The sequence below is a fragment of the Arachis hypogaea genome, chromosome 9 (assembly GCF_003086295.3).
Source record: "Arachis hypogaea cultivar Tifrunner chromosome 9, arahy.Tifrunner.gnm2.J5K5, whole genome shotgun sequence".
In the NCBI taxonomy this organism is placed as follows: domain Eukaryota; kingdom Viridiplantae; phylum Streptophyta; class Magnoliopsida; order Fabales; family Fabaceae; genus Arachis; species Arachis hypogaea.
Window position 1 is genome coordinate 16,543,320 of NC_092044.1, and position 72,089 is coordinate 16,615,408.

General features: G+C 32.1%; 2 protein-coding genes and 1 non-coding gene across 6 annotated transcripts; 1 reads left to right on the plus strand and 2 right to left on the minus strand.

The window, feature by feature from the left end:
• Positions 1–15,148: 15,148 nt before the first annotated feature.
• Positions 15,149–21,277, minus strand: LOC112710530 (uncharacterized). 4 transcript variants are annotated; one of them, XM_025762781.3, is made up of 11 exons: positions 21,003–21,277; positions 20,734–20,792; positions 19,834–19,908; positions 17,829–18,061; positions 17,548–17,586; positions 17,218–17,453; positions 16,929–17,132; positions 16,540–16,647; positions 16,008–16,451; positions 15,480–15,587; positions 15,149–15,354 (listed from the first exon to the last, which is right to left on the minus strand). In XM_025762781.3, exons 4-11 carry the CDS (start codon positions 18,055–18,057, stop codon positions 15,247–15,249), a joined length of 1,476 nt encoding a protein of 491 aa, XP_025618566.1. In that variant the 5' UTR covers positions 18,058–18,061; positions 19,834–19,908; positions 20,734–20,792; positions 21,003–21,277; the 3' UTR covers positions 15,149–15,246. The 4 variants fall into 4 exon arrangements, with proteins under 4 accessions (XP_025618566.1, XP_025618567.1, XP_025618565.1 ...); XM_025762782.3 differs by having other exon boundaries at positions 17,829–18,094; positions 21,003–21,266; XM_025762780.3 differs by lacking the exons at positions 19,834–19,908; positions 20,734–20,792; positions 21,003–21,277 and adding an exon at positions 18,603–18,741.
• Positions 21,278–41,436: 20,159 nt separating this feature from the next.
• LOC112710532 (probable beta-D-xylosidase 2) lies at positions 41,437–54,883 on the minus strand. Its single transcript, XM_072202645.1, has 8 exons — positions 54,366–54,883; positions 48,393–48,671; positions 47,141–47,310; positions 46,964–47,061; positions 45,990–46,340; positions 44,788–44,882; positions 42,828–43,146; positions 41,437–42,369 (listed from the first exon to the last, which is right to left on the minus strand). Exons 1-8 carry the CDS (start codon positions 54,768–54,770, stop codon positions 41,762–41,764), a joined length of 2,325 nt encoding a protein of 774 aa, XP_072058746.1. The 5' UTR covers positions 54,771–54,883; the 3' UTR covers positions 41,437–41,761.
• A 9,712-nt stretch (positions 54,884–64,595) lies between these two features.
• On the plus strand, positions 64,596–64,699 carry LOC112714168 (small nucleolar RNA R71). The gene has a single exon (XR_003159123.1). It is a non-coding gene; the product is annotated as a small nucleolar RNA R71 (small nucleolar RNA).
• The last annotated feature ends 7,390 nt before the right edge of the window (positions 64,700–72,089 follow it).

Sequence of the window (72,089 nt, forward strand, 5' to 3'; positions counted from 1 at the left end):
GACGACACTTATTCTATTTAATACTAAAATATGAGCCTGTTTAAATCTTTAAACCACAATACCGCTCCCAAAAATACTTTTACTATACAGCGAACATCCATACATACCATACAACTTACAAAAACTCATAAAGAGTACATCCATATATATATATATATATATATATATATATATATATATATATATAACATTACAAACATTAACCAATACAATCCCTATCCCTCTTACAAAGTATATCAGGAGAAAGGCGAGGGTACAATAAATAATAAGCTAAAACAATATAGAGCATCTCAACAACAATTAAATAAACTCTTCATGACTTCCGCGCCCATATCCTGAAAGGGGAAAAATATAGGGGCGTGAGAACATCATCCTCGAAAGGGTTCTCAGTAGGGGTTTTTGGGAATTACTGTAATAGGATACGTGAAGATAAATCGTACCAGTGATTAATAATCGTCTTATGCCTCTTTTCAAAAACAACGGTTTACAATAAAAGTAAAGTCGGAAATCTTTTCTAAAAGAGGAACCGTTCAATTCTCAAAAACATCAAAAGCCTTTCAAAAGGTTTATCTATACTGAACCAAAATAGCCTTTCATATTTTTCCAAACCAGAAACACAAAATCGAAACCAACCGTCGGACCATCTCAATCTAACCACGGCCCTAGGCCCAAGCAATCCAACCATCAATCAAATCACCACAATCCAACAGAGTCCTAGTTGCAAACACAGATAGGGAGTTCAAGCACAAACAAACAGTTACAGCAAGTAGAACAATTAGCAGTTAATCACAAAGGCAAACCAAGTACAATATGCACACCCAAACAATGTCACATATATGCATATGATGCATGCATGTCCTAGTGGCTGATGATATCATTTGTCGGTTACCAAGCCAACCCGACGTGTCCGGTAGCTAACCCGGAGACAGTCTCTCTGTTGCGCATTATTATCATTAGAGGGTATCTACGCCCTGTCGCCATTAGAGGGTATCTGCGCCCTGTCGCCATTAGAGGGTATCGGTGCCTTGTCACCCTTACAACCAGAGAGAAAACACAAGCATACTCGCATACAACATTCATCTCAGCCATCCGGCTTAAATTCACAATTCATTCAATTGCATACATGCATTTGTACTCAACCATGGATCACCATCCATCTCAGCCATCTGGCTCACGGTTCAATCCAGAACCAGCCAATTTATCAATAAATACAGCCCCTCGGCTTAAATTCATAATTCATAATCAGCCATACGGCTCACAACTCATTCGGCAATCAGCCATAGTTCAATAGCATACACAGCCATTCCGGCTCATAACAAAATAGCACTTCTACCATTCGACATCATCAAATTCATTAAATCGGCATTTAAGCCATAAATCACTTTTCTCAAGCCATTTCACTTTGAAATCAAATTTTAACTCTTTTCAGCCTTGGCTTTAAAGATCTCATTTCTCAATTCATCTCAGGCTCATAAGCCAAATTTACTCAAAGTGAGTTCCCTTTTTAAAACAAAGGCACCCTCGGCATCCTCTTTCCAAAACTTCCAAAACCATGGCAAGTTAAGGATTTATTTCAAAGTATTCAAAATCACCCATCCAACAATGGAATTTTATAACAAAAGTTTCCCGACAAAGTTCCAAGTCTTTAGGGAAGGTCAATCTATACAATTCTTTAAGATTCATTGAAACTCTTAAAATCATAGATTCTCGGCTCAAGTAAATAAAGCTGAATTTATTATGAAACCAAACCATACAAAATCACAAGTTCCAACCCGATCCAAAAATCAACTCATTTGAAACGGAACCGGTTCATTTGAATCAAACTGCTTTCAGATTTCTTTTTGGAACCCATTTTTCTAACTCTTCCAGAATGCCTCAAGCTTAATTACTCAATCAAAAGTCTGGTTTCTTTTAAAACCACTAAAACCTCCTTTTTATATTGAAATCAATATTAGAGCACCATTTTTCCCTTCAATGATTCAAACGGTAAAAATAGTTCATTTTTGAATAAGCCGAACTCAACGCATAAGGTTCATTAAATAAATTAAGCTTGAAAACATAGATATCCTCTTAATAAATCAAATAATACAGTTTCTCAAATCCAACCCTTTTTAAATAACTTTTCAAATAAGACTAGGATTTTGTAGAAATTTCGGCAGCACCTCCCCTAAAACTAGGACTTTTGCCACCCGGTTCGGGTCCCAACTAAATCGTTTCTCATTCCTTTTCAACAGCTCAAAACCAGAAATCGATTCAAAAGCAAGCTAAATTCAACAGTCGCCTCAGTGGCATATCTCAAGGAAACCATTTCAAAATCAACTCAATATCAACCGATTTAACTCATTTCCAAAGCTGTAAAGAAATGGCTCAATAACAAATCATTTGTCCAAAACCAAGTCAATTAAAGTAAACCAGGCTGAATTCAAAAGTGCATTCGACTTCTCAAATCATCAAAATAATTAACTCAACTCAAATCAATCCTCAACGGATTAAACTTAGATTTTAAATCTTTAAAGAATCGACTTTAAACATTACAATTCACAAAGCCGCACAACAATTCAGCCAAACCAACATCCATAATCATTCGAGTCAATCAAATTATACATAAGGCAGATACAATCACCAAATACACAATATCTCACATCAGTATCCATATGTAATAATTCCAATAATAAACTATAATTTTCGGAAAGCGCCCCTACCTCAATGCAAAATCATAGTCCAAACGCCTCATAAAGTTCTTTTCGTCTCAACCCAAACCAAAGGTAGCTTCAAAGCAAAGTCCCACACATTTTCGCAGCAACATAAACAGCTCTACTGGAACGACAAAACGAGGCAACTGCAAACTCCGAGCACGGAATGCAAGCACAAATCCACATCCCAAAACAGGGGACTCGGTGGCTGTTTCCGGCGACAGGGGCGGCTGCAGCAACATTCAGTAACTACAGCATTCTGAGAAGTCAAAAAGGACCAAAGCCAAAAACAAAATCCTTACCGCAACCAAGGAGTGACTGACCCTAGTGACGGCATCTCCGGCGGTGTTTCTGGCGGCCACAAGACTGCTCCCGGCGGCCAGAACAACGGCACGACTTCTCTCTCCTTCGGCAGCAACAACAATTGTGTCTTCCGACAATCATCGACCTCCGTCATTAGCAACAGAAGCTCAAGCTAGGCACCGCGGAGCAACAGATCAGCAGCACCGTCGGCCAAGGTGCGGTGGTGGAGACGCCCTCAACCGCGGTGAAACGCGGCAGCTGTGGAAGCTCGACGGTGGCTGGCTCTGTGACGAGGACGACGGCGCGGTGACGGCGCGACAGCGGCGACACGACAAGCTGGTTGGCAACGAGGAGAACGGCAAAGGCCCCACGCTCGGCGACGGTGACAGGCGGTGATGGCTTCCCCGCGGTGGCTCCCTTTCGCGCATCTTCTCTCTCTCTGCGCGCGAGTTCGGCGGTGGCGAGGCAGTGAGGCGCGACGGTCTTCTCCCTCGGTCAGGCGACGGCGCAATGGCGGCAGAGTGTGACGGCAGTGAGGCCTCATCTCCCTCCTTCACGTCACTCTCTCTTCTCATTCAGATCTCCCCTCCCCTTTGTTAGCGACGGCGGCGATGGTGGCAGTGGCACCCACCGCGCCGCCTCCCTCTTCTCCCCTCTCCCCTGATTCCGCAAAACCCCTCCCCTGCTTCCCCCTTCTTCTTTTCTTTCCTTCAATTAGTTTACAGCTGCTACTGCTGTGGCATTAGGTACCTTAGTGTGTACCGGATCAGGGGAACCGGGTTACCAGGTAGGGTTTTTAGGGTTAGGATTGTGTGTGTTGAGTTTTAAGATTAGGGTGAAATTAGATACAAGGGTTATTTTGTAATTTCACTTAAAAATAGGGATAATATAATAATTAGAAATAAATTCTAATTCAACAATAATAGTGTATAAAAATACTATTTGCTCATCAATTTCACACTTTATTTTCAATAAAATGTCCAAATCAAATTATTAGGAATAATATAATTAAATCCTTTATTTTCCAAAGCAGCAGTATTAATACCTTAAAATATAATTTATTCAGTCCGGATCATATAAAATCTCTATTATTTCATAACTGCCAACTTCATAATTTGAATATAGAAAATAATCCAATAATTATAAAATTGGATATCAATCATAACTCATCTCAAATCCAATAAATCAAAACTTGCCTTAATTACTTTTAATAAAATAATTTTTAAAATTAAGGCTATAAATAATTATATGATTTGAGACTTGATCATAAAAAGATTTTTCAAAAATTTTGGGCCTTACGGTATATATTGCCACCCCTATGCTAAACCCAACATATTCTCAAAATGAGAAATGAATTTACCGATTTAACCCAAAATCGGTGTGAGTCCACCCGATTTTGTCTTAAGCTGATGATAAACTCATTTAGTATATAATATTATTTTAATTTCTTATATAAATTAATAATTTAAATTTATTTATTTCAAAAAATTTTCTTCGAATCAAATCATAGTGTTCTCCTTTTTTGCTTATTTTGAATAATTTTCTAATAACAATATATAGGAATTTTTTATATATAAATAAATTAAATATTTTATTTATTAATATATAAAATTCAAAAAATATTTATATTTTTACATTATTTTATATATTTTGTTTATATTGTAAATGTGATAAATATACAAATATTTTATTCACACTAACAATATACTGTAAACGAGATACATGTTTAACTTTTTCTGCTATATCTTTACACTATAAACGAGATACAAGTATTTTAACTTTATATATATATATATATATATATATATATATATATATATATATATATATATATATATTTGTAGATACAAAAATATACTTTCTCAAAATAATAAAAAGGTATTTATTGTAAAATCCAATTAAATGGTAATTGAATAAGTAATAAATTAAATATGAGCTAAAAGAATTGAAAAATTTAGGTTTCGTAATTTGGAAAAGTAATGGTGATATTTAGACTTTGAGGATTTGCTGGGTGAGAGAATGTAATTTATTTCGAAAAATGCATAAAGACACGTACCGATAAATTAATAAATAATTAACTAATAAATTAATTATGAGCTCAATAATTTAAAAAATTAAATTTTATATTTTGAAGAGGTAAAAATATTTAAAATACAGATTTTAACACTAATACAGTCTTTTTTCTTTTCATTTCCTTCATTTCACGCTGAGAGGAGAGATTTGGGGGAAGAACCCTAGCCAACTCCACTTCCAAATTTTATTCTCACGTAACATTCAATTTGGAACTTCGATAGACAAGCTGTCAATTGTTTTGCGTTCGTTTCAAAATTCTCTTTAAATCTATCGAAACAAAGTGGTATAAAATTTGATATTTCTCACCTAGGCTTTCTCTCTTAAATTTTAAATTTTGAAATTTTGGTATTGAGAAATTAAATGATTTTAATGATTTAGGTGTACTTTAGCAACGGAAAATTGTTGGATTTTACCTAAATTGTCCGTGGTAAGGTGGAGAACTTATATCCCTTATGAATTTTTGAATTTTTATGAGGTTAGGTATCAAAATTATGGATATCTATAAAATTGTATGATATTAGATTGAATGCATGTCAAATTGAAGTCAAAGCGGTGAATTGGAATATAGTCGTGATGAATGTAAGTTTGTTGAGTTGATTGAAGACTTGGAGTTTGTGGAGGAGAAGACCTTGTGGTGTTCTGGGTTTAGAGATGAATCGGCCAATGTATGATTTTAATTTTTCATAACTGATGTATAATATTTCGTGAAAACTTAGGTTAGTTGACTATAGAATATGTTGAATTATGTGAATGGTACATATTTAATGGATATAGTAAGTAATTGTTGAGTTTGATATGAATTGTGGTTGGAAATTTGTGTATGGTATTGAAAAATTGTATGTTGAGATGATGGTAGTGTATTTGGTGTGAATAGAAATTATATGTTGGGTTTGATAGTAAAGTGGTTAGAATTGATGTAATTCTTGTATAAATATATAGTGAGTATTCTGGAGACTCTTTGGAAGCGAAGAATTCTTTTGGGACTTAGTGTTTATATTTTGTTTATGTATATATATGTAATAGATTTTTTTGCCATATATATATATATATATATATATATATATATATATATATATATTATATTTTGGTCCTCTTAGAGGCTAACTTGAAGAAATAGATATGTATTGTGGAGTTTTAGTAGACTTTTGGGTTATGTATATATGTATGTATACTCTGGACGACCTTAGTTTCGTAGGTCGAGTCTGAAACTTGATAACTGTATCTTTTGGAATTCTGATCTTTATGTATATAGTTTATCCTTTTCACCCTATCTTGTTGATCCGTTTTATGCTTAACTGGACATGAGTGTTGCGATCTTCTGTTTTCGGCTTAATTTCTTTTTCAAAGTTCCTAGTTATGATTTTCTTTAATTATATTTATATATATCTTTTTTTTAGAGGTCGTAATATCTCGCCACTTCTTCTTTATAATTTAAGTGTGAGATTTTGTGTGGTAGGATGTTACATTTATAATATGATTTGAATCTATTTAAAAAATAAAAATCGATATATTTTGTTATTATTTAGATTGAATTTTACGTCTTACAACCATTCAAGTTTTAAATTTTAAATTAGTAACTTTCTCTGCACTATTATTCTTTTCACCACTAAACATATTGAAAATAGCTTACCCATTTATTTATTATTTCAACTACTTTAGTATTTTTATTTTTTATTATTTATTTATTTTGTTTATATTTTTTTTTAAAATAATAGTTGTATTTTATTCAATAGAAAAATAAATACAATGTCCAAAAGTCAGAACAAGAGAAATAGAAAAAGAGAATTTCTAAATTTTTACGGTCAGATAAAATTGTAAAAAGAAAATAACATAGAAAAGTAAATAGAGAAATAAATCTTAGGGCATATGTATAAGGCAAAATAAATAGATTTTGGTTCAACTTAAACGATATTGCTAACGCTTTTTTTGGAGGCTCCTGGATATGTTCGAAGACTGGCCGACACCTCTCCTTTCAAATATTCCAAGCTATAATCAAAACCAGTCGAGCTCTATGTGAGAGTTTGTTTCCTGAAGTCTAGTTTTTAATATCAAATTTCTCTACCAATCAAAAAACGAGGATCATCTAGGGTCTGACATGAGGTAAGTCAAAGGACTCTTCTTCCACACTAAATTAGCGTCTTCACAGAAAAATAGATAATGCATGAGTGATTCTGGTGCTAAATTGTAGATTGGACAAGTTGACGGAGTAGATAGGAACTGCTGGTGAATGAGAAGAAGAATAGGAAACTGATCATGAAAAATTTTCCACACAAAAAATAAGATCTTGTGAGGAATTTTTAACTTCCATAAATGACTTCAAATTGGCTTCTATTTCATGAAATTCGAACAAAATTTAATGCTGTACTCTAATGCAATAACATATGTGTTTGTTCTATTTTATCACCCATTGAATTATGTCTTTACCTACTCTTGAGGTTATGGAAAGAATTTGCTGAGAAATTTCTAGAGAAAAGATATTTGAGATTAATGCTTTATTTTTATTTGTTTAATTACATTGAATTATTATTTTGAATTATATTAGTTTTCTTAAAATTATATTAATAAAATAAAATTATATATTTTTTTAAATTAAAAAAGTTCATCAGTTAGGTTATAGGGAGGAGGAGATTTTACAATTCTAAATTTAAAAGCGTAAATGTTGAGAGTAATGGATTTATGAATTTGAAAATAGTTATTAATTTTACTCTTAATTCTAGGTGCTAATTGTCAAAAGAATTTTTTTTATTATGAGTTCAGTTATTAATAGGGTTAAGTACTTTCTTCGTCTTTAAAATTTGGGGTCAAAATCAAAATCATCTCCGATATTTTTATGTATGAAAATCGTCGTCAACGTCAAAAAAGTTATAAAATCATCCTTTTTATCCTAAAAAGACAAATTTATCCTTACAAAAAATAAATTTTAAAATTAAAAAATATAAAAAATAAATTATAAAATTAAAAATTATAAAATAAAAAATTAAACCCCATTCTCCTTCTCCATTCCAGATCCCACCATCATCTTCAGCCTACTCCTCCTTCATCAACATTCTCTCATTTCTCTCATCTATCCCTAAAAAGATACCCACGCAACTGCACTGCCAGCCTCCCAACCGATGTCGATGAGCTTCCATCCGCAGCAAACCGCCGCCTGTCAACTCGCCGGCGACGACGACCACAGCCATCACAAAGTGAGTCTCGAGCGCCGTCGATCAAATGCTGCACATTCTCCAGACCTCTTCGTGGCGACGACGACCACGGCCTCAGAAACGGAGTTTCGAGTGCCATTGTTACCCCGCACAACCAAAGCTCTTGACCCCGGACCTTATGCGATCCGTTCCTCCCGACGAAGCAATTGAGGGCAACTCCTCACCGCAGAAGACGATGTCAACAATCATGCGAAGATAGTCCGTCTCTTCTTCACGCCCAACCACAACCTCCATTAGCCTTAAACCCCCTGTTTGTGTTTTGTTTGTTGTTTTCCTTTTTTTTAAACCATTAATTGAAAGAAACAAACATGAATAAATTAATTATTATTAGTGTTGTTATTATTAGCAGAAGAGATATGGTAGTGGGTAGGAAAAAAATTATTATTATTTCTTTTTGTCTTTTTTTCTATTGTTATTGTTAATAGTGTTGATGGATTGTGAGAAAGAGTCTGTGGATTGTGTCTGGTAGTGAGAGATGAAGGTAGAGATATGGGTAATTCGGTGCATATAGTAGTGGGTGGACGAGGTTCAGTGAGTTATTGGTATTGGATGAGGTTGAACGGTGGTGGGTGAGTGAGAAGTGCTTGACTTTCATCAGAAAGCAAAACGAGTCCCCTCCCAGATCTGATGCATATGAAGTAATTAACAACTTTTTTGATGGAATATTATCTTTAATTTCTGGAGGTGATGGCAAAGCTTTCACATCTTCTATTCCATTTATCCCAGCATCTTTTGCAATATACTTGTGGCCAATAATGTAACTGGAATGAAGAGTTTTGTTGGAAAAAGATTTTTTAATTTTAAAATTTATTTTTTGTAAGGATAAATTTGTTTTTTTAGGGTGAAAATGATGATTTTATAATTTTTTGTGACGTTGAAGATGATTTTAATTCTAAAAAAAAGTCGAGGACGATTTTAATTTTGGCCCCAAACGTTAAGGACGAAAAAAAATATTTAACCCTTATTAATACTATGTCAAAGTTATCTAACGGCTTTAAAAGATTTTTATCCGATATATAACAATTATTTAAAATCCATATATAACAATCGTTTAAAATAAATTTAACGAGATTGAAAAATAAAACTAGACTGATATAATTTAAATCACAATATATTATATTAATTTTATTTTTTAAATGAATCCAAATTATACTATTAGTACTTATTTTTTCTCATTATAACTGTATAAATATTTCGTTTATACATAAATATACACATATTTTATTTATACTATAAATAAAATATATATATATTTTTAAACTCGTCGTATCTTATTTACAAATAAAATGTAGTTGATTAAAATCTTATTTATTTCGTTTATATTGTACATAAAATATTTAATATGATTTAAAGATGTAAAAACTTTTCAAATCACGTATGTTGATAAATAAAACTTTTAATTTATTTATTTATAAAAAAAATCCCAATATATAGAGCAGCCTTTTACAGATGAAACAACATTTGTATGGCTGATGTTCCCACAGGTTTGGGACCATTTGGGAATCTTAGCTTTTATATATGCACATATGGCTGCTACTATATTCATCCTCTTGCTATATAGCTATAGTACGCTGCAACAGCTAATAAGGGCATGCCATCACTAGTGTGTGTGATGGATCCATGATCGATCCTAATTTCTATTGGTTCAGGTCGTCATCAATGGAGGAAAAGAAAGAAAAAACCAACGTATGGGTTATGAGTTTGAGAGGGTCTACTACTACTTGATGTGTTTTATTTGACGGTGTTTGTTGTAGTGTCTAAAAATTTAATATCTAATGAACGAAAAAGGTTAAATAATTAATATTAATTTAAAAGTATAAAAAGTAATAAATTTTAAATATTTAAAATTTACTATAAAAAATAAATTCGACAAAAATTCGGCCAAATGATAAGCTCCAAGAATTGGCCAAAATTTCATACTTATTCTCTCTTGTGTTCCAAATATAACATGTACTGTACAATTTTATTTTTCTCTCTTTGAATCAAGAAATAAAATTATTATGAAAAAGTTTAGGGGTTAATTTTCTTATTAAAATTTGGCTAACAATTTTTTTATGTGGAATTTTTTTTATTTTGGAAAGAGTTTAAAAATACTTTTAAATAGGACTATTCTTCTATTTAAGCAGTTTCTTTATTTTGTGTGTTTTTATTTTTCTTTGTTTAGCTTATTTAAGTCACAAAAATAAATTTAGTCAGTACTTAATTAACAAAAAAAAAATGAGTAATCTTACACTATTGGATAAAATCGCACACTATTAAAAACATTAATAATAACTAATTAATGACTATAAATCATAAAATTTGCTGGCCTTTAACAGTCCTCAATTATTATTTCACTCTATTATTCTTTAGAAAAAATGGAAGGAGTGAAATGAAGAGGTTTCAGTGAAATGGTAGGTTATGAAGAGTGTTTGTTTGTTTGTAAAGAAAATGGGGTCAAGAGAGTTATTCAGAGGACCATTCTAGTTTAAAAGCTAGCCAGCAATATCAGGTGACCATTCAAGTTTAGTTCTACCTCTGCATATCACACATGCTGTGTCTCATCAACTTACTTTAATTAATTCATGAAATGACAAGTTTTACAAACTAGAATACTTTCATTGAAGACCTTAGTCTTGGAATTGTTTTGCCTGCATTGGCGTACAAATTTTTAGTCACTTAATCTACAACCGTTAATTATTATATCGTAGTAGTGACAATTTTTTTTGTGTGGCTGTAGTGACATATATATTCTACGGAATTTTGTTTTTGAATAAATAAAATAAATTCTATTTTATACACACCCAACATTAATGTTATTTATCTTTTTTTGCAATGAAATATGTTACAAAACTATGGTTATACATATATCATATCGTTGACGGTGTAAATTAAACTAAATCATACAGCTAAAAAATTTGTTTGCAATGCGATTTGGATCAACTTAAAAAATAAAAATATATAATTTATTATGATTCAAATTCTATTTATTCAAATTTATTTTTCAAACTAATCCAATTTAATTTAAATTTTTGTGACTTATAATGTATCAATTTAAAACTATTTTTTAGTTCAATCTAATTGTTATTTGTAGGGGTGAACTAGCACGGGTCGAGTTGGTTCGGATTTAAGATGAAATTAGAATTAAATTAATTAAATTTTAATTGGTTCGGTTTGGTTTAGATTTACATTTTTTTGTGTGTGTATCCGAACCAAACTAAATCGATTAAAAAAGAATTAGTTCGGTTCAGGTAATTGGGTATCCGATGAAATAGAAATTCATAACAAAAATAAAAAATAAAAAATTTATCTTAAAAATTCTGTATGTACAATAAACATATAACATTAATAGAAATAATCCAAATATGTTAAATACCAAATATATTAAAAACTAAATATATTAAAATCCAAACATATTAAACACTAAAGACATTAAAATCTATACATATTAAAAGGCATATATATATATATATATAAATTTTTATTTTTTTATTTAATTGATATATGGTCGGATCTACGGATTGGTTCGGATTTCGCACTCTCAAAATCGTTATTTGAACTAATTACTAGAGAGAGTCATTGGTTTAGTTCGGGTTGAATCCGATTATCCATTAGTTCTAGAACCAATTTAATTAATTCGGTTCGAATCCGAATAGATAATCGAATACCCACAACCCATGTTTATCCTAATTATTTGTCTCTTTTACATCTCACTATGCTATAAATGAGATAATATGTATATATCTTTTCTATAACTAGTATATAAATGAGATAAATAATACAATATAAAAATATAAATAATTTTAAAATTACATGTATATATGTGTGTGAATATAAAATTTACTGTACATGTATTTTATTTTAAAAATCTTGTATTCCACTCTAACACTCTTACTCTTCCCATATCTATTTTAGACCATTTAATAAGTTGTTTTAAATAAATGTTAATACTTTTAGTTTGATCACATTACACTATATTACCCATCTTTCAAGAGTCAATGCTTTTCATTGAGTACTTGCTGGGTACAGCCATTATTGCCCTATATTTTAATTTTCCTTTTCTTTTACTTGTGATCTATCCTAATCTATCTCATTCACAATATCTTCTTATTATTGCCAATTATTTGTTTTTTCTTTTTTACCATAATTTTTGCAATAGTCCTTATTTTCTCTCCCCCCCTCCTTTTTGTTGCTTTATTTTAAGTATATATGCATATGATATGGTTATAAAAGTTAAGAGCTGACTTAAATAATGGACAAAAACGTATGCCAGCAGTTATGAGTTATGACCACAAAATGTTATAAGTCTTTATGTATAATACACTATTGCTGGGTTCCAGCAAACAGGGAACCGTGAAAAAATTAAGCTTCATACATGTTGTCGGCCACGGTGGCCACTTTCTTGCTTCTTCAACAACTGTTCTTGTTCGTATGCTATAAATGGATTAGTTGACACCTGGCAGTTACTTCTTAAAATAGATATATCTCTCATTCCAAAGAGAGAAAGTTTGCATTTTGTCATATGATATCTCTTTGGTTCATTGTTTAATTTTTATTTATTAGTCCTTTTTTTCTCAAATAAGTATCTATTTTTTTAATTTTTTTTACTAGATCAGATAAAGAAAATAATTACAATGTGTTAAAGCTATAAAACTTCAAAAATGTTATAAATTATTTTTATAACAAAATTATCTTTAATTAGTTTACTAATTTAAAACATCAATTATATTATGCGTACATAAAAAATCAGTTATTAAATTAATTATTTATATAAAATACATGTTAAATATAAAATATATATTAAAAATAATTAAAATAATAACGGCTAATTTGTTGATTGAATTTTAGTGTATATATAACAGTTTTGTTAAAATATTTTTTATGCATTCTTGTTATCTATTTGTATTTGTATTTTTCGAATGAGCTTTTGTTGGTCCAGCATGATTGTTGGTTTGATACATGTGACATGATCTTTGCAGGTCCTTTCTCCGTATGTCGATATATAGAAGCCAAGTTCTGGCATTCCTTTTCCATTCTGGTTATTCTTTGCCGATTTGGGAATAACATATTGTTTAATGTTTAATAATTTGTATAACTCATCACTACCATAAAAACAGGGATTTACCCACAAAAATTTACCAAAATAAAGAAATATGTCAGTCTTTAAAATTTGCTATGAACATTTATTCCCATGGCTAAATTTTATCAATTTGTCACAAATAATACTAGCAGTGACCTCTTAAACTAGAGTATTTCACATAACCATTTTTTCTCCATTTGTAGCAAACTACCAATATCCTCTACTCCTGTTTTCTATCTTTTTGTCTTTTTTCTTTCTTGGGCTTGCATAGTTTTGTTGTAGTCATCTCTCTTGCAATCTCAGTTGTTCTTGTCTTTTGGTAGTATTGAAATTAGTGGCAATCTAGCAACGGCTGAGAAGTCGACAACTTCTTGAGTTTGGGTTTCTTCAATGACGTTGAGCTCAGGACAGTGCTTCAGGAAGATAGCCGTGACATTTTTGGTAGGTGGGTTTCCAAAAGACACTGCTTTTAGCCACGCAATACTATTGATACAAAATCGTTGCACAAATTGAATAGAAATTTGCTACGAACTCATTTTTCTGTGACAAGAATTGTATTGGCCTTTCACATTCTTAGATTTTCTGACTTTAATTTGCCACAAACAAGACCCATTGTGGCTAATTTGCACGCGATAAATCAATTTGGCATGGTTCCCACCATTTTTATCACTACAAGAAAAACACTAAATACTGTCGGATTTACCGTCGAATTTAGCGTCGCACATTAATATCAGCTTTACTGGTGGATTTATTAACAGTTTAGGTGTTAAATTTGTCAAGTCAAATCATTATCGGCGAATTTCTGTTTCTGACAGTAAATTCGCCGATAATAATTAGAAGAAAAAGGGAAAAAATAGGCGCGAAATATAGTGTGGAATTTACCGACATTCCTCTAGTAAACCCAATTAGTGAAACACTGCATTTGGGTGACTCGCAACGCGTTACCGTCGGATTTATCCACTGGTAAATCCGATGGTAACGATTGAGCCCTAAAATTTGAAGTGCGAACTCTCTCACTCTTTATTTCGAATTCTCTTTCTCTCTCTCCCTCTCTCTCTCTCTCTCTCTCTCTCTTTCTAACTTCTCTTCTCCCAATCTTTCTAACCATCTCCTCTCCCGGTCGTTCCGTCAGCCCTACAACCTCCTTTCACCGCCTCCTCTCACTCTCAGCGAAATCAATCCCTTCTTTCATTCTCTCCCACTACTACATACTTGACTTTTACTAACATTTAAAAAATGTTACTAAATCATATTAAAATGTTACCTATGTATATTAGTAATATTTTAACAAATGTTAAATATACCCTATGTTACTAAAGAGTTTTACTAACATTTTTTTAAAGATTTAATAACATTTAGTAAAAATGTTACAAAAGATATTCTATAGTAATATTTTGAAAAATGTTACAATAGACATTTCTTGATAACACTTAGAGAAATGTTACAATAGATATTTTTTGTAACACTTAAAAAAATGTTACCATAAATATTTTTTGTAACATTTAGAAAAATGTTACCGTAGATATTTTTTGTAACACTTAGGAAAATATTATTGTAGATATTTTTTGTAATACTTAAAAAATGTTACCATAAATATTTTTTTATAACATTTAAAAAAATGTTACCATAGATATTTTTTGTAACACTTAAAAAAATATTACCATAAATATTTCTTTTAACACTTATAAAATGTTACAATAGATCTTTAGTAATATTTTTTTAGTTCTTATACTCTTTTTTATTTTATATTATACACAATATAAATATACTAAAATTAATTACTACAACATGAAATATTTCATTAAATATACAAATTCACAAAATGAAATTTTTATAGCCTCTTTAATCAATAATCATTGTACAAGTTTATCTCTTTCATTAAATTCACAAAAATCACAAATTCATCTCAATATTACAAGCACACCACTTTCTTCTTTTTTGATCTTTTCTTATGCTGGTCATGCTTCATTTTCTCCAATTTCAAGTCAAGAACTTCTTGAGTAAGAGAAGAACAAAAAGCCTGCAAAAAAATAACTATTTTAAGGCACCAATACCAATATTTCTACAATAAATCTCAATATGATTATTATAAAGCATGAATTATAAATGCTATTTTAAATTCTTCGATTTTAGGTATAAATATACCTGTTTCTTTTTAGGTGAAAGAATCACATTCTTCTCCCTTGTTTGAGATAATGACTTAGTATGAGATTTAAAAACATCTTCTGTTATAGTAGATGATTTACTTGGAACCTAAAATATAAGAAAAATAAAATATTATTAGACCATCCATAATATTACTAAACCACCCATAATAAGAAAGGGAAAGAAAAAATAAAGGGGCACTCAAAAGTGCATGCAGACTCTGTTTGTTTTATGGCTTTATTTTTTTAATATTCAATTCACATATTAATTTGTTAAGAAATTTTATCGTTATAATTATTGGTTATTAAATAAAATAGAAAATAATAATATTGATTCAAATTGCATGTGTTTGTAAAGTGAAGATAAAAAATAAAGAAATTAAAAACAAGAGATATATTAATTTGTAGATTAGTCTATACACGCTAAAATTGGTTCATTGTAGATTAAATGATTGAATACATTTAACACTATGAAAAGTAAATTTTATAAATTATTATTAAGAAAAAATGCAAAGAATGATATAAATACCTCTTTTTCAGCAGTAAAAACTTCATGATTTGCTGTTGCAGTAGCTTCTACTTCCTTCGTATTTAAAGTAGTTGACAGAAAAAAGAGATTTGGAATTTCTACTCCTGGGAGATTTTTCTGTAGTTGATTCAAAAATACATTAAATCCACACAACATCTGTGACTTCATGTCCTCCACTCTTTCTTGAAGTTTTATTTCCATCTCCTCTTGCATCTTTTGTTGTATATTCTGAATTTCTGTTTGAGCATTCTCTTTAACTTCTTTAATTAACCTCTCCGTCTCAACTTGAGATCTAGATCCCCACAAATCTGAAGCTACAACACCTCTACCATAAGTACGGACACGACCGGGTTGATCTTTTCCTAATACTTGGGAAAGTATATCATCTTGATTTGTGCTTTCTAATTTTTCAGGATGTGAAACTATGGCATCCTCAAGCTCAGACTACAATCCAAAATTCAAACTACATTAATCTATGACAAAAAAAATCTATATCACAAAAAATATATATTAAAAGAAATACATATCTTACAAAAATTTTGCTTGTTCCCTCACTCATTGGTTTTCCATCTCTTGACTTGTGTGTTAAAAAGAACATGTTTACCCGAGATGGTTCTCTTCTATCAGGATTTTTCATTGCCTATTAAGAAAAAGCACAATCAACTAAAAAAATAAATACAAATAAGACAAGTGTGAACAGATTAATTCTACCTCCTCTTCACGTATTTCAGCAAATATTTTTTATCCTGTTGTATGCTGACTTGTATTCTTTACTCTACTAGTTTTATTCTTCTTGCTTTGTTCCTTTAAAATCATAAAAATATAATTGAATAATTAAGCCTAAAAATACACAAACAAGCAAAATTAGATAGTATAACTAATTATAATGTCATGAAAATTACATGCTAAGAATTAATATACCTTAATCATATCTAGGCTCCAAAATTGAACAAGAATCTTCCAATGTTCAAGTGGAACAGTACGAGGACAATTCTTTATATTGTAAACTAGTGGCATGTTTTTTTTAAAATATTGATTTTTTAACCGACTTTTATATGTCCTCCAAGATGAATCTAAGGTTTTGAAAACCCACCCTTTAGCTCTTTCTCCAATGTCAAACTTTCCCTGCACCATGATGTAGTAATACTTAGTTTTTAAGATCAATAAAGAAAAAAAAACACCTAAGTTAAAAGAGGTAAAAGTGTAATACAATGGTAGCTTCCCACAAATCTTCCCAATTATCTTTAAGTCCATGCCAACTTGTGTATGTCAATGGAGCAAGATGTGCATTTCTAACCAAAGTTCCTAAATGACTGCTTAACTTGGCTCGATTGCAACCAATTGGTTGACCATACTTATTTAATCTTATTGGCAGCCGATCCTCATAGCTTAAACCATGAGTTTTAAGGCACTTTGTCGGACCCCTTTTTCTTTTGGTTGCTGGTCCTGTTATGGAAATAAAGAAATAAAAGATAATAATGTAAAAAATAATATACATTGATTATAAGTATTAAACTAAACATAAAACATAATTACTTACTATCATCATCATTAGTTTGGGGTGATGCTAAAATTGGTCCTGTTATCAAGTATTAAAAGCAAAAGTCATTTAAAAGGAAATAGATTAACTGTGACAAAATTCAAAAATTTATCTCAATTTCCTAACTTTTTTGTTTGTGTTTTTTTTCTTTTTTAAAAAAAGAATTGGGCAATAGTATTAAAGTATTATCAAATTCAAGAATAAAATACACACACAAGCAGGAAATTAAAAATAGTATTATTTTATTTCTTTCAAATCACATGAAATAAAGGCACACTTACTATCATCATTAGCATATGGTACTAAAGGTGTTTGAGAAGGGCTTGATGCAGTATCCTCTAGCTCACCAATGATATTAACCATAGAACCACCTTTCAATCCTCTACTTTTCTTCACCGTTGATATTAATCGGGATTGACGAGGACCTAATCCAATTTGCTCTTCTTGTTCATAGATAATATCTCTCATTGAGATGCTTGACCTTAAAGTTTTCTCTTTCTTGTTTCCCATAACACTATAACAATTATAGAAAGTGCGTAAGATAAATCTGCATAAATTTAGTGAACACAAATTATTATCCATACACCAACTAACGAAGGCAGCCATAAATGGACAATTAAAAGCAAACACAGCCATAATTAAACAATTAAATAAGAAAATACCAGAAGAACAAGAACTAAATCACAGCAAAAATAAGAACTAAAATCAAGAACAAAGACCTATAATAACAGCAAAAGAGCAAGAACAAGAACTAAAAAAATTAAAAAAATCACAGCAAGACCAAGAACTGAACAACAAATAATCAACCAAGGCAGCCATTATAAACCAACAACATAAATTAAGTGAAAGAAAATTATTCTCCAAACACCAACTAACTAAGGCAGCCAAAATTGAACAATTAACAGCAAACACAGCCATGATTGAACAATTAAATAAGAAAAGCAAGAACAAGAAATCAAACCAGTAAATCATAGAAAACACAGCACGACTAAAAACTAAACAACAAGAAAAATAACTTAAATCTAAACTAAATTGAAAAATCTCATATGCTTTACATTAACATAGAACGGCTATATTGAGGTTCATTCAAGCCAGCAATCAATCTGCATGTGAGACCATAAGAGTTGGTGGATTTCCTTGTTGATAGGTATTAATAATGAGAATAAGTTACCTTCCAAAAGGGGATTTGATAAAAAGTAGACATTTTATTTCAAAAATAAAAAAGGGCAAGGAAATGAAAACTTTTAATTTGAACTGAATACTGACTAATGACTAAACTCTCACTAAGGTAACTCTTAAACAGAAGGGTTTCAAATTTTTCATAAGTCATTGATATAAATTGTAAACCTGATATGAAAAACAAAGGTGTTAAATAATAGAAAATATAAATGCAGCAAAGTGTAAGGTATAAGCAATATCCAATTACAAACTCCACACTCAAAAGTATCACTACATGGCATTGATATCATCGCTAACAAAACTAATTACAAGCCATAATATTGTGTATTTGCATACCATGAAATTTAATTTCGGCATGTTTAACTTATATTTATAATATATATGTTAACCTCTTAAATTTATTTAATGAAATGTATATATAGAAAGTAAGTAATTATAAGATATGATTTAAGCATAAAGTAAAAGTGATTAGACATTTTAAGTTTTCGTAGTTATTTTGTTCCACTTGGTTTAAGCTATGTATCCTTTGGAGATTGACAAGGGTCATTTAAACATTATATTTATATAACAATATAATTAATTCAATTCACTACATATTTGGCTCAATGGTCCCCCGAATAAGCTGCGCCATTTTGACCTTTCTTCTATTTTGGTTCCTTTCGATTGGTTAATTATATTAATGCATTTAAATATAATAAACTTTTTCTGTAGTGGGAGAGAATATAATATTGTTCATGAATATTAGGTCAGAGATATTTGAATGATCCTATTCAGTAATTAAAATATACATTAGATTCTGAAATCTGAATGAACCACTTTAAATACAAAATAAAATAAAATATGGAACAAAAAAAAGCATGCACCGTGGAATTAAGTGGAAGATACTAGTTTGGATTGACTTTGTTATATATATGATTTACCAATGAAGTAGTATGTGTGATCATGTGTACTCAAGTAAAAGATATAGAGTTCAGGAATTCATGTTGAAAGATGTGTATGTCAAACAAAACTGCCATCATGAAAATTTTCTGCTCTGCTGTGAGACAAAACAGAACAGAAGCAACACAAGAAACATGATCAAAATGTGATGATATATAGCAATCTTGCCTTTCTATTAGTTAGCCAGCGTTTGAAGAGCTCCTCGCTGTCGATGTGAAAGCTTTGAGAAACACTCTTGAATCCCTTTAAGCAATTAAAGAAAAAAAGCAAGTGAATAAAGACTATAAGCAATCACTATAAGCAAATAAAGACTATAAGCAATCACTATAAGCAATTAAACTTCACTTAATTTCTATAGACTAATCAAATAACTAATGCCTAATTATTCAATTATCATGAATGAATGTTCTTCTGCATTCTCCTAGTATCCTATTTTTAAGAAATTGCTTTACAATTCAACTCTGAATCTAATATTTTTATGCAGAGAAGAAAAAAAAGAAGGAATGACAAGAGATATTAGTGATCAAAGCACACCTCAATATCTTAGTTCAAGCAGTTCTAGCCCTGCTTTAACATCTTCAATCATAGGATAATTCAAATGCCAAAACATATATAATACTAACACTTCATAAAATACATAAAAGCAATCGAAAAGACAAAATATGCTAACACTTCATAATATCCTCATAAGTCTCAATGAAAACAATACATGTATGTTATGATTCAGACATTAAATCAAACATGTATTGGGCAGCTACATCTAACCAACCTATGCTGCACCAAATCGAAATGTATAGAGCAAAACATAGCAATATTGGATATAAACCAGTATTATCAAAGGCAATGAAAAACTAACTGCAATATGAACTGACAATCAATGTACAGAGAAATAGCTTATCCCTCATTCCCAAAGACGCACTTATCAGTTATCAAAAACATTCTTCTGATGTTTCTTGCTTTATCAATAAGTAGCACAAAATAACAAAGAACATTGAAAGCTTCTCATAGACAAAAATGTGGTGCTAGCATCAGGTGAAAAATAGATAGATAATACAAAGTGAGACTTACAGCAGCATCAAAACTCTGAACAGCTGTGAGAGGAAAATATCGACCCCCTTCAATTGTTTCTAAAACGCCGCACAAAAGTTTAGTAAGTATAAATTGCCAAGTATAAACATAATTTGAATTGAAGGAGCAATTAAACTCATTTATACCTAAATTCAAATAAACAACTTAATTGGTGAGAAATTACATATGCATGATTCAAATCTGGATCAAAATCAGTAAGAGAAGAAAGAATCCGAAAAGAGATTTTTCTTCTCATCTATTAGACTCACCTCAAAACAGAGAATAACAAATCCAACCCTAGAATTTGTTGAAACAAGAGAGAGATTCAAAGAGCGGAGGAGCACATGTGAGGTTGAGAGCGAGAGTGCGAAGGAGAACGAGATTCGGAGTGAGACTGAGAGCGCCAGTGAGATTGAGAGCGAGAGTGCGAAGGAGAACGAGATTCGGAGTGAGATTGAGAGCTATGACTGGTTCCCGATCTTTCTTCTGTTTCGTTAGGCTAGGTCTCCGTCCAAAGTGTTATAGGAATAGGTAACATTTTTTAAGATTTTAAAATTTTTTTATATATTTACTAACATTTCTAATAAAATGTTACTTTATAATATAATTTTATAATAATTACTAACACTTTAACAAATATTAAGCAATAAATGTTACCAAATCTTCAAAATGTAGTAGTGTCCCTATCGCATCCCAGTGTCAGCCGCACTCCTTCTCTCCCTCTCTATTTGTCTCGCCATCTAGCATCGCCGCGGTACTCCACCAGTAGTAGCTGTCGCTGCCACTTCATCTCCCTCTTCTAAGTTCTTCTTCTTCTGTTCGAATCTCAGGTTCCATGATCACTCTTTTTCTCCTTTTAAGTTAATTTAGGATTTAGTTATATGTTAATTTTTAGTGAGTAAGTGAAATTGGTTATCATTATTTTCTGTTGATTAGATGATTTAGATTAGGATTAGAATTTTTTTATTAGAATTGTTGGTAGTTTATATATGGTTCAACATGTTGTTATGTTTCTTGAATTTGAATTTGTTTGGACTAGATTGATTGATTTTCTGCTGAATTTCTATTATGTGCTGCTAATTATTGTGTCATTGATGCTGATTTGTGTGAATTGATGTTGAAGAAATACTTGGTTGTTTTATTCTTGTTGTTTGATGCTTTTGTACGCCAAGTAATCGATTATATGCCTTTATGTCTAATTTATGTTCTGGTTGATAATTAGTATTATCCTCGAGTTAGATTTAGTTTTTAGTTTTAGCTAGAGGATTTATGTTGTTAAGATATGTTAGATTTAAAGTATTAGGTTGTACTGATTTACTATGTCAATGTAAGTGCATTATTTGTAGGATTATTCTAATTCATATGTATAGTTATTGAAGAAATCATTTATTTTAAAGCAACAATTAACACTTATTTTTTAAATCTTGGTGATGTTTAACTTAATTTCCTATATTTTCAAATAAATATATAATAATTAACGTTACATATAATGACATTCTTTGATATTTAAACATTGATATATATGATGCCTTTATAAATATATACAATAGTATAAACAAGTTAATATATTTTGCTAAAAATATTGTGAATTTAATTGAGTTTTGCATGACTAATGTTGTGGATTGAGGTTGGTTGGATTTGTGAGAACTATAAAGGTGGATATATGTCCAATTTAAGGGAGGTTATGTCAAATTTTTTATGAAATAATATAAATGTTGAAAAATTTGGGTTGTATATATGCTGATTAATGTTAATTGGTATTCTCTTTGCAGACATGATGAGAGGTAGCAGAGGTGTCACGAGTCGGTCTCATGGTCGTGGTAGAAGGAGGGTTTTGACCGGTACTCCAGGGACTTCTTAGTCATCGCCCTCTACCCCGAGTACTCCATCGACCCCTGTGACGTCACAGGCGGGTCCACCATATCAGCAGTTCATCATGGTCCCGAACCCCAATTACGTGCCTCTGTCTGCTACGGCCCATCCGTCCCCTACAACTCCAACACAGAGATTGCAGTGGGTGATTCTTCTAATGCGTCCCAACCAGATGCCCCTCCACCACTGCCCACCATACATATGAGGATTTGGTCTGATGACATGCAAGCGTGAGTACCATTTGAATGTCTTTTATTCGTAGTCTATTTTGAATTTGTTAAGTTTTATGTATTTTTATGTGTTTGTGAATCTTAAGTTTTTTATTCATAGGTTTACACCAAATAACAATGTATGTACATAGGAGATCTCCAATGTGATTAAGTCCATGTACGACCGTCCAGGGCTGAGCTACACAAAGATCCCTGCTGAGACTAGAGAGCGATGGTTTCAAAAGTGGGCGGTAAGAACCCAATGTTGTTAAAGTAATTATATTTTAACATTATTTTATTTTGACTAATTAATGTTGTTGAATTACTTTGTTCAAGAGAACTTTATATTGGATAGGAAACATGATATCTTAATCAGGAAGATCTATGACCACCAGATAGCTAGGCGACCACATCACGATTTAGCTCCGTCCAAATCTTAAAAAGGAACCAGACGCCCATTTTAGTACTAATGAGGGGGTTCAAGCGTTTCCATCTGGTGAACAAAACTAACAAAGCTTCGCCGAGGTCGTCGAAGTACACTGGTGGGTTAACGACGTTCATGAAAAAGAAGAGCAGACTGGTATATAGTTTGCTAATATTTGTTAATTATTACTTGACTTATTTTATTAGTTGGTTTCAATATGTGTAGTCTAGGTCGTTAGAGCGTGAGGCAACATTGGTGGAGAACTTCAAGTATTCCCATACATTGAAGGCCAACAAAGAGAGATTTGCTGATGAGCGGTCTGCGGCTCGTTATGCGAGTTTCAATTAATTCTAAATTTGAAATGTATTTGGAACTGTCATCCTAATCACAACATGAGTTGCACATGAGGACTACACGCAGAGATTGAAAGTCGCGACCCAACAATCTTATCTTAGTAGGGACGACCCCGGCTCCAATGCCTCAGTTGTTGATCCTGATAGAGTTTGGTGCGAGACCGTCTCTGAGCCCTACAAGAATCACGTCTATGGGTTGGGGTTGTTCTTCTTCAGTGACCTCCACACCTCCACATTAGCGGCTTCATTTGCCTCTGCTTCTGCCACCAGCCTTGCCGATCTTGAGGAAGTTGTCGATTTAAGGAAGGAGGTGCAGAAGCTCACAGGGGAGCTTCACCAACAAACTCAGCAGTCTAGGCAGAGGTACAACGAGCTTCTTGCACGCGTGAAAGACACCGATGCCATTAGGTCGAAGCTGATGGAGAAGCTAAAGCTGCTAGAGCATTTGTGATATCAGATAGCAGTATACAACAACCAAATATAGCGGCGCTGCCAGTACTAGCGGCGGTGCGGTGGCGCTTCTGGTGGGGCACTGACATCATCACCCACTACAAGAAAAATGTTGAGTATCATTGAAAAAATAAAAATAATCTGACGATAAGTTAATTACCATTGAATTTATCGTCAGAAATAATCAGACCATATAAATCTCGTCGATAAATGGTTATCGTCAAAACTTTTTATCCGATGGTAATTACCATCGGATTCTACAACGGATTACCAGCTCCGAAAACCAATTGGTTACCGGTGGATTTTTTTGATGGTATTATTGGTGTAAAAAAATGTTTCATACACTATTATCGTCAGATTATTCCTACGATAAATCCGACGGTAATGTCAATTTTTTTAACAAAATTTGAAATAAATAGTCAATTTTAATTTTAAATTTAAATTTACTTTTCATATAATTAATGTTCAATTCATAAATAATGAAAATTTATTATTTAAAACAAATAATACAATGTTCAAATAAATTAAAAGTCAAGTACATCAAATAAATACAATAAAATAATAAAACAAAATAGAAATAACTACAGATCTAGATAGTCCTCGTCGTCATCATTGTTGTCGGTCCCGTGGTCCTGAGTTGATGGCACAGAAGGCGGTGATGTCCGTGTGCGGACCGCTGCCACCAGCAGGACTGGTGCTGCCACCAGTAAGGTCAATGCCAGCAGCGTGCATCTGGGCCTGATACACCTCCATCTAAGTCTCTGTACGCTGAAGTCGCTCCAGCAACTCCCTCCACTCCAGCCTAAGCTCATCCGTAGACGTCACGCGGGTAAGGATCTCCTAATACCTCTATTGATAATCGTTCAGCTCTTGAGCTTGCTGGTCAAGGCTTCGTTGGAGCTCCTGCACATGCAGTCTCAAATCCACACCCTCCTCGGATTCAACGGCTCGACTGGTGGCAGAGTCTGACGACGGCCTCAACGTTGAGGTGCAGATGTAACTGGCAAAGAACGACCCCATCCCGTATACTCGGTTCTTGTACGACGCTGAGGTGGTCTCGCATATCGAGATCGATGACTGAAACTGCAGAGCCATTGGCGGCATTCTCCCCACTTTGCTGAGACTACTGAGTCGTAGCTTCTAGTTTCTGTGTGTAGAACTCCTGTGTAATCAACACAATTTATTGTGATTAGTACGACATATATATATTTAATCTCTAATAATTTTATAGCAGAAAATAATCAGATATATGTTTACTCACCTAATGGTCTTGTGACCGCTAATCAGCAAATCTCTCTTTGTTCTCTTTCAGCATGTGGGTGTACTTAAACGACTCCATCAATTTCACCTCGTGATCCAATGACTTCGACTACACATGTTGCATTGAAATAGTATGATTAGGATGCCTAGTAATGATCTGCAAAAGAATATATCTAAGTTATTAACAAAATTAAAGTCACTACATAGCAGTTTGACCTTAGCTCTGTTAGTTCTGTTGGTGAGACACCAATGCCTGAACCTCTCATCGGTCTCCCAATGAACTAACAGAGCTTTCTTTACATCCAGTCGAAGCCAGGTCATTAGGTGTTCCCACCCCTGACGAACATCATCCAACATCTGCTGGAGCCACCGACCCATTTTATGGTTGAATATCTTCCTGGTGGTCGGATTGTGCTCAACGTACCATATTAAGTACAGCCGTAATAAAGAAACTTTAAAATTATTTAAGCAAGATAGAAGATATAAACTAACTGAAAAGGTTTGAAACTAAAAAAAAAAGTAATTACCGTCCATTTCTGAAACCATTGCTCCCTGGTCTCAACAGGGATCTTGTTGTAGCTGGAACATGGATGGTCGTACATCAGCTTGATGACATTGGTCATCTCCTAAGTACACGCATTGTTGTTCAGCAAAAACCTAACAACAACCCATAAACAAAACAATATGATAATTCCATAATCAGGGAACCAAATAAACCTAAATCCACTAAACAGGAATCAATTTTCAAGAACTTTCATCAATAACCCTAATCAGTAAATAGGAAACAATAACTAGGTTTCCAAATAAACCTAAATCCACTAAATAGGAATCAATTTTCAGGAACTTTCAGCAATAACCATAATCAATAAACAGGAAACAATAACCAAGCAATCAAATAAATATAAATCCACTAAATAAGAATAAAATTTTAGGAACTTTCAGTAATAACCATAATCAGTAAATAAGAAACAATAACCAGGTAACCAAATAAATATAAATCCACTAAACATGAATTAATTTTCAGGAACTTTTAGCAATAACCATAACCAATAAATAGGAAACACTAACTAGGCAACCAAATAAACTTAAATTTACTAAACTAGAATCAATTTTCAGGCACTTTCAGCAATAACAATAATTAGGAAATATATAAGACTCAAAGTGATACTTACCCCGTGCCACCATCAGGCCAAATTGTCAACCATACAATGGGAGGTGGTGGAGGGGAATCAGCTGCCTTACTTCCATGAGAGGACTCTGGGGCCGTGGCTTCCATCGCTGGAGACGGCGCCGCCATGGTAGCGAGTTGCTAAATGGTAGGAGGCGGCATCGTTGCAGTAGACGGAGGCATGTAGTTGGGGTTAGGGACCATGATGAATTGTTGGTCCGCTAAACCCACAACCTGTGATGTCACCGGGATTGTCGGAGTAGAGGGAGGGGATCCAGAAGTCTAGGGGGTACCGGAAGAAACCCTTCCTCTACCCCGACCACGACTATGACCAGTGACCACAACAGCAGCCTGATCTGAAACACCGTCGTCATGTCTGCAAATAGCATACCAATTAATAGAAATTTAAAACAACAAATGAACAAGAAATTATAATAATACAAACACAAAAATTCATATCATCAAACTCTTCGCGTGCAAAAGCACAAAAAACACAAAATAGCATTGACGACCAGACTTGGTGTACTTGTTTGAAAACTAAAATAATAACTAGTAAATGAATGCAACCATTTCTATAAACCAAATAAGGTATATCTTTGACATATGGAGTGGTATAAAGTGATACTAAACTCGTCAGTAAATGTTACTAGTGTGCATAGTTAGGTGACATTGTTCCATGTGTTACGTTATTTAAAAATGAAATCTTGGCAAAAAATGATAATGAGAATAAAAAAAGTATGAGTTAAGAAAATGAGGTAGCATACAATACTTATGAGTTAAATAAGAACATATTCTCATTATATAAGCATTCAAATTTCGATAGAAGTGGAAAAGATAAAAGAGATTAAAACAGAACAGATCAAATAGAGAAAATAAATCGAAGCATGTCTAAATTTTATATACACATGTTTGTAGAAAAAAGCAAAGTGTAACTGTGAGTATGAACCTAGGCACATTGGACCAAAAAAAAGCACATTGTAAAACAAATAGACATTTAATTATTTTCAACAGTCTATTAGCCCAAGGCAGCCTAAGGATTGCATCTGTATTCTTGTTTTTGTGTTTTGTTTCATGAAAGTATACAATCATCAAGGCATAGAGACAGCCATCAATCGATTTTTTCTTTATCAAGCAGTGCTCGCTTATGCCCTTAATGATGAATTCGAGGACATGGCCACCCTAGTTCCACTCCCTTATATTGTCTAGACGAAGAATTGGAGGCATGTGGACCGGAGAAACTTTGTTTATCATTGTCGGCAACAAGAATGCCATTTGAATATAGAGGATGAAAAACCTCTTAAATATAAGGCAATCTTCATCAATGTCAACACTAATATCCATCATCTCATCCGTCAGATTCTTCAATGTTTTGCCCTGGAACCTTCTAAAAACTTCTTTTTTCTCCTCAGATAACTCTTTAAAATTAACTTTTTCTGGAAACAGGACCCCCTACAGAAGCAACAAAACAAGATCTCCGATTATACTCCAATTCACTTAAAATACACCGAAATGCCAGTCATATACACCTCAATTTATTTTTTAATTACATGAGATAATATAAGTTCAGAATAATAGATTACAAAGAATAGATTACAAAGAATGCAAGTATAAAGGTTTTGTGCAATCAGTTACCAGATGCATTCAAGGCAATTGTAGCTCCTTTATTTTCAAGGTTGATGGTCAATTTACCGTACCGGGTGTCCAATTTGTTTCTTTCCACATTGAAGCTATATGCCAACTGCTTCAAGAGTTTATGTGGCAGATTCATCGGTGGGATGTGTATCAAACCATCAAATCCTAATTCTCGGACGATGACTTTCTTTTCTTCGCTCATGTGTTGAAACTTTTCATTCAATAGTCTTGTTGAGCATCTCAAATCTTTGGTTTGCTGTAAAGAAATGAAACGAGAATAATTTAAATAAGCTATATTTATACAAAGAAAAATTGAGTTGGTTTATGATATATGTCTGCTTACTTTGTATTTTTTTTCATCAGGGTTCTTACTTGCCATTTTTACTACAAGGAATAAATTAAAATATTGTTAATAGATAAAAAACATCAACAGTTACACTCGAATTCGATTGATATACACCCAAATATCAGTCACATACACCGAAATACCAGTCATATATACCTTTATTAGTTTTTGGATTACATGACATTATATGAGTTCAAAATTATATTCAAGTCAACTAAACCTACATAAAATGACACCAAAAGCACAAGACAATACTCTGTTTCTAGTTACACTAGGTATAGAATAACAGCACTAGTTACACTCCAATTCGATTGAAATACACCCAAATATCAGTCACATGCACCCAAATACCAGCTATATACACTCAATACCAATTACATACACCTCAATTATTTTTTGGATTACATGATATTATATGAGTTCAAAATAATATTCAAGTCAACCAAACCTGTATAAAATGACACCAGAACCACAAGTACAAATTCAAGAACAACAGCACCAGTTATAGTCAAATTTACTTGAAATTTCGCAAAAGTTTCAATTTATACAAACTCAATTTCAAACATGCAAACATGCATAAAAACACTTTAAAATATACGTTAAATAGAATGTAAAATAGTTATCACCTATTGAATAGTTTGACAAGAACAGTAATATCTATTTTCAACAAAGAACACATAATGAATCTACTTAATAAACAGAAATACGGCGATATAGTGTTTCGCGTTCGAAATGAGATATAGAAAAGTGAAAAATCTCGAAGATTAGTGAAACAGTATCTTAAATAATCTTTCGGTGTTTTTTATGGAGATTTTGAAATTTTCTTATTGATTTCCTTGAGTGTTGGCGACGATTTTGACAGTTTCTTCAAAGTTTTCGAACTTGGTTTGAATCTTGACGGTTGTGGTTTTGATCGAGGAAGAAGAAGAAGCGTTTTTCATAATGGTTACTTCGTGAGTGAGCGCGCTATAGAAATCATTGGGTAGCGCATGTGTTTACACGCTCATATGGGTGAGGCTTGTTTTTGTTGGACTTGCACTACAATAATATGGCCAATTAGCTACCACAAAAAGAGTCACAAAATCATCGCTAATCTAACGCAAAATATAATTTGTGACAGCTTAATTACTGCCTAGCAACTAATGCTTTCCTCGCTAATTACAATTCGCAGATCAGTGAGGCAAACACAGCAATCGCTAATTCATCGGAAAGTTTTTTAGCTACCGAATAGATAGTTGCAATTTCATCACTAAAGTAAAAGCTAATTCCATATAAGAAATAGACTAAACGGTAGTCGCTAATTAGCGACAAATTCTACTGCAGCAGACTCATCGCTGAATGCAAGCTAACCTCACAGACGAAATAGAATACTTAGTTGACGCTAATTAGCGAGGAATTTTTCCGAACCTAACTCGTCGCAAGTTGTCCGCTAATATGATCGCAAATCTGTCACATTTTGTAGCAAATCTATAGCTAATCTTTGAAAATCCTTAATCAAATTTGTAGAAATGTTGTCGCTAAACCAAAGCTATTCGAAATGAGAAAGTAGAATTATGAAATAGTCGCTAATTTGCTAAGAAATAATATGTAGTCAATTAGTTGCAACACTATCGCAAATTCCTTTTAAACTAGTATCAAATCTATAGGTATCTCACAAATATTTCAGTCGCAATATAGTCTTTAATTTGTCACCATCATCAACAGCGAGTATGTCGCTAATTTTTCTAGAATATCGGTTAGGATTCTAATTTTGTCGTTATACTAAAATAAACATCATATTATTTTTTTATTTTAGTGATTGAACTAAGATTATAATGCATACAAATAAAATTAGTTCATCAAAATTATACATATTTAAAAAAATCAAACCCAACATATTTATTAAAATAAAAGTCTAATGCAACATCTTCAACATAGGCACTTCACAAATAAAATACCAAAACAAGCTAAATCTAACAATATCAGTAACTATAAAAATCAATCCAAATAATTATCATAGTTATCAGACCCGAACCGGTAATTGATTTGGTCATACGACTGGATCACCGGGTCATTGGTTCAACCGGTGGGTCACTAATTCACCCGGTTTATCTGATCATAATTAAATAAAAATATAAAATTATAAAAATAAATTATAATTAAAAGTTAAAATTTAAAATGTATGTCTTCACAAGTATATTAATAATGCTATGTAGTAAAAATATTTATCTTATATATTTTAATCGTATGAATGGTTATTTAAAATAATGCATATAAATAATAGGACAACTGTGTAAAATATTTTATAATGTCAATGTATCAAAATTAAATTATAAAAATAAATAAATACAATATTATTGAAGAATAAAAAAAATATTTTACATTATTTGAATTTTATTATTTTAATATGATATAATTATTAGTTTTTTTAAGATGATAAATGTGTGGTAAACAAAAGGTATTGATTTTAGTATATATATAGTTATTAGCATGCTCATTTATATAGGAACCACTAGCCTAGTGGATGGCTCACGTATACTACAATGGTGCACGTGGAGGCGCGCGGGTTAATTGTAGAAAAGGTTACACGTGTAACTCGGACCGATTGAGGGTTCGGTTCATCGATTTTCCGGTCAAATCGTCTGGTTCGGTTTGGATTTGATAACTATGATAATTATTTATCAACTAGTTAAACTACCAATAAAAGTAACAATAACTTCTATAAAACCTGAAAATAAACAAATTGTCCAATCAATTATCTATCAAACGAATAAACTATCTAAATAAGCTAAGCCTAACAAAATGCATTAGCATAAGCTACCTAATTAATATTATTGCCAGCAAAATCACTCCAATGGTCTTTCTTAGGAGAATCTTGGAATCTTAGAAAGGAGAGAAAGTAGATTACTTTGTATAGCTTCATTTACAACACTAGGCAACACTGCATTTATAGCACCAAGCAATGCTTCTTTAATAGCTTCAGTGATGTCCGCTTGTGAAACCGGTTTGACTGTAGAAATACATGTATCTTCTGGTAATGGCACATCTCTATGATCACAAACACCAATATCTAGACTGCGGCCTAACCCATGAACTTGTCCTTTTTTGTTGGTTCCTACAACTTCTGTCCACACGTCAGGATCAACTTCAGATTGATCTAATAAATCTTCTCCATATTTTTGTGATATTGCATCTCCATATAAGTCCTACAGTAGAAAAATAAGGACATATTATTAAGAAAACTGAAAGTAAAATATACTACAAAATTAAAGACACTTACAATAATTTTTTTGGATACTTCAGAAACATATTCTCCACTTTTTTTCTTAGGAACAATATCATATACTTCAAGAAAAGATACACAATGCTTCAACTTAGCTTCCTGTAACAATATTTATTAGAATATACTATTATAAATCATTTGAGATAGGCAATATTTTTCTTTATACCTTTCTTCTCTTTTGTTCGCCAAAACTGATAGACCCTGCAGTGTGTAGTTTATGAGCAGGCATAGTAGTCCTATTTTTTTTATCAGCCACAAACTTATTTTTCCACTTTGAATCTAACCAGTGATCAACTAAGCCATTCCAAAAATCAACTTTCATTGCTTTAGGTCCATGACCCTTAATGTTAACAATACTAGTTGAGTTTGCCTCCTTAAAACTTCTTTTCTTTGCTCTTTTCATAATATCAAGATAGCGGTCAAGCATTGTCCTATTCCAAACAGTTCTTACCATAGCCTTATCATAATTTGATACAAATTCATTTTTTTTTAATTTAAAGATTGAAAAACTTAGTAACTACTCAATCTAATTATCTGTTAAAATCGCATTGAAGCAACATTATAATTACTTACCAGAAAACCTTTAAACAACTCGTCCTTCATGTTTGGATAATAATCCTATCATCTTGGAGTGGAGAAGGCATCCTACTTAACAAATTTTTCATAATGTCACGAATTATCGTATGATCAGTAAATTTCTTCCTATATTAAAAAATACACGATTATCAAAAATAGTTTAACACACAACAACATAGATTATTAAAGCAACACCAAATTTTAGACTTAGCTATACTACTCACAACTTTAAAATAATTCATGAAAATAACATAGATTATAAGAATGTAAATCTCCCAAGAGTGCATCAACTAAATTGAGAAAAAATAACCGCATCAATGAAATTAAGAACATATAAAAAAAAGTAATAATGTGAGCAAATATTTAGTTTATTCATAAGGCATGTATTACCTGCTGGTCACATATCATTTTTATTAAGCTACTGTTATTCGTATTTATGTTTGCTATTTTGACAAAAATAAGATAAAAAGAATACAAAAAATATGCACATCCATTCATCCAATATAACACTAAATGCAGGGATTGAGTTACTAATTGGACAGAAGTGATAATGCTGGATCAGAGAAAATATAAGAAAAGTAATGCTTTATTTCTTTGAAACTATTTACCGATAGATTTCTCCATAGTGATCTGTCATATGTTTTGGACTTTAGTGAAATGCATTTTTGTATCGTGAACTTAAGTTTAAATTAATATCAATGTTTTGCAAAGAAAAAGAATATCACATATTTATATTTATTTTTTTGTTTATTTTATAAAATTAAATATAATAAATTAATAAATATTATAACATAAATAACACATATATAATACTCTAACAGTAAACATACCTTTATGAGCATTTGTGATTGCACAAAAAAAAAATAAGTAGGTACATATTGGATCAATTTTAATAAATCTAGTAATAAACTAATAAATTAAAGATAATGCACTTAGTGATATCCTTTTTTTTTTAAGTAAAAAGTATGTGGATATAGCAAAGTCAAAATAATAGTATAACTACTTACGGTTTATCGCCTTTCTCTACATCTATTACCAGCTTTCCTTTACTCCTAGTTTCAGTGTGCACACTTGATTGTCCAACATTAGGTAGCTCCTTATCTTCTGCGTCTAAAGCAGATGCGTCAGACGAATTCGCACCTACAATGAATAAGAGACAACCTTCAATTAGATGTGTAGTTATTTGTGAATATATAAACATTTAGCAGCTGAAGTAAATCATACCATCTAATTGTGGTGATCGTTGTGATAAAACTTATGGGGTTGGTTGTGATGCTGATCCCACATTCAATTGTGTAAGATGAGGCTCATCATTATTATCGCTCTATTGACCTAAACAAGAAAAGACAAAAAAATAGATACGATAAAACCACTTCCTCGCCTAGAAGTAATTAAATCACAATGAAAATATATAACTAAAATGTATAGTACAACTAGATACCTACAGACATGTATCGATGGTTGAGAAGAATTAATGTCAATAATTTACTCACCTAAATTCAATAAAAAGAGCATACATCATATTTCCTAAATTAAGAGGTGTTAATGGTAAAATAAATTTAACGACAAATGTATACCTGGCTTATGCAAAGAAAGCTGAGATTAATTGATACAAGTGTTTTGTATTATTCGTCTACCTCTATATTTTGGTGCTATGATTATTTGTCAAATAGAAAATTAATTAAAAAAGTGTTATTAAAATATTTAAAATATAATCGGTTAAAATATTTAGAAGCGATAGTTACCGATAAAAAATATAATAAACATTATTGCACAATTTAGATCTACTTTTAAGGTTTTGCTAACAAACTAACTAGAGGTATAGCCAAGTGAAGCTAACTAATTGAAAAACAAGATCCATTACAAAACAAATAGTTTGTTATAAGTTAATCTTTAATATAGATTCTAAAATTTGATGTTACATTTAAATTAATTCATCAAATTTCAATTCTCAAACTTTGACTTCCAAATTTATAATTATAATTCACATTAGTTAATATTAACATCTAATTAGTATTAGTTTAGTTCTAAAGTAGAAGCCAATTTCTTTTATATATGTTTACAAAATGAACGTATACAGGGCTTCACTAATATTATAAATTTACGGCTTAACTAATATTATATAACTTTTATTCTAATAGTAAACTCTCTTAGACCATCTCCAACAGGAATTCATCTCAATTTCTATTTATGGTCCACCTGTCATAAAAAGTAACTCCATACCAGCTTTTGCGTCATAAACGGTAAATAGGAACTCAAACTATCTCTTTTTTCTTCATTAGGAGGAACTAACTTTAGTCCCTGTTGTGGTCCCACTTAATTAATTAATTAAAATACTTAAAATTAATGTAATTATTTTTTTAATAATATTATTTAAATTTATAAATTTAAGAATAATTTACTATTAAAAGATATTAATATTAAAAAAATTCATATATAACAATAAATACACAATATATAATTCGAAATTACTCTAATTTGTAAAATTACTTAATATAAAAAAATTTAAATAATTAATATAAATTATTAATTAAATAAAAAACTAATTATTTAATCTAATTAATTATTATAATTATTAATAAATTAATTATAATTTAATTATTTAAATTATTAATATAAATTATTAATTAAATACAAATTTAATTATTTAATCTAATTAATTATTATAATTATTAGTACATTAATTATAATTTAATTATTTAATTAATTATTATTATTTAATTATTTAATATAATTATTTAATTAATTAATATTTTATATAATTATTTATTTTTATAATAACTTGCCAAGTGACAAGTTATTATTGGAGAATATGAGTCTCTATTCAGAGGGATTCATTCTCCTCAAAGGCTTTGCATGAACTCTTTCTCTCATTTCTCTATCGGTGAGTTTCTGTACCTGTCAAAAATGGGGTCTCAATTTTTAACTCATTGGAGTTACTCTTAGTATGAGGCCTAATTTAATTTTGGCAACACTATATCTTAATCATTATGCCAACAATTTTTTTGATTTGAGGCACACATTTCTCAGGACTAAGAAAATAAAAATCACCAAAAATTTCTATCTCAAGATTTTTCTTTCGTCAAAAGATATTATATTATTTATTAATAGAAAAAATATATCAAAAACTAAAAGAAGAAAAAAATATGTTGTTGTGCCTTACTAATAGAAGCTAAATTAAAGTCAAACTCACATTAATATTCAACAAATTAAATAAATAATTTGTCTTGTGTCTGTTATACTTTTGTAATTGTTCATGTTCTATCATTAACATACAGTAAAAATAAACTAACATTCAATAAAATTAACTCATCAAAAAATATTACACTAAATCATCCAATTCAACTAATATTTTCTTATTTTTTTTCAAAGAAACGACATTGTTTGAGTATATACCCAAACTAGAAATTCAAACAAAAAAAACCAGTTATGATGGTTCATCGATTATTCATTAGTTCAATCGGTATTCAGACCAATTTTTTTAAGATAGTTTTTATGTCTTAAACGAACTGACTAGGTGATCGGTTTTTAATTAATCGGGTTGAATTGACTAATTTAATTCGGTTTTCAAAATATTGTATATAACATTTAAGATAAAGTATACTAAATTGGTCTCACTACGTTTGGGTCTGATTCTATTTTGATCCCTAAGGTTTAAAGTATTATATTTGAATCCAAAAAAAATTCATTTAGTTTTAACGTAGTCCTGCTGTGAGGTCAATATTAAAAACATGGATAGAGACATTGTGTCCAAAAATACGAAAGTTGTGTATTTTGTATCTTTTCTAATAAAAAAACACAAAAATACTAACAAGAGATACAACTTATTTTTTTATTTTTTGTTTAATTATTTCTATTAAATTTTTATAATTATACTTTTTATCATTATAATTTTTTTAATTTTTTTAATGAAAAATATAAGAATAAATATTGCTTTTTTCAATTTATTCTAATTGGTCCCGTATATATTGTCTTTTGTGACATCTTTTTAATTAATGTCATTTTTTATAAGCATAATATATTTAGTTTAACAAAAATGCTCTATGAATATAGTAAATAAGTTCTTTCTTAAACTATAGTAAATAAGCTTTTTTACGGCAAAATATGTGTAGATTAAAATAACCTAACGAATTAAACAGATTTATTCGTATAACATCCTTTTTTTAATTGGACAAAAAACTAATTTAAGGAGGAGTTTTCAAAATATTTAAGTGAACAAAAAAAATCACCTTTTAAGTCAATTGTATCTTACTTCTTTTAAGTGAGTTGGGTCTTCGAATTAAGTCACTAAAAAAATAAAAGTTTATAATTTAATACAATATAATATATAATAATATATTATTAAATTGTAATATAATACGGTTAAGTATAATTTTGGTCTCTAACGTAGAGGCCAAAAATCAATTTCGTCTCCAACTTTTTTCGCTATAAAATGGTCCCAAAATTTCAGTTTGTTTTAAAATCGTCTTTTTTATCAATTTTATTTTTTATTACCAAATTATCTTAATTAAAAATTTATAAAATAAAAAAAAAGAAAGCCACGGGAGAGAGAAAGAGAATTGGGGGGTGGGGTGGGAGAAAGAGAATCGAGGGGGAGGGAGAATTAGGGGGAAGGGGAGGGAAGAAGGGGGAAGGGGAGGCTGCACCGCCGCACCGCTGTACTGCTGCATCGCCGCCTATGATCGGAAGGGGAACAAAGGAGCAAGAGAGGAGAAAGCTAAGGGAGAAGAGAGAGATCGGAAGGGAGAAAGCTAAGAGCCACTGCCGCTGCTCCTCGCCATCGCCACCGCTGCTCTTGCTCCTCGTCGTTCAGTCCTCGCCGCGCGCACTTCTACCCGCATCCTTGCCGCTGCTCCACGACCCTCACAGCCCGCCGCTTCTTCTTCTTCTTTGTGGAATTTCTTAATTTGTTGCTGCTGAATTTGTTGATTATTGTTCAAAGTGCATGTTGCTTGAATTTAGTTTTGAATTCTGTTGATGGTTCTGAGGTGGGGGTGGTGGTGGGTTCTGGTGTTGATGATGATGGTGGGGTGGTGGTGGGTTCTTCTGATGATGATGATGACCATGATGATAATGGTGGTAGTGGTGGTGGGTTTTTGTTCAGCTTCGGCTTCTGGTTGATTTTGAAGAAAGTTCTGATGATGATGATGATGACCATGATGATACTGGTAGTGGTGGTGGTGGTGGGTTCTGGTTCGGCGTGATGATGACCATAATGTTCTAATTCTATTGAGTTTGGTTGATTTTGGGGTGAAGGGGAAGGGTATTTTCGTCCGAATGACGATTTTAAAACAAACTGAAATTTTGGGGACCATTTTGTAGCAAAAAAAAAGTTGGAGACGAAATCGATTTTCGGCTTCTACGTTGACATCAAAATCATACTTAACCCTAATATAATATCATCATTGATGAATAATAATAAATTATATAAAATTATGGTTTAATGATTACTTCTATAATATATATTTTTGTAGACATCACAAATATAATATATATATTTGTTTGCAAGTTGTATAACGAAAACAAACATGGCTTGCTGGAGAAGTGGAATAAGGTCGGGGGAAAGTATATTGGTTCGAATTTTACTTGCTACTTTGCTATACTTATTTATATTTTACTACCTTATTATATAAGAATACATCACTAAGTATTACATATATAAGAAATTATAGAAAGAAGAATTCCAATGATATTATCTCCAATGATATTAAACGTTCAGATCAGAATGGGGTTGCAACGAATAAAAATTAATTTTTATGTTTTTTAAATTATAAATTTGAAATAAAAAATAAAAAAATTTGTAAATAATAAATTATTAATAAATATTAAACGTTCAGATCAGAATGGGGTTGCAACGAATAAAAATTAATTTTTATGTTTTTTAAATTATAAATTTAAAATAAAAAATAAAAAAAATTGTAAATAATAAATTATTAATAAATAAAAATAAAAATAAAAGTTTTATGAGTTATTTAATTTTTTTAATATATAAGATAATAAAATTTGAATTAATTTAAGTATAGTACTAAAATTATTACATTATTATTATAGGTAACAATCAAGATAAAAAAATTATAAATATTTGTAAATTTTTTTATTTTTTTAATCTTATTTAATTTGAAGCAGATACACAAAATTAAATTTAAAGAAATTTTTTCGCATAATTTTAATTGTTAATTTTTTTAATTTTATATTTAATATCTTAAATTATCTTTAATTTTATTATTCTTTCAAATTTTTTAATTTTTATTTTCATTATTTTTTTCTTGTCACTCTCATACACATATCTATCATTATTTTTTCTTCATTACTTATAAAAAAGATAGAAAATAGTACTACATGTACTCAGTGGAATAAAAAAGACAACAAGAATAGAAGTGATCTGTAAAATAAAAAAGCTAACTGTAAAAAGAGGGAAGAAAAATTAACTGATAATTATATTTTTGACCAATTTTTAAGATGATAGTTATATTAATCAGAGACAATAATAGTTATACATATATAAAGAATGATAAAAAAAAAGTATAGTGTATAATATGATGAGATGATATAATAAAAATAAAAATTAATACATTTTAAAATTAATAAAATTAAAAAAATTAAAGATATTCAAGATAACATTGAAGAAAAATATTTTTTATCTATTAGAATTATTGATGGAGACAAAGAATGATTTAGATATAAATTTTTAAATTTGCTTCTAATAAAAGAAGATTGAGAAAATAAATGAATTTAATAATATTTATAAATAACTCATCTTTATATAATATTAGTAAGTGTTTATATGTTTGTTACACATAATAATAACAAAATATTTTTTAATTTTATTTTTTTTAATTTAAATTTATTTATTTTATATATTTTACATGTTAAATAACTAAAGGTGTTTTATTTTTTATAATTTATTTTTAATTATTAATATTAAAATTTATAATTATAAAAATAAAAATATAAAATTAATTTCTTAAACACAACAAAAAGCAGCTGAATAGGTATGTGAGCCGCTAGTTAAAGTAGTGACAGAATAAGGAGGTTTCCTCACAAATTAGTAGCAACATGAAATAAGTGAAAAAAGTCTATCAGTTGTTAAGCAGTCACTAATTCCTCACTGAATAAGTTTTTGATTAGTGACTCAATTGTGATCCGTTACTTCTAACATTTTTTCGGTTAGCTTTGGATTTGTTATAACTCTGCGACGGATTTTTAACGAGACTAGCGAGTAATTTGCTACAAAATAAGTAGGATATAGCTTTCACTTTGCGACAATATTGCCGTTGCCAAGTCGCTCGCTAAATTAAACTTGTAACAACTTAGCGACAAATATATTTCGCCCCCTAATCAGTGACTTGAAATCAACTAACGAAGTGTGTCAGTTGTTAAACGGTAGCAAATTTCTCGCTATTTAGGTCCTAGGCACTCAATATCCGTATTTCCACTTTAGCGACGAATTAGCAAGGAACACTTCCCTAGCTGAATGATTTATCTGTTGCGACAAGTTAGCGACGACTGTTTTCTATCGCTACCCTAATTTTAAATTCTTACAATATTATGCAACAAATTAGTGATAAATTAGTTGCTCGCTAAAAAAAACTTTGGTGACAAATTAGTTAATAATTTGTCCATGGCAGAATGCATTTCAAGTTTTTGTGACGGAATAGCTAGTAATATTGTTTCTCACTAATTAGCCTTTTCGCACAAAGTTTATTTAGCAACGAACTAATGTGTGAACTGTTTCTCGCTAATTGTATATCAAACACTTGCGACGGAATAATGACAATAATATCCTCACTATTTTACTTTTATTCGATTGAACTCCTAAATGACTGATTTGCTAGAATATTATCACTTGCTAATTAATTTGTGATAAATTAGCAAGAAAAATTTTCCCGCTCTTTTATTAGCTACAGAAGTCAATTTGCGAGAAACAAACTTACTCGTAAATCTCTCACTAATCAGTCGCTTTTCTCAAGTTTGGGTATTTTGTGACCGCTCATTAATTTTGTCATTAGTGCGTTACTAATTTAGTGACGAATTAGTGACAAAAAATATTTTTTACAAAAATTCGTCGTTAATTTATCAAATTCTTATAATGTTGACCCAATTTGTATGATTTGTAAGCCAAAAATTAAAAACTTTATATGTGTCACAGGTCTAAAACTAAAATAACCTAAAATTTGCAACAAAATTCATACGTAATCTACTCGTTTTTAGTAGTCATGATATACTTAAGTTATACACAAAATAAGATAACAACGAATGAAAAATGAGCAAGTTAACTGAATCTATTATTATATTACTATTTGACTTCTATTCATAAATCGCTACAGAAATAAGTTACTAGATAATTAGTCACGAACTAGTTTAGATGAAAAAAATACTTCCGATCAATTATTTAAAAAGATTAAAAGATGATATAGGTCTAATCATGAAACCATTTTTTTAATTTAAACTAATAAGAATAAGCAGATGAATAATTATATCTTTTAACATATTCTTTTAAGTATAATTTTTTTTGTTTGAACATTTTGTATAATTTTTTTCTTTTTATTTTATGCTAAAGTTCTTTTTATTTTAAGGTTCAATAATGATCAAATTCTAAATTTTTTGTGAGTTATACAAATTATAATATCATGTTATAAAATTATTATTTTTAAAAATTTAAATTGATAAAATGAGGTATGAATCATATATGTAACAATGCAAAAGAATTTTTGTTCTTTCTCTTTTTTTTGTTTGGCATTATAGAATTTTATAATGCTAAACATATCATTGAAGAATTTTTGTAACATATGCATATATTGCACTTTTATGTATTGACGAGTACGGAAAATACTCATTTATTAGGATAGATAAACTATACAAAATGCATTCGAATAATTTTGTCGTTGATAAAAATGCATTTAAAATTTTCTATTAATAATTTTTTTAAATAATTTAAAAATGCGATACAAATATCTAACAATAAATATATATTTTTTAAAAAATATTTTAGAGATTAAATTTTTATACAATTTTTTGCAAGTAAAATTAAAAAAAAGATATTTTTATTTTTAGAATTTAGTAAGTTTTCGTTGATTATATATATATTATTTATTTTTGAAGGTGTCATTGGTTGTTTCATGATATATATAGATATATAAAGCCAATGCAATTCTTACAATCAATCTTGCAATAATGATGAAATAAACTATAAGTGATTACAATCAGCGTACAACTAATAAGAACACAAATCAGACCACATGAAGTGGTCAACATATATGGCAAATAAATTTGGGAGTAGAGAACAATACATTTGCTTGATCCCTTCTCCAAAAATTGCAATAAACCCTAATACTTTATTCCACAATGCTTAATGAATCAATCTAAAGTAGTATCCAATTCCAATCCCTTAGCTAGCTTCTTCTTATCCATAACATATGAGCAAATTGATGGTTATAATACACTTACATGAAGATTATGGAAAAAATTATTGTTTCTTAGGACTTGATAATCCCAAGTGTTTCTGCTTGTACGGACAATGAATGTTTAACATCACCAATGTGAAGATTATGCACCCCCATTGGAATTCTCCTTGTCCCAGACCTATCAACCACACTCAAAAGCTTGCAAACATGAATATTAATCTTGACTCGCTGCTGCGACTTAGCAGGAACACGGACCTTCTCAAACGCCACCAACTGCTTGTGCGGCGCCCAGTGGCCATTACCGGCCGGGGGCGCCGAGAACACTAAGAGCGTGTGAGAGCCATCTTTGGAGCCAACATTCTTGACATCAATGTGGAGGCTAACTGAGAGCTTGGCGCATCGTGCATGTGTCACTCTAATTGCTTTGTTAGAGATGTTTGTGGTGTTTCCATGGCGGTGGCCATGAACGGGAACTGAGACCGTCTTTGGCGCGCTAGCGAGAGTGTGAAGAAAGTGAGAGTAGGATAATCCGTAACCAAAAGGGTACACAACTGGACCGTTGTAAAATCGATAGGTTCTTCCAGGGTACCCTTTGCTTCGTCTTGGACGCATTGCCATATCTGTCATTGCTAAGCTCTTAAGGTACTCTTCTGGATACCATGTCATTGGAAGCTTGCCTCCTGAACAAATTCAACCACTCATATGTTATTTAACTCTATATACATACGTATATTATTTAATTTATTTTTAATGTTCATTTTATATTAGTGACTAATTTTTAATATATACGTGCTATGATTGTTAATAATTTTAGATATTTATTAATGTTTAACATAATGTAACAATGAGCCGTTCACATATCAATAAATAAATAAATAAAAATACTGTGTGAACATAAAAAGTTAATTATTATGTATGTATATAATTTAATTTATTTTTAATATATATTTTATATCGTGTATTTTATATTGTTACCTTCTTTCTGCATAGGTAATAGGGAGACTTTAGCATGAATTATCATGTCATCATATTTTCAACATAAGTATAAGAAACTCAGTAACCATGGGCAATTAGAGTATTGCATAAAGGAATGAAAACAAAAGAAATTTTAATTTTCTTTTTGGTGTTTTTTAGATACCTGGGTTGGCAGCACCAAACAAGATATCTGCAATGGCTGCACCACCAGCTTGGCCCGGATACCCAGCCCACAATATACCCGCAATTTTCGGATCATTCTTAGCAAAAGTTACATCAACAGGCCCACCAGACATCAAGACCAAAATTGTTGGGCCTCTTGAAGCTGCTGCAACCTTTGAGACAAGCTCTTGTTGATGCCCAGGAAGAAGTAGGTCAGCTCTGTCAACAGTTTCAGCTTCAATAGACTGGTCAAGGCCCATTACTAGAACCGTTGCATCTGCTTGACGGGCAGCGTTTAGTGCTGACCCAAACTGCTTGTCATTGGTGTTGGGAATAAGACACAATTCCCCCTTGAGAAAACACCTTTGACAGAGAAATAAAATAGACACAATCACAACACAAGAATTTAACGTGGAAACTCCAATTACCGGAGAAAAAACCACGGCCGTTGTCAAATGACAACCAGAGAATATCACTATGTGAAAATTGTTACAACACATAGACTTCTTTCTCTCACCGGCACCCCAGTACACCCACACTCTTTCAAAGCAAATATCTAACTACACCTCACAACACTCTCTAATCAAAGAGTACAGAGGAAAAGAAAAATCAGATACAAGCTTAAAGTGTTTCTGACTGGTGCAAAAACAAATGGAGAACTTAGCCTCATATTTATAGCCTAGGCCACCCACTCCATTTGCTATCCTAAGCAATGTGGGACTAATTCAACCAAATCCTAACAATCTCCACCTTGATTGAAATAGTCACACATCTTCAGCTTCCATTGTCAACACCGACAATTCTTTGCTGCCATTGTCTATACCGACAATCATAGTTCAGAGAACTATCATACTCCACCATGAAAGTATACTCACTTGGAATTAGACCACTCCAAGAATTTCGCCTTGGTACAGATCGAAACCTTGCTGAAAATTCATGGTGCAACTTCCAAATTGGCTTTTCCTGGAAGTTCTTCAGCCATCGACCTAACTCCGCCACACACCTTGCATCTCAACGCCAACCAATGCCCGTGTGCAATTGTGGACCTGATTGCCACAACTCATCCTTATCCATGGCAGTGCGGTAATACCATGAGGATACTTCTTGTCTTCTAGAGAACATCATCTTCTCTCATAGAGAGAGCAACCAGAGATCTTCTCCTTCAACGCCTTGTGCAAACCTGATTGTATCAACACATCCTTGACTTGTACTTGCCACAAGCCAAAATTGATTCTTCCATCAAATTTCTCTATTTCAAGCTTCACAGCACTTGAATATCCAGACATTGTTGCAACCGTATACTGGAATATTATAACTCAACTGTAGACCGTGCACTAGGAAGGGTCCCCAGGAAAGAGAGGTGGGTCACAATGGACACACTTAAATACCAAGTCTTTCCTTAGCCAGAACCTTTTCCAAACTGCACTCTCACAGAGTCACACTGCCTTCCAGCAACAACAACAGCAACCAAAGAGATTAGACTAGGCTGCAACCACAGAGCATACTAAGAATAAATCCCACCGAACCGAAGCTCTGATACCACTTGTTGGGAATAAGACACAATTCCCCCTTGAGAAAACACCTTTGACAGAGAAATAAAATAGACACAATCACAACACAAGAATTTAACGTGGAAACTCCAATTACCGGAGAAAAAACCACGGCCGTTGTCAAATGACAACCAGAGAATATCACTATGTGAAAATTGTTACAACACATAGACTTCTTTCTCTCACCGGCACCCCAGTACACCCACACTCTTTCAAAGCAAATATCTAACTACACCTCACAACACTCTCTAATCAAAGAGTACAGAGGAAAAGAAAAATCAGATACAAGCTTAAAGTGTTTCTGACTGGTGCAAAAACAAATGGAGAACTTAGCCTCATATTTATAGCCTAGGCCACCCACTCCATTTGCTATCCTAAGCAATGTGGGACTAATTCAACCAAATCCTAACAATTGGAACAAGCAACATTTGTACAACCAGGCTCATGAATAGTCTTGGCGTATCTTCCTATTCCTTGCAAGGGACTTGTGTACTCACAACCAATACCTAAATAAATAACATGGTTGGATAGTATTTGGAAGAAAAACAGACACTAAAGAGATTATGATGGAGAGACACAGATTGAAAGATAGAGATTGAAATAAGTTTTAGTATTGTGTTTGGTGTAAAATGAAAGACAGTAATTGAAATAAGAATAAAATTCTAATTTAATTTGTACAAAGAATAAAATTAAAATTAATTAATTAAAATTAGAGTATTTTAAATATAAAATATTATTTTCAATTTTTGTCTCTAAAAATTTCAGTTTTTATGTCTCCATTCTTTAGAAGTACTAAACTAAAATTTTGAAGATAAAAATTAAAATTTTAATACTTAAATCAATAAACATAATATTAAATTTTATTCTCTCAATTCTCATCCCAATATTATAAAACAAACGCTATGTTATGTTGATCATCAATTCATCTGCCGGTAAAATGAGAGTATGTTTTGTTTGCATTTCGATATGTGTGCAGAAATAGAAACTGGCATACAAACTGGTTTGGTTTTAGAGATACTAGCAGGACCAATTTTTTTTTTCTAATACGCATGAAATTTCAACATTTTGTATTTTTTTTTTCTTTTGAGATTATGAAAATTGGATTAGTCATTGAACATGTGAAACTAGATATTCAAAGATTTAGATATTTAATCGGAATTATACTGATATTCATAAATAAAATATGCTTTTTAGGGAAATGTTTTTCTTTTTAATTTTTTTTAACATATTTTCACAGGAAAAATATATTGATTCAACTAGTTTATTGATTTTTTATCGTTCATCATTAACACCAATTTTTTTTATTAGAACAAAACTAATCAGTGATCAATTCCAAATTAATTCGGTTGACCTAATTGATCTAATCCAATTTTCAGAACATTTGTTCTTATTTTATCTTTTATATTCTTTTATATATTATCTAAAGTTAATCTTAGGGTAACAAATGATGGATGGACTTTTCTTTTGTCATATATAATACACACAGCCATTCACATACACCATATTATAAGTTCTTTTTTCACTACTTGGAAATATGAACAAAGAAAAGAAGAGGATATACTCAAATTGTGTTAGACGTTTTCATTTCTTAAAGGAATAGGAGATGGGATTACCAGCATAGTTACCAATCATGGTAACAGTGACATTAGAGTTGGGTCCAATGACAGCAACAGTTTGATGACGCCTTGGAGAGAGGGGCAAGGAGGGACCACGGTTCTTGAGTAGCACAATCCCTTGTCTCGCTGCTTCAACTGCAAGCTCTTTGTGAGCTGCTGTGCACACATCTCTCGGACCCAACTTCCCATATGGCTGCGCTGATGCCTCCCCATCGAACATTCCTAGCCTCATCTGTACTGTTATTGTGTTCGCCAATGCACCGTTAACGTCACCTTCTGTTACTAACCCTTTTTCCAATGCGTTCTTTGTGTGTACTGCTAGAAATGGCCCACAGTCTAGATCCAACCCTGTAACATTATCAAAACAAAACAACCCTATTATCTATCTCACTTTTTGTATACGCATCCATTATTATTTGTTACACGATAACGACGAAATGCCTTGAATCTGCCACTCAACGATTTTTCTATTTACTTAACTTACCTATGCATGCCATTTTTTGGTTGTATTATAGTCATTTCTTATTGTCCGAGAAAATAATATTATGAATTATTAGATAGTTTAGTTAAAATTTAGAATAAGCGATAAATACGTCCTTGATTTTTTTATCTCGAAGACAAATAAATTATGGATGAATTAAAAATATAAAAATGTCCATTATTTTCTAAAATAAGAGACATTTAAATTTATTTAGAGAAATGATTTGTCTTTATATATTTTAGACGAAAAAATTAAATATCTTATATTTTAAAAGATCAGAGACGTTTTTATATTTTTAATTAGTCAAAATATTTTTAAATTAAAAAATTAACAACTTATTTATGTTTTTTTCAAATAATATTATTTTTATAAAGACACTTTTATTTAACCAAATATATTTATATAAAGATGTTTTAATAAAAGTAAAATATATAGTTAGTTTTTACTTTGAGGAGTTTAATCCATGAAAATTGAATTGAATTTGACTAACCTGCCTTGATGGCATCTGCAGCAGCTTCTTCTGGTGTTGACGTATAATGCTGATTGGTATAAAACACCCCAACAGAGTCACAATCTGATACAATGTACCTAACCATAACGAAGCAAAACACAATTAATTAACCTCTATTAGAGCCTAAATTAAGCATTGATTTTGATGCTAGCTTACCCATTTAGACGCCATTGGCCACGAACTCTTCCTTTTAAGAGGTTGGGATCAGCACAAGTAGGAACACCATTCACCTGATTGTATGAACACATAACACTTGCCACTTTGCCTTCCTTCACACACATCCTGAATGGCACATCGAATGTGTCCTCTATATCCTGCTTGCTAACCTGCGCATTATCACCCACATTTTAATTCTGACAACATATAACCAATGAACGTTTATTTTCGTTTTTTTTGAAATTATATTTTAATTCGATTATGATTTTTTGGTTGGAAAAGTCTAGAGGACCAGCAGTTTTGTTGAATTTTGGCCAGCATTTAACTAGTAGAGAAATGTGAGTCATTGGATGAAATCTCACACCAATCTCACACCATCAAATTATCATTGATGGTTAATTGATGGCTAATAATCACAAAAATTGCTGGCCCTAACATTGCTCTTTCTGGTTTTCGTATAAAAAAAAAACGAAATACTGACAATTCAAGCATACTACACAAATTGATGTGACTAGAGTTGATTTTGACACAAAGGCAAGTTGAATAATAACTGATTTCGTTACGTCGCATAATTGCCTACCAAGTAATCATCATGAAACTCATAATGAATAAAGGATTAGATCGTAAGTTAGCTGAAAAAAAAAGAGACAATATTGTTAGATGTCCAATCATTTGAGTCATTTCCTATCTGTAAAGCAGAACTACAAATGAGAAAAAAAGGTGGAAAAATGGAAAATTGCTGTAAATATTCTAATGACAAGAAAAGTGATTAAAAATAAGTTTTAAGTTATATTAATGAAGTAAAAATATATATTTTTTTTGCAGATTCAATATTGTGCATTTATGTTACTAAAATTAAAATATTAAGCCTGATATCGTACACATATGTTCTTTTAGGTTAGTTTTTGTACACTCTTTATAAGTATGCGTAGTTTGTAAATAATAAATAATATTTTATTTAATTTGCATGGCAGATTGAGAATAGCTAGTTTAATGATTATGAAAAATGTTAAGTAAATACAAAAAATTAATTCCAAAGCAATCATCATATATTTGTAAATATATACGTGTGTTATTTCCTTTCACATATTCTCTACAAAAATTTTGTATTTAATATATATTTTATATAAAGTTTATTATTTTATTTTGGCAGTGGTGCAGACGAGAAGGAAGAATGATATGAAGATCCCGAAAATTCTTAAATGGCAATAATGATTTGCACTTATAGCATTAAATAAGATAGGATATGTACCTGTGCGTTAAAGTGAAAGCGATCAATGCCGTTCCAATTATCCAAGTCATAAGCCGTGAAGTGTTTGCAAGAAGCAGCAACCTTCAACCGGTTACCGTTTGTTCCCTGTATCCCCCGGACATAGCTGGCGGCATATGTACCGGCTAGAATAGGGTCCTCACCGGGAGTCTCCTGTCCGCGGCCCCACCTAGGGTCCCTGAATATGTTGACGTTTGGACTCCAATATGTGAGGCCCGCCATGCCCCCGTTGTACATTGCTCTTGCTTCGTCTGAGACCACCTGTGCACATCATTGCCACTGCCACACGTTACTATAAGTGTAGAAACTTAAGTGGCGTTTTTTACCCGAAAGAAATACTTCTTGTTTTTAATTAATTGTTCACTTCGGTAGCATTTGTTTTCGGAGACAGGACACAGAGACATGAGACATGGACAACACATTTTTAAAAAGTGTTTGGAAGCAAAGACATGGACACTGAATATATTGTCTCCGTGACAGTTTTTTATATTTTTGTGTCCACTCTTTTATGAAGGACAATAATGGACACGGGATTTGGAAGAGGGACACGGACTGTTTTTATGAATTTTTTTCTTTTTTGTCCATGGTGCTATTTTTTATTATTCCACTGTTACCCCTTCTTATTTTTCCTATTTTGCGTTGTTCTCACAAAGTACTTTTTTTACTCCATGCTCTTTTTCTATCTCTACGTTCTTTTTCTTTCTCTTTTTTTCTCAGGTACTCTCTCCTTTTTATAAAAATTTTTATTGGACTGGATAATTTCTTTTTTCTTATCATTTTTACTTCAACATCATTTTAACCTTATATTATATTATTTGATTTGTAATAAAAATAATAACAAAAATAATTAGTCTGAAGACTTTTAAAAGATAAATATTATAAAGATAAAATTGGTATTTTAAAATGCTTAAAAATAATTTATAAATTGTAATTGATTTTATATAATTTAAAGAAAAATTAATTTTTTGAAAAGAAAAATAAAATTTTAGATAAAAAAAATTAATTTTCTAAATAAAAATAGATTTTTATGTGCAAAAATTAATTTTTTTCCATTTAAAAATGGATTCTTTGTTTAAAACTGATTTTGTATTTAAAATTAATTTGGCTTATTAACCTAAATGAAATTTTTTATTAATCAAACTTAGATTTTTTTTTGTTAATATTAACTATATGTATTCCTACATATTAATAATAAATTTAAAAAAATAATTATATTTATAAATTTTATTTTAATATAAATACTATTATATAATTTTTTATTAAAATTTTTGATTGCTTCAAATATTTTTTTCAAGTTTTCACTGTCTGTACTCCTACATACTCTCATTATTTATTAAATTAGTTTATACTAAAAAATTTGGAATTACATGGCTATTTTAGTCATTTTATATAATATTTTAGTCTTGTCCATGTGTATCCAAACATAATACTGGACATTACATTAGTGTCCTATCCATCGTATCCAAACACAATACACAAAACATATTGTCTTTGTTTCAGTATCCTGTTCTGTCGTGTCTCTACTAACAAACACTGCCTTCATGTTTAGGTTTTGTTATGTACTTTTAAAAAAAAATATTATTTAAACACTAAAATTAATTATTATATATTTAATTTATTTTTAATATATATTTTATATTTTAAAATATATTTTATACTAATAAATAATATTAGTGATTGAAGCGAAACTTGAAGAGAAAATTTGGAGAGGAGGAGGAAATTTTTTTACAAAAACATTACATAATATTTATATTAAAATAAAATTTATAAAATATAAATATTTTTAGAATATGTTACAAATATGACAATAAATAAATAATTTTACCAATAAAAGATTATAAATATAACTATTGTTGAAGTTATATTTTATTATTTTTTAATATTAGTTTTTTTTTCTAAAAATGACATTTTTTATTTTTCATTATTACAGTTATAAAAAATTAAAATATATAAACTGAAAAATATTTAAAAAAATTATTGTTAGAATAATAAATATTAAAAATTATAATCATTATTGAATGTTTAAATATTTTTATCTAAAATGAATTTTAATAAAAATATTTATAAAGAATAAAATAATATTAAATTAAATATATAAGAAAAAAAATTACCACGAGTAACAAGTTTTAAAGTTTTAGTGTTCTGGTTGCACAAAAAATAATCACTGGATTAGAAAAGAGGTTGATTTCATTCATTGACAAAGCAGACAAAAAAATTAAGAAAAATTATGTGTTTTTGTTTATTTAGTTCATATTTGAGAATAATTTGGTGTCAAAATTATTTTTTTAAAATGTCTTTTATTGTATATATATTCTATTTTCTATTATATAACAGAAATATGTGAGTATTTTAACATCTAAATTATTTTTTAAAATTATTTTATTATGTATAATTTATAAAATAAATATTTTTTATTTATTAAGTTGATTAAATTTAAATTTATTATTACCATATTTTTATAAAAAAATATGAATTATTAGCTATTTTGTAAATGTCTAAATAATATTTTATTGTTTTAAGAGTGTTTTTTTAAAAATAAAGTGTAGCAAGATGTGGATAAACCCTTAAACTCTAGTCACAAAAAAAAAAAATCCTTAAACTCCATAATTTTAAATCAGTCTCTTCAATCCTCCATTTGATAAAGAATGAAAGCACTTTGAACTTTGAAAGAGATGCATAAGCGCCTAGTATATAATAAGTATATATAATGAGAAAAGAACAAAGATTATTCGAACTCAGATACTCATGTAGTTGAGTTAGAAAACAAAAATGACAAATCAATTGGATAAACAATACCATATGTAACATCACTATTAATTTTATTATAAAATATATGGAGGGCCATGCTCCCATTGTCGAAATAAAGCTCGACCCCTGCATCTAATATGACTTTTCGAAAATGAATAAAATACTCTTTTAATTTTTGGATGAAATCTTAGACTTTTTTAACTTTAAAATGTCTTATTTTTATTATAAAAATATTTTAAACGAATTTAATATTATTCGATTATTAAATATGGGTGAAATAGTTGACATCTTTAATAGTATATAGTTAAACAAATATTCTAATATATTTATCGTCATTCCGCCTATTGTCACTAATTCACTATATATATTAGCCTAATTCTCAATTTACTCATTCAACAAGTAAATTCTAATATATACCTTTAATTTGATATAAACATTATTAGTTTTTCTAATCTGTAAAATAACAACATTAAAATAATCACATATTAATAGAAGAGATCCATTAATTAATAATATTGTTAGTACATATATACTAAAAATAAAATATTTTAAATATTAAAAAATTAAAATTTGACCAAAATACTACGAATTAAGACAATATTTTTTATTTATTCAACAACCAGCTAATAAACTAAGAAAACATTGCAAGATTGAATGTAAAATTGTTATGATAAAAAGGAATATATTTTTAAAAAAAATTAATTGATTAGAAAAAAAGTTAGTTTCTAATTTTTTTTAGTTGTCATCAAAAATTGTACTAATTACTTAAGGGGTTCTCAAAATTGATTAAATTGTTAGTGGCTTGATGATATGTGCGGTTGATTATGAAAGCCCGCGAGGGAACATGGCAGGGACAATAGCATGCAAGTTGAGAAGTGAACCAATCACGCACAGGGAGGCTTTTAAAATATAGCCAAAAAATGAAAAAAAAATTAAATACCATCCTATTAATTGTTGATAGAAATGCATTAATAATCTACCGTAGTTTACAAGAATCATGCCCTATAAACTAGTCATTATTTTCTTTTCTTAAATCTTGTACATTCATTTTAAGAATTTTGGCAATGAATATTCTAAAGGTGCACATGAAAGAACTAAAGGCGAAAATTTATGTAGAAAAGTTAAAAAAAAAAAAAAGATTTCAATGCTTTAAAAGATTTGGAAGTTTAAAATTTTTTTCTTCTAGTAATTTTAACGAATTCCATTGTTACCAAAACCCTAATTTCAATTTGAAAATTATAAGATTCTCTGTTTTAACAGTAATGTAAGTCATTTCCAATTCTGAAATTTCACCTAAACACAATCAATATTGTTATGTAAACGACTTTTACTTTATTTCTTTTTAAATAATTACACAAGACAACTACGTAAAAACAAAAGAGATATAATAAATATTATATACACTTTTTTCATAATTATTCTGTATAGTTGTTTAATATCGTATTATTGAAACACAATATTTAATTTTCTGGACAGTGTAAGGAAGCACCCTTATAAAGGCAGTGCCTTAAAAGTTAAAATAAAGAAAGAGAGTACCACTTCATTGGATTATATATTCTGAAAAGCTTTAATTTCTTCCATAGGGTTATGCGTGCACTCTATATTTTAGTAGCATTAATTTGCCCCACAATCTTGTTGAGCATAAAAGTCAAGGAAATAACAACAAATTATTAAAACCAAATGACACAATTATAAAATCTTTTTAAGAGGAGTAAAGCTAGGGAACCAAAAGTATATCAGCCAAAACTCAGTCAAATATCTTTGGATGAATTTAAAATTTTTATGAGTTAATATATATTGATGTTTCTTCTACTAAGTATTAGAATGTTTCTTTTTCATATTAAATAGATGTTCTTTTATATATTTTTCGAATTTGTGATTGTTAGAAGTGTATAGATTAATGTAAGAAAAAAGAAGAAGGTTTTTATAGGTTTTAATTAGGTTTACTTAATCAATTTAAAATTTTTTAAATTTTGAATTTAAAAAATTTAAAATTTATTAATTATTGATATAAATTAATATAGTTTTATTTAGTTTTTGGCTGATAAGCTTTTGGTTCCTTATACTTTTCCTTTTAAGAGTTGTAAGAGTTATATTTAGTAAATCAAAAATAAAATATTTTCTAATAAGCATAAGTTACAAAAAATTTCATTCTTAAAATTAGTTTTAATATTTAAAATTGTTTTAATAGATATAAATGTAATAAAATATAAGAATAAATGTAGATATTCATCCATATATAAAGTTTTACTAAGGACGATTTGACAAAGCTTTAGCTTATTAATATATATATATATATATATATATATATATATATATATATATATATATATATATATATATAACAGTTTTGTTTGTAAATCAAAATAAAAGTAATTTTAATAAGTAAAAGCTATTGAAATTATGTTTGATAAATTTTCTTTTAATATTTTATCATTTAACATGACTTTAATATACATAAAAATAAGAGTAAGAATAAATATAGATATTTGTTAATTTATAATTATATTAGATTTTTGAAAAAACAAATTAACTTTGAAAAGCATTTTCATAAGTTACTTTCAAAAGTTTTCTTAACTCTTCAAACCTAAAAGTATAAACAAACACATGGTCCTTTATACATGTTAAACATAATTTTATTCACATTGTGACTTTATATTGCATAATAATTGAATAGCTATGATTGATCTAGTGATAAAAGGATAGTAGGCAATTTAAATGATTCTCTATAAGTTTAAACTTAAACATTGATATCATATCTTTAAAAAATTTACACCCTAATTTAGCATTTAAAATTACTTTACACTCTGAATCAAACTTCTATAATTTTCTATTTACTTAGAGGACCAAGTTACAGTGCAATTTATAACGATAATGAAAAATGACAAGATGATGATTTGTGTGAATTCATTATTGGCAAAGTTATCTCACTAAATACATAATCACTTGTAATTTCTAAGTTATTTTAGAACTCTGATTGAATGAATCAAAGTCAATATGGTTTCAATATTTGTAAGTGGGTGATGTAATAATATTAAATCGGATAAATTTTAATTCTATATACATTAGAATTAAGATCAAACAAGTCTAATTTAATTTCAAAAGTTATTTAGGTAAAAAAATGTCTCATATTTATAAACTTGTAATGACTCCAATATAATTTCTTTTTTTTTCTAAATTAAATGTTAAGCAAGAAAGTAAACTCACCCGTCCAATTTCTTCCCATAATGATGCATTGAAAGATGCAGCAGTGGTAATGACTTGAGGGAAGCTAGTGGCAGCAGGGAATGGGCCACCAAACTTTGTTCCGGGGCCCACATTGGAGACGCCGTGAAGCGCCTCCGACCACCACTCATACCCTTTGATCCCCAGCCTTGGAACTGCAGCAGCATTGTTCACTAACAGAGTCACCTTCTCTTGCAGTGTTAGCCTCCCGATTAGGTCCTTCACCCTCAGCCTTATTGGCAGGGAAACTTTGCAAAATGGCAAGTTTTTTGTGGCCCTGTCCTTTGGGTCGCAGGCGAACGGGTCGCGCGTTTCGCCAAGACCCAATAGGACGAGGACGAGGAGAAAGAAGACGGGGACGGTGGAGGGTGAGAAAATGGAGGCCATTTGAGAAGATAAAGAGAGGGAAAAAAATGGATGATAATGTGTGAGAATGTAATAGGCTTTGGTGGTTTTTAGCAGTTATGGAATGGAGGGAGGGAAATATATAGGGAAAGTTGACCGTGTTTTTTTTTTTCCAATTATTATACATAAATAAGTATAAGTCTAATATATCTATCTCATTACTCAATAAAAGTGAATATTTAAACGACTATATTATATTATATTATATTATGTATACATTAAAATTAATTATTAAAATTAGTTATTAGTATAAAATATATATTAGAATATAAATATATATTAAAAATAAATTAAATCATATATATATTTATACACAAATATATTAATAATTAATTTTAGTGTATGAATAATATTTTTATTTTTAAGAGAAGTATAAAGCATAAGAGTAATTTTTCGTGAAAGAGGAAAAACTAAATGTAAATGGTTATATTTTACAACAATAATTAACATTAAAATAGAAAATCACATTTTTCTTTTTAAATGTTTATGTGAGGAGATTTGGATTTTTTAAAGTTTGAATTTTACTTTAGATAATAAAGTGTGATTTCTCATTATTTATTTTATAGGTAGGACCAAAAATAAATATAAAAGAAAAACTATGTAAAAGTAGAAGATCATACTTTATTCTTTAAAATAAAATTTAAATTTTAAAGAATCCAAATCTTTGTGACGAGGCTCTTTAAAATTTCAGTCGTTCAAACTTTATAAAAGTTAACAATTATAATGTAAGTATTTCTTTAGATAATGTGTGAATTTACATGTAATGTACTCCAATAAATGCTACTATTGGTTTTTGTTGACATGTAATAGACAGAGCTATCCAATTAATTAGTTGGCCCTTTGATGATTGGATTTTTCTTAAGAAATGATGTTTTCATGCATTAACTATTGTGCATATTGTTTTGTACGATTTTTTTAATAATATAAAAGATAATTTTTTCTTATTTCTCTTAGTTTTTTATTAATTACTTTTAATATCAAAAGTAGAAAATGTACAAAAAAGATATATACAAAAGTGTTACAAATATCATTAACTAATATCATTATGTTAAGGAAAAGAAAATAAAAAATAAAAAATGTTTCAAGGTAACAATGAAGCAAGTTTGCTGGTGAAATTTTCAATAGGAAGTTACCAAGTTGGTGACTAACAGAAAGATGGTAACCAATTTTAATTAACAACCGATGGTACAATATTAGAATCTACCTGCTGCATGTACTTTTTGAAATATGTTATTACTTGATCAATGAGTGTTTTCACCAAGCGAATCATATAGCAAATTCACAACGGTGGGGTCTTACCAACAAATATATCTTGTTTTACTCTGTTTCTCAACACAGAAATATTTAATAACAAAAATTTTTTTACCAAAAATAATCGTAATTTAATTTATTTAATATTTAATAATAAAATTAATAAATATTAAATAAAATAAATTTATTTTTTTTATCTTTTTAATATTACTTTTTTTAACAATAAAATGTTAAACCCCTCATGTTAAATACTTAAATTAAATATAGGACAAAGTACTAAAATAAATTATTTGCACATGAATATTATCGGATGACAACTTTTAAAGATTATATACATAAATACAATTTTTATATTATTGTAGAGGTTCAGCGAATTAAAAACACACGTAAACTGCTAAAGCAGTATAAGTGTATAACAGTTTACATCTAAACACAATAACAAAAAATTGTGACAACCTTCCAACGATTTCTTCAAAAACATAAAAAATGTATAAATTGTCAGAGGAATATACACAAATACAAAAATACAATTTGGATATGTAATTTTTAAAAATTGTATTTTAATAATATTAAATTACATACAATTTATTTTGGTATGTTGCTCTTAACTCTTAAATATATATATCCAAAAACAATTTTATCTCTTGTTATAACAATTTTTTTAATAAAACAGAGGAGTTGCAGAGCACTAGTGCTGAAAGCATTGGTGTAACACTTTTGATTGGATGGATGGCATTAGTGATACTGTTACCAGGGGGTGGTTGGTCCTACTTTTCAGACATTAATAATTCATGCATATGGAGTTATATGTTAGATAGATGCGATTGACTTTTAATTTCCTTGTGGTAACAATCTCTAGAGTATAACTAGGGCAATAAAATGATTAGGTGGTTCCACAAGAATTGGAAAATTATAGCGTTTAAGTCTACAGAAGAAATTATCAAGCAACTGCATTTATCACCTAATGTCTAGAGTTTATGGCAACTTGCAAGTGTGGTTAAATTATTTTTATATAAAATGATAAATTTGGAGTAACACGTATTATTGAAAAGATGATGAAATTTCATTTCAAATAATTTGAAAATATGATTAAAAGACAGAGAATTCAATTACAAAAATTGAGTAAATAAAAAATATACATTAAAAACAAATGGAAGTTTTAAAAAAAATTAATAAAATTATCAAGAATTATTTAAGTATAAATGATTATATTATAAATACAATGTTAGCTTATCAGATATCAGCATAAATGAAGAAAGCCCAGTTAATAAAAATGAAAATGGAGAATCAGACCAGGAGAGTAAAGGTGAACGACCAAGGGTTGAAGTAAGGAGAGTAAGCACAGAGTTCTTATAGCTATCCAAGCTAACAGAAATTCTTCTCCTTCAATGTTTTCTATTTTGTATTTTCTTTAGTTTTGTCTGTCCGAGTCTCATGGTGAAAAATGCAAACAATGTGAGGTTTGTAAGAAAAAGTCAATGAGAGAAAAAAGGTAGAGTGTACAAAATTAAAGAAAAAGTCATAGGTGTCTTAGAGGTTCTTTGTACATCTATGTGTTGTGTATCATGATTCTGTGGGAATCCCCTTACAAGTTGGGTTAGCACTTAGCAGTTGAAAACTTGGTAGGTGACCAAGTCAAGTTCAGGATTGGGGATAGATTTTGGATTTGTCCCGGATAGGAAGGGTAGTTTCTAGGGAGAATTGGTGTCTGTAATCTGTATGATTATAGTGAAATTCCATCATTGTTGTGATGGAGACTGGATGTAGGCTGCTGGTGGACGAAATTGTGATCACCATTCTTGAAGTTGTACTTTTATGGAATTTGAAATTGGCACGAGTGGACACAACTCCGTTCAACTAACCAGCAAGTGTACTGGGTCGTCCAAGTAATAAACCTTACGTGAGTAAGGGTCGATCCCACAGAGATTGTTGGTATGAAGCAAGCTATGGTCACTTTGTAAATCTCAGTTAGGCAGATTAAATAGTTTTGGGTTTCGAAAATTAATAAATAAATAGAAAATAAAAAGGATAGAAATACTTATGTAAATCAATAGTAGGAATTTCAGATAAGCGAATGGAGATACTGTATGGCTCAAGGACGCCTACTTTCCTACTGCTTCAACTCAATCCTTCTTACTCCTTTCCATGGCAAGCTGTGTATAGGGGTTCACCATCAGCGGTGGCTACTTTTAATCCTCTCGGGAAAATGGTCCTCTGCGGCTGTCACTCGCATGGCTAATCGTCTGGAGGCATCACCCATGGTTGATGGCTACATCCCATCCTCGCAGTGAAAACTACGCTCACGCGCTCTGTCACAGCACGGCTAATCACTGGTTGGTTCCCGCTCCTACTGGAATAGAATCCCTTGATTCTTTTGCGTCTGTCACTAACGCCCAGCACTTGCGAGTTTGAAGTACGTCACAGTCATTCATTACCGGAATCCTACTCGGAATACCACAGACAAGGTTAGACTTTCCGGATTCCCAGGATCCTACTCGGAATACCACAGACAAGGTGAGACTTTCCGGATCCTCATAAATGCCGCCATCTATCTAGCTTATACCACGAAGATTCTGTTGGGGAATCTAAGAGATACACATTCAAGCTCTGTTGCATGTAGAACGGAAGTGGTTGTCAATCACGTGCGTTCATAAGTGAGAATGATAATGAGGGTTACTTAATCATCACATTCATCATGTTCTTGGGTACGAATGAATATCTTGGAATAAGAATAAGAGAGATTTGAATAAAAAAGAATAGAATTACATTAATACTTGAGGTACAGCAGAGCTCCACACCCTTAGTCTATGGTGTGCAGAAACTCCACCGTTGAAAATACATAAGTAAAAGGTTCAGGCATGGCCGAATGGCCAGCCCCCTGAAACGTGCTCAATGGCCTCCTAAGATGAAGAATAATACAAAACTGAGACCAAAGATGAAACGTGGTCAAAAAGACCTCTAATACAATAGTTAAATGTTCTATTTATAATGAACTAGCTCCTAGGGTTTACATGAGTAAGTAATTGATGCATAAATCCACTTCCGGGGCCCACTTGGTGTATGTTTGGGCTGAGCTTGATCAATCCACGAGCTGAGGCTTCTCTTGGAGTTGAACTCCGAGTTATGACGTGTTTTGGGCGTTCAACTCCGGATCATGACGTTTTTCTGGCGTTTAACTCCAGACAGCAGCTTGTACTTGGCGTTCAACGCCAAGTTACGTCGTCAATCTCCGAATAAAGTATGGACTATTATATATTGCTGAAAAGCTCTGGATGTCTACTTTCCAACGCCGTTGAGAGCGCGCCAATTGGAGTTCTGTAGCTCCAGAAAATCCATTTCGAGTGCAGGGAGGTCAGATTCCAACAGCATCAGCAGTCCTTTTGTCAGCCTTTTTCAGAGTTTTGCTCAAGTCCCTCAATTTCAGCCAGAAATTACCTGAAATCACAGAAAAACACACAAACTCATAGTAAAGTCCAGAAATGTAAATTTAACATAAAAACTAATGAAAACATCCCTAAAAGTAGCTTAAACTTACTAAAAACTATCTAAAAACAATGCCAAAAAGCGTATAAATTATCCGCTCATCACAACACCAAACTTAAATTGTTGCTTGTCCCCAAGCAACTGAAAATCAAATAGGATAAAAAGAAGAGAATATACTATAAATTCCAGAATATCAATGAATATTAATTATAATTAGATGAGCGGGACTTGTAGCTTTTTGCTTCTGAACAGTTTTGGCATCTCACTTTTTCCTTTGAAGTTCAGAGTGATTGGCGTCTCTGGGAACTCAGAATTTTGGATAGTGTTATTGACTTTCCTAGTTAAGCATGTTGATTCTTGAACACAGCTACTTATGAGTCTTGGCCGTGGCCCTAAGCACTTTGTTTTCCAGTATTACCACCGGATACATAAATGCCACAGACACATAACTGGGTGAACCTTTTTAGATTGTGACTCAGCTTTGCTAAAGTCCCCAGTTAGTGGTGTCCAGAGCTCTTAAGCACACTCTTTTGCCTTGGATCACGACTTTAACCACTTAGTCTCAAGCTTTTCACTTGGACCTTCATGACACAAGCACATGGTTAGGGACAGCTTGATTTAGCCGCTTAGGCCTGGATTTTATTTCCTTGGGCCCTCCTATCCATTGATGCTCAAAGCCTTGGATCCTTTTTACCCTTGCCTTTTGGTTTTAAGGGCTATTGGCTTTTTCTACTGCTCCTTCTTTTTCTTTCTATATTTTTTTCGCCATATTTTTTTTCGCAAGCTTCCTTTTTCACTGCTTTCTCTTGCTTCAAGAATCAATTTCATGATTTTTTTCAAATCATCAATAACATTTCTCTTTGTTCATCATTCTTTCAAGAGCCAACAATTTTAACACTCATAAACAACAAGATCAAAAATATGCACTGTTCAAGCATTCATTCAGAAAACAAAAAGTATTGCCACCACATCAATATAATTAAATTAAATTCAAGGATAAATTCGAAATTCATGTACTTCTTGTTCTTTTGAATTAAAACATTTTTCATTTAAGAGAGGTGAAGGATTAATGGATTTTATTCATAGCTTTAAGGCATGGTTACATACTAATGATCATGAAGTAGAGACACAAAACATAGATAAACACAACATTTAAAAACCGAAAACAGAAAGAAATAAAGAACAAGGAATGAATCCACCTTTAGTGGCGTCTTCTTCTTGAAGGACCAACAATGTCCTTAAGCTCTTCTATGTCCCTTCCTTGCCTTTGTTGCTCCTCCCTCATTGCTCTTTGATCTTCTCTTATTTCTTGGAGAATGATGGAGTGCTCATGATGTTCCACCCTTAATTGTTCCACATTGTGGCTCAAATCTTCTAAGGAGGTGTTGAGTTGCTCCCAATAGTTGTTGGGAGGGAAGTGCATTCCTTGAGGCATCTCAGGAATTTGTTGATGATGAGCTTCCTCATGCACTTCTTGAGAACCGTGCATGGTCTCTCTTGCTTGCTCCATCCTCTTCTTGGTGATGGGCTTATCCTCTTCAATGGGGGTGTCTCCTTCTATGATAACTCCAGCTGAGTAACATAGATGGCATATAAGGTGAGGGAAGGCTAGCCGTGCCATGGGTGAGGGCTTGTCGGCTAATTTGTAGAGTTCATTGGAGATGACCTCATGAACTTCTACTTCCTCTCCAATCATGATGCTATGGATCATGATGGCCCGATCCACAGTAACTTCATATCGGTTGCTAGTAGGAATGATAGAGCGTTGAATGAACTCCAACCATCCTCTAGCTACAGGCTTGAGATCCAGTCTTCTTAGTTGAACTGGCTTGCCTTTGGAGTCTGTTCTCCACTGAGCTCCTTCCACACATATGTCCATAAGGATTTGGTCCAACCTTTGGTTAAAGTTGACCCTTCTAGTGTAGGGGCGTTCATCTCCTTGCATCATGGGCAAGTGAAACGCCAACCTCACATTTTCCGGACTAAAATCTAAGTATTTCCCCCGAACCATTGTGAGATAGTTCTTTGGATTCGGGTTCATACTTTGATCATGGTTCCTAGTGATCCATGCATTGGCATAGAACTCTTGAACCATTAAAATTCCGACTTGTTGCATGGGGTTGGTTAGGACTTCCCAACCTCTTCTTTGGATTTCATGTCGGATTTCCGGATACTCATTCTTTTTGAGCTTGAAAGGGACCTCGGGGATCACCTTCTTCTTTGCCACAACATCATAGAAGTGGTCTTGATGGCTCTTGGAGATGAATCTTTCCATCTCCCATGACTCGGAGGTGGAAGCTTTTGTCTTCCCTTTCCCTTTTTTAGAGGATGCTCCGGTCTTAGGTGCCATTGATGGTAATGGAAAAACAAAAAGCTTATGCTTTTACCACACCAAACTTAAAATATTGCTCGCCCTCGAGCAAGAAAGAAAAGAAGAGAAGAAGAAGAAGAAGAGAATATGGGAGAGAGGGGAAGAAGTAGGTTCGGCTATGTGGGAGAAGAAGGGGTTGTGTTGTGTGAAAATGAAGTAGAATGGAAGGGTATTTATAGGGAGAGGGAGGGTGGGTGTTCGGCCATTTTGGGTGGGAATGGGTGGAAAATTGAATTTGAATTTTATGAAGGTAGGTGGGGTTTATGGGAAAGAGTGGGTTGATGTGAATGGTGAATGGGGTAATTGGGAAGAGGAATTGAGGTGATTGGTGATGGGTGTTGGGAAGTGTGATATGGGGAGTAGGAAAATGAGATTTAGGATTAGGAGAGTGTGATTAGGATTAAAAGGTAAGGTGGGAATATGGTAGGTGGGGATCCTGTGGGGTCCACAGATCCTGAGGTGATCCTGTGGGGTCCACAGGATCCTGAGGTGTAAAGAAATACCATTCCTTCACCAAATAGGCATGTAAAATGCCTTCGTGCATCATTCTGGCGTTTAAACGCCCATTGGTGCACGTTCTGGGCGTTCAACGCCCATGTAAAGCATGTTTCTGGCGTTGAACGCCAGTTTCATGCTTGTTACTGGCGTTCAGCGCCAGCTTTTCTCCTCTAGGCACATTCCTGGCGTTCAGCGCCAGGATGTTGCTTGTTTCTGGCGTTCAGCGCCAGAATGGTGCTCTGTTCTGGCGTTGAACGCCGGCCAGATGCATCTTACTGGTGTTGAACGCCAGCCTGTGCGTCCTCCAGGGTGAAAAATTTTTTTTCTTCTGTTTTTGACTCTGTTTTTAATTTTTTTTGATTTTTTCGTGACTCCTCATGATCATGTACCTAATAAAACACAAAATAACAATAAAACAAAATAAAATAAAAATTAGATAAATAAAATTGGGTTGCCTCCCAACAAGCGCTTCTTTAATGTCAATAGCTTGACAGTGGCTCTCATGGAGCCACATGGTGATCAGGTCAATGTTAGTGTGTAGTCCCAACACCAAACTTAGAGTTTGGATATGGGGTCTTAACACCAAACTTAGAGTTTGGTTGTGGCCTCACAACACCAAACTTAGAGTTTGACTGTGTGGGCTCTTCTTGACTCTGAACTGAGAGAAGCTCTTCCTGCTTACTCTCTTTTGTCACAGAGGGATGGCCATGTGCCTTAAACACAAGGTAGTCCCCATTCAATTGAAGGACTAACTCACCTCTGTTGACATCTATCACAGCTTCTGCTGTGGCTAGGAAAGGTCTTCCAAGGATGATGCAATCATCCTCTTCCTTCCTAGTGTCTAAGATTATGAAATCAGCAGGATGTAAAGGCCTTCAACCTTTACTAACACGTCCTCTACTATTCCATAAGCTTGTCTCACTGACTTGTCTGCCAATTGTAATGAGAACAAGGCAGGTTGTACCTCAATGATCCCCAGCTTCTCCATTACAGAGAGTGGCATAAGATTTATCCCTGACCCTAGATCACATAGAGCCTTTTCAAAGCTCATGGTGCCTATGGTGCAAGGTATTAAGAATTTGCCAGGATCTTGTTTCTTTTGAGGTAGAGTTTTCTGAATCCAGGTATCCAGTTCATTAATGAGCAAGGGAGGTTCACTTTCCCAAGTCTCATTACCAAACAACTTGGCATTCAGCTTCATGATAGCTCCTAAATATTGAGCAACTTGCTCTCCAGTCACATCTTCATCCTCTTCAGAGGAAGAATAGTCTTCAGAGCTCATGAATGGCAGAAGGAGATTTAATGGAATCTCTATGGTCTCTATATGAGCCTCAGATTCCTCTGGATCCTTATTAGGAAACTCCTTCTTGCTTGAAGGACGTCCCAGGAGGTCTTCCTCACTAGGATTTTCGTCCTCCTCCTCCCTAGTGCATTCGGCCACTTTGACTAAATCAATGGCCTTGCACTCTCCTTTTGGATTCTCTTCTGTATTGCTTGGGAGAATACTGGAAGGAGTTTCAATAACTTTCTTACTCAGCTGGCCCACTTGTGCCTCCAAATTTCTAATGGAGGATCTTGTTTCATTCATGAAACTGAAAGTGGCCTTTGACAGATCAGAGACAATATTGGCTAAATTAGAAGTGTTTTGTTCTGAATTCTCTGTCTGTTGCTGAGAAGATGATGGATATGGCTTACTATTGCTCAGCCTATTGCGTCCACCATTGTTAAAGCCTTGTTGAGGCTTTTGTTGATCCTTCCAGGAGAAATTTGGATGATTTCTCCATTATGGGTTATAGGTGTTTCCATAAGGTTCACCCATGTAATTAACCTCTGCCATGGCAGGGTTCTCAGGATCATAAGCTTCTTCAGAAGCTACCTCTCTAGTACTGTTTGATGCATGTTGCAATCCATTCAGATTTTAAGAGATTATGTTGACCTGTTGAGTCAACATTTTGTTCTGAGCCAATATGGCATTCAGAGCATCAATTTCAAGAACTCCTTTCTTCTGAGGTATCCCATTATTCACGGAATTCCTCTCAGAGGTATACATGAATTGGTTGTTTGCAACCATGTCAATGAGTTCTTGAGCCTCTTCAGGCGTTTTCTTCAGGTGAATAGATCCACCTGCAGAATGATCCAATGACATTTTCGAAAATTCAGATAGACCATAATAGAATATATCTAATAGGGTCCATTCTGAAAACATGTCAGATGGACATCTTTTGGTCAACTGCTTGTATCTTTCCCAAGCTTCATAGAGGGATTCACCATCTTTTTGTTTGAAGGTTTGAACATCCACTCTCAGCTTGCTCAGCTTTTGAGGAGGAAAGAATTTATCCAAGAAGGCTGTGACCAGCTTATCCCAGGAGTCCAGGCTATCCTTAGGTTGTGAATCCAACCAAATTCTAGCTCTGTCTCTTACAGCAAAAGGGAAAAGCATGAGTCTGTAGACTTCAGGATCAACTCCATTCGTCTTTACAGTCTCACAGATCTGCAAGAACTCAGTTAAAAACTGATAAGGATCTTCAGATGGAAGTCCATAAAACTTACAGTTTTGTTGCATTAAAGCAACTAGTTGAGGCTTAAGCTCAAAGTTATTGGCTCCAATGGCAGGAGTGGAGATGCTTCTTCCATCAAACTTGGACGTTGGCTTTGTGAAGTCACCAAGCATTCTCCTTGCATTATTATTATTATTTTCGGCTGCCATGTCCTTCTCTTGTTCGAAAATTTCTGAAAGGTTGTTTCTGGATTGTTGTAATTTAGCTTCTCTTAATTTTCTCTTCAGAGTCCTTTCAGGTTCTGGATCAATTTCAACAAGAGTGCCTTTTTCCCTGTTCCTGCTCATATGAAAGAGAAGAAAACAAGAAAAGAAAGAGGAATCCTCTATGTCACAGTATAGAGATTCCTTTATGTTAGTAGAAGAAGAAAGGGGTAGAAGAATGAAGATGGAGATTCGGATTTTTGGATGAAGAGAGATGAAGAGAAGTGTTAGTAATTAATTAATTAAATAGAATAAGAGAAGAGAAGAGAAATTTCGAAAATAATTTTTGAAAAAGAGGTTAGTAATTTTCGAAAATCAAAGACAAAATATAATTAAAATTAAAATTTAAAACAAAAAGATTTTTTGAAAAAGAGATGGAGAATTTTCGAAAATTAGAGAGGGATAGGTAGTTAGTTGGTTTTGAAAAAGATAAGAAACAAACAAAAAGTTAGTTAGTTGATTGAAAAAGATTTGAAATCAAATTTTGAAAAAGATAAGAAGATAAGAAGTTAGATAAGATATTTTGAAATCAAATTTTGAAAAAGATAAACTTTTTGAAAAAGATAAGATAAAAGATAAAAGATTTAATTTTAAAATTGACTTAACTAACAAGAAACTACAAGATAAGATTCTAGAACTTAAAGATTGAACCTTTCTTAACAAGAAAGTAACAAACTTCAAATTTTTGAACCAATCACATTAATTGTTAGCTAATTTTCAAAAATATGATATAAAAGCTAAGAAAAAGATTTTTGAAAAATAATTTTTTTAAATTTTCGAAAATAATAAAAAAATGAAAAAGATATGATTTTTGAAAAAGATTTTGAAAAGATAAGATTTTTAAAATTGAAATTTTGACTTGACTTGTAAGAAACAACTAATTTTTAAAAATTTTTGACCAAGTCAACCCAAAATTTCGAAAATTTGGAGGAAAATAAGGAAAAGATATTTTTTTGATTTTTGAATTTTTAATTATGAGAGAGAAAAACAACAAAAATACTCAATGCATGAAATTTTTAGATCAAAACAATGAATGCATGCAAGAATGCTATGAATGTCAAGATGAACACCAAGAACACTTTGAAGATCATGATGAACATCAAGAACATAATTCTGAAAAATTTTTGATGCAAAGAAAACATGCAAGACACAAACTTAGAAATCTTTAATGCATGGAAAAATATGAATGCAAAAATGCACATGAAAAACAAGAAAAGACACAAAACAAGAAACCATCAAGATCAAACAAGAAGACTTGTCAAGAACAACTTGAAGATCATGAAGAACACTATGAATGCATGGGATTGTCGAAAAAAAATGCAAGAAAAATTTTAAAAGCATGCAATTGACACCAAACTTAAAAATTAACACAAGATTCAAACAAGAACACAAAATATTTTTGATTTTTTTATGATTTTCTAATTTTTTTTATATTTTTTTTTTCGAAAAACATTTTTGGAAAAACGAAAAAGAAAAGAAAACTTTTGAAAAAGATTTTTGAAAAGAAAATTACCTAATCTGAGCAACAAGATGAACCGTCAGTTGTCCATACTCGAACAATCCCCGGCAACGGCGCCAAAAACTTGGTGGACGAAATTGTGATCACTATTCTTGAAGTTGTACTTTTATGGAATTTGAAATTGGCACGAGTGGACACAACTCCGTTCAACTAACCAGCAAGTGTACTGGGTCGTCCAAGTAATAAACCTTACGTGAGTAAGGGTCGATCCCACAGAGATTGTTGGTATGAAGCAAGCTATGGTCACCTTGTAAATCTCAGTTAGGCAGATTAAATAGTTTTGGGTTTCGAAAATTAATAAATAAATAGAAAATAAAAAGGATAGAAATACTTATGTAAATCAATAGTAGGAATTTCAGATAAGCGAATGGAGATACTGTATGGCTCAAGGACGCCTACTTTCCTACTGCTTCAACTCAATCCTTCTTACTCCTTTCCATGGCAAGCTGTGTATAGGGGTTCACCATCAGCGGTGGCTACTTTTAATCCTCTCGGGAAAATGGTCCTCTGCGGCTGTCACTCGCATGGCTAATCGTCTGGAGGCATCACCCATGGTTGATGGCTACATCCCATCCTCGCAGTGAAAACTACGCTCACGCGCTCTGTCACAGCACGGCTAATCACTGGTTGGTTCCCGCTCCTACTGGAATAGAATTCCTTGATTCTTTTGCGTCTATCACTAACGCCCAGCACTTGCGAGTTTGAAGTACGTCACAGTCATTCATTACCGGAATCCTACTCGGAATACCACAGACAAGGTTAGACTTTCCGGATTCCCAGGATCCTACTCGGAATACCACAGACAAGGTGAGACTTTCTGGATCCTCATAAATGCCGCCATCTATCTAGCTTATACCACGAAGATTCTGTTGGGGAATCTAAGAGATACACATTCAAGCTCTGTTGCATGTAGAACGGAAGTGGTTGTCAATCACGTGCGTTCATAAGTGAGAATGATAATGAGGGTTACTTAATCATCACATTCATCATGTTCTTGGGTACGAATGAATATCTTGGAATAAGAATAAGAGAGATTTGAATAAAAGAGAATAGAATTGCATTAATACTTGAGGTACAGCAGAGCTCCACACCCTTAGTCTATGGTATGCAGAAACTCCACCGTTGAAAATACATAAGTAAAAGGTTCAGGCATGGCCGAATGGCCAGCCCCCTGAAACGTGCTCAATGGCCTCCTAAGATGAAGAATAATACAAAACTGAGACCAAAGATGAAACGTGGTCAAAAAGACCTCTAATACAATAGTTAAATGTTCTATTTATAATGAACTAGCTCCTAGGGTTTACATGAGTAAGTAATTGATGCATAAATCCACTTCCAGGGCCCACTTGGTGTATGTTTGGGCTGAGCTTGATCAATCCACGAGCTGAGGCTTCTCTTGGAGTTGAACTCCGAGTTATGACGTGTTTTGGGCGTTCAACTCCGGATCATGACGTTTTTCTGGCGTTAAACTCCAGACAGCAGCTTGTACTTGGCGTTCAACGCCAAGTTACGTCGTCAATCTCCGAATAAAGTATAGACTATTATATATTGCTGGAAAGCTCTGGATGTCTACTTTCCAACGCCGTTGAGAGCGCGCCAATTGGAGTTCGGTAGCTCCAGAAAATCCATTTCGAGTGCAGGGAGGTCAGATTCCAACAGCATCAGCAGTCCTTTTGTCAGCCTTTTTCAGAGTTTTGCTCAAGTCCCTCAATTTCAGCCAAAAATTACCTGAAATCACAGAAAAACACACAAACTCATAGTAAAGTCCAGAAATGTGAATTTAACATAAAAACTAATGAAAACATCCCTAAAAGTAGCTTAAACTTACTAAAAACTATCTAAAAACAATGCCAAAAAGCGTATAAATTATCCGCTCATCAGCTGCATTGCACTTAGCAGATGAACTAGGATACTTCTTGGTGTGATTTTCTCTCTCTCTTCTACTCCATATCTATTTCTATTGCATAGGAGATAAAATTGAAAAACATCTCCTGACTACTTACGAGACAAAAAGAAGAAAAATCTCCTGAAGGTATTTCAAAGGGCAAAAAGTAACACTCAACGAAAAGGGGCTAAGATTCAACCCCCTCTTCTCTTAGCCACTGATTACCATCAGTCATTTCTACAGAACTCAATCATCAAGCGGAGGTTGCTGCTCTTCAGCGTAGCTACGTTGAAGTAGTGAGTCAACTTTTCGACACCAATGGATGCATGAACGACTTGGAGAATTTGCCGCAGGAGCAGGAGATTCGAGGACTTCTTAAAGAAGCCTTGAAGATGAAGAAACTGTCGATGATCCTGATGAAGGCGACTCCCTGCAGGACTCTTGCATTAAGGGTTCAAACTTGTTCCACACGAAGCTCCAGAGCTTCAAGGTTGAGCTACCCATCTTCGATGGTGATCGAGCAAAGGAATGGATTTTCAAGACAAATGAATACTTCAAATGGTACTCTGTACTAACCGACATGCGAGTACGTATGCTTTTATTTCATTTAGCAGGACCTGCTTACTCATGGTATCACTGGATGATTAACAATAATTTAGCCATACATGGGAAACATTTTTAGATGCCTTGTTAGTGAGATTTGACTAAAACCAATTTTATTACCCCAAGGCAGCAATCAAAGAGCTCAAACAAACCTCCATTGTGCCAAATATCAAAGTGAGTTTAAGGAATTATCAAACTAAGTCACCGGGTTGAATGAAGAGTGGTTGGTTTCTTTATTTGTGGCTAGACTTTAGGACCACCTGAAGTGTGAATTATTGCTGGCGAAGCCAACAACTTATATTGTCGCTGCTGCTCTAGCTTAGTTACATGAGCAGAAGCACTCAACTACTAATTCAAACCATAGGAAGACCCCAACCATAACACAAATTCTAGCCTAGAACACCAAAACACATAACCAATCCTTCAATCACACCGCTCCACCCAAGCCTAGCTTCACTATAGTTCCCCTAAACTTACTAAACCGAAACCCCAACACCAATCATCATACTAATCAGCAACCACCCTTTAAAAAACTTTTAGCTTCAGAAATCAACTTAAAAAGAGAGAAAGAATTATGTTACTATTGCGAGGATAAATGGTCCCCTGGCCACAGATGTAAAATATCTTGCTATTTTTTTATTAGCAATGAAGAAATGCAAGAGGCCTTTAAAGACCCCGAGCCCGAGGTGATTCAAACCACGGGAGCCGATAACCTAGTGGTTGTGGATACAGTGCAGCTTGAAATCAGTTTCAATGCGATGGTGGGGCAGTATCAACCTACGACAGTCAGGTTGAAGAGAAGTTATATGGGGAAGCCGATAATGGTCTTAATTAATGGGGGAAGTTCATACAACTTTGTCAAGGCAAGTATCACAGAAAGGCTAGAATTTCTAGTGAAACAGGCCACACCATTACAGATGTTGGTGGAAAATAGAGATGTGATAGGATGCAATGCATATTGTGACGAGGTTCCGTTAGTAATGCAAGGTTATCAATTTACGATCAGCACATTTGTCTTGGACCTATAAGGAACTGACGTTGTATTGGGCATGAAGTGATTGGTGTGCCTCGGTTATGTCACCATCCATTATGGCCTTCTCACAATGAAATTTATGGTTAACGGGATACCAGTGAAGTTACAAGGGGAGAAATTGCTACAATCTAAAGCTCTTAGCAATAGGATGCTGCAAAAGATGGTTTCAAGTGAGGTGGTCACGACCCTATACCACTTGAAGTTGTTGGGGAACGGTGAGAATTCAAAGGCATCAGAAGTTCCAAGTGAGTTGCAGCAAGTTCTTAACCAGCACAGTGCTGTGTTTGAGGAACCAACTCAACTACCACCCATAGGAAAACTGATCACAACATTCACCTCGCACCAGGGTAGTTACCTATGAGTGTGAGACCTTACAAGTATCCTCATTTTCAGAAAACAGAGATGGATCAAATAGTCCAAGAGATGTTGGAAGTGAGAATTATTAGAGAAAGCAAGAGTGCATTCTCTAGTCCTGTCTTTTTAGTGAAAAAGAAGGATGGGAGTTGGCAGTTTTGTGTTGATTATAGAGCACTGTAAGAACTTAGTTTTTGGTAAACTGGCTTTTTTGGCTATTTGTAACTTATTCTGCAAACTCCTGAACTACGGCCCAATAACTATTAGTAAGGCAGGCCCAACGGTAAAAGAAAAAGAAAATAAATTAGAAAATATTAATTGATTGGTCAAACTTTACTTTATGAGAGTAATTAATTTCTCTAAGTCAAATTTAACTAGTAAAAAGTAAACACTTGCTTGCCATTGATTTATTTTTCCCATTAGAGACTTTTGAGCCAAAAATTCACTTTTAGTAATGTTTTGTGTGCACCGAAAAAAAGCTAGTAATTGAAAAAGTTAGAATCAATGTTAAAAATAATTAATACCTTCGTAATTGTGTCCCAAGACTAATATTAGGCATCTATTCATGATTTATTTTTTTAAGATATGAGGGTAAAATAGTAAAGTAATAACATTAGTGGTGAAAGCGTAAAAGAAAACGATAAAAAGAGAAGTTATGTACAAAGGAGCGAAATTGAAAATATATAAAAGTACCAAGAGCAAATAGTAAATGTGACAAAGGCTAAGAGATTTAAAGAGAAGAGACTGAACACAAGTTTTTATAAAATAAACGGGCAAAGAAGTCCCTTAGAGATAAAGTTTATTTGAAAAGTACCGTGGAGAAAGAAAACTGTAAACCTAAGGTGTTAAGACATTATCTGGAGAGGAGGAGCGTCTGCTCTGACGGAACTAGAACCATGCTAAGAGATTATTTGGGGAGAAGGAGTTTCTGCACCGACAGAATCAGAACCATAAGATGTAGGGATGCCCACTTTATGTTGAATGGCGTCAAGCTCTGCGATAATTGCCAGTTGCCAAAATGCACGTGGCTTTGTCCATTAGGCACGTACGTAGAATGTACACAGTTGGAGAAACCATATCTAGGACTGGTTCCTAGGTAACGTTAGATTGCGGGTAGTCAACCGACACATGAGCTCATGGCCTGCAGAGGACCAGGCATGCATCATAGTTGGTTGCTTGTATACTTGTGACTGTGCTTGCTTGTATGTTAGTCACCGTTATAACCTTGCAAACGCTTAGACTTAGACTGCGAGACCCGTTAGGTTTTTCGTGTAGTACCCTACTAGGAACCTTAGGTTTCTACCCCTTTACTTTTCCCATTCCGCAGATGAAAACCAGCGTGATCTTCTTTGATTTTCTCGCATTTGGACAAGCGAGCAGTAACATCACAGGTGTGTTCGATGACTCTCTCCTTGCTTTAGCACAATGTTCCCTTAACTACCAAGATATCCATGAGCAACAACAGTAATAGTAGCCGTAGTAGTAGTCTTTGTCCTCGCTCTGTATAGAATTTTAGAGGGCTGGATACTTTTGTAAATACCTA

What these genes read in the sequence shown, in the direction of transcription:
- LOC112710532 (XM_072202645.1), bottom strand. Translation starts at nt 54,770, where the DNA reads ATGGCCTCCATTTTCTCACCCTCCACCGTCCCCGTCTTCTTTCTCCTC. An exon ending in TATGGGAAGAAATTGGACGG is followed by an intron (nt 48,672 to 54,365) that starts GTGAGTTTACTT and finishes TGATGTGCACAG; the next exon opens with GTGGTCTCAGACGAAGCAAG. An exon ending in TGCAGATGCCATCAAGGCAG is followed by an intron (nt 46,341 to 46,963) that starts GTTAGTCAAATT and finishes ATAATGTTACAG; the next exon opens with GGTTGGATCTAGACTGTGGG.
- LOC112710530 (XM_025762780.3), bottom strand. An exon ending in AGGGAACAAGCAAAATTTTT is followed by an intron (nt 16,452 to 16,539) that starts GTAAGATATGTA and finishes TTTGGATTGTAG; the next exon opens with TCTGAGCTTGAGGATGCCAT. An exon ending in TTTCACCTAAAAAGAAACAG is followed by an intron (nt 15,355 to 15,479) that starts GTATATTTATAC and finishes ATTTTTTTGCAG; the next exon opens with GCTTTTTGTTCTTCTCTTAC.